The 72,089-nt window shown below is 45.3% G+C and overlaps 3 protein-coding genes and 2 long non-coding RNA genes across 6 annotated transcripts in view; all 5 read left to right on the top strand.

Moving 5' to 3' along the window:
• Window positions 1-1,139, top strand: part of LOC109746509 (tRNA (cytosine(38)-C(5))-methyltransferase 2) — a 3,487-nt gene extending 2,348 nt beyond the window's left edge. The window contains 3 exon segments of the mRNA XM_040403952.2: window positions 68-148; window positions 241-305; window positions 460-1,139. Of these exon segments, the coding sequence (XP_040259886.1) occupies window positions 68-148; window positions 241-305; window positions 460-535 (222 nt within the window). The 3' untranslated portion in view covers window positions 536-1,139.
• LOC109746520 (uncharacterized) lies at window positions 1,139-5,458 on the top strand. Of its 2 annotated transcripts, XR_006672168.2 has the most exons (3): window positions 1,139-4,539; window positions 4,609-4,685; window positions 5,326-5,458. XR_006672168.2 is itself a non-coding variant. In XM_020305646.4 (2 exons), exons 1-2 carry the CDS (start codon window positions 2,160-2,162, stop codon window positions 4,611-4,613), a joined length of 2,385 nt encoding a protein of 794 aa, XP_020161235.1. In that variant the 5' UTR covers window positions 1,139-2,159; the 3' UTR covers window positions 4,614-4,991. The 2 variants fall into 2 exon arrangements, 1 of the variants encoding a protein (XP_020161235.1); XM_020305646.4 differs by lacking the exon at window positions 5,326-5,458 and having other exon boundaries at window positions 4,609-4,991.
• A 24,258-nt stretch (window positions 5,459-29,716) lies between these two features.
• LOC141042392 (uncharacterized) lies at window positions 29,717-33,990 on the top strand. The gene is made up of 3 exons (XR_012204961.1): window positions 29,717-30,616; window positions 32,035-32,102; window positions 33,686-33,990. It is a non-coding gene; the product is annotated as an uncharacterized lncRNA (long non-coding RNA).
• A 5,846-nt stretch (window positions 33,991-39,836) lies between these two features.
• On the top strand, window positions 39,837-42,094 carry LOC141020987 (uncharacterized). Its single transcript, XR_012180982.1, has 2 exons — window positions 39,837-40,242; window positions 41,842-42,094. It is a non-coding gene; the product is annotated as an uncharacterized lncRNA (long non-coding RNA).
• A 15,038-nt stretch (window positions 42,095-57,132) lies between these two features.
• On the top strand, window positions 57,133-57,894 carry LOC141042920 (uncharacterized). Its single transcript, XM_073511834.1, has one exon. It carries the CDS (start codon window positions 57,133-57,135, stop codon window positions 57,892-57,894), a length of 762 nt encoding a protein of 253 aa, XP_073367935.1.
• Window positions 57,895-72,089: the final 14,195 nt, after the last annotated feature.

Raw genomic sequence — 72,089 nt, 5'->3', positions numbered from 1 at the left:
CACCCTCTGGTGTCACCTCATTATTTTCACGATTCCTTATTTTGTGATAATGTTCTTCAAATTGTAGAGCCTCAAACCAGTTCCAAAAGAGAACCTTGAAATGTCTTCACTGAGTGAGTTGGGTCTACGGTTTTTCACCCCTCGAGAGGTGAATACCTTCTCATAATTTCACATATATTTACATTTACATACTTCTGTTCTCTTATGATTCATAGCATGTGGTATTCATTTATTTTTCAGGTCGCTAATTTGCATTCATTTCCCCCGAGTTTCCGTTTTCCGGATCAGATAAGCCTCAGACAACAGTAAGTGTTTTTAGTCCCACCTTTCCCTCTGTGATGTGAATTCAGGAAGCTACGTTTTGATCGTGATTCATCCAGTAAAATGTGAAAGAGTCAGTCATTTGTTCTACTAGAAATCATTATCCACTAGTTGAATGACGCTTTGCTCATTTTGTAGGTATGCCATGCTGGGTAATAGTCTGAGCATAGCGGTTGTGGCTCCTTTGTTGTGCTATCTGTTTGCCGAGACATAGACAAGTTCTCAATCATTTGGCAGGTGATATTCACCTTGGCCCGCCATCTGATATTTGTCAAAATCTTGCCACACTTGAGTTGCAAGTATGATATTTTATCCATCAGTTTTTGTGTGTCTCCGATCTGTGCATTGTTGTGAGTTGTGATCATGCTCATCCTTCACGCCACGGTGCAGTTTCACCGAGCTTGAGGACGTGCGGTCAATTCGCTGACGGCCTAGCAGGTAGTATTACAGTGAAGAGGTGGGTGCGTCCAAAATAAGGCGGCATGTACGGCCGAAGCTCAACCTTTGGATCTATTGTAGCATATACCAATACCAGTCCCAAGTACTCCCTCCGTCCCAAAATAAAACTAGTACAAAGTTGAGTCACTTATTTGTAAAATTAGTACAAAGTTGAGTCATTTATTTTGGGATGGAGGGAATATTAGGGGTCGACCTCTGCTTTGTGCCTTCCACTCCACAGCCATATTTATGTTGCAACATTGCATGTTTTGAGGCCCAGTTAGTAATGTGATAATTTTGTTTTGGGCAAGTGTAATGTGATACTATGTGATGACTTATCGTATTGCGTGCAATAAATGGATGCAAATCAAATCCCACTATGTACCTGGACAATGCACGAGCCTCAGCTTTCAATTTTAAAAGTTTCTGTTCAACCCCTGTGAACAATATAGCCAGTCGTGTCCATCATTTTACTCGATCATTTTCGAGAAACACATCGCCTTCACTTCATTTCCCCCCGTGATCTCGCTCCCCCAAACATTCTAACATTCTATAGAGTTCAACTCGAAAAAAAGAAAAAGACATTCTATACAATTCAGAGGTGCATCGTGACCTGCAAACTGAGCCTAGCTCGGATGATTTAGATTTCTTACCGAGTCTAGCTCGGATGATTAGATTTCTTATGGAGTCTAGCTCGGATTATTAGATTTCCTATAATAAAACCAGCTCACAAGGATTCAAGTACAGACTTGACATTGGCGTTCACCTTTTTTGAATTTATTTTCAGGATTTCAATGGTTGGAGACGTTACGTCCATTACGAGCTGTCTACGATCACTTTGTTAATCTCAAAAAATTATGCCGGCTCAATCTCTTGACATCCCCATGGAATACGAGGCGCCTACGGGGACTTTGTCAATTCTCAAAATATTATGCCGGCTCAAGCTCTGAGGTGCTCATAGGGATATGGTGTGCATGCGTGCGTTCATTGATGTGAGTGTCTTTGATTGTAGTGTGTTAAAAGAAAAAAAAACTACACCGTGACCGAGGAGGAGCGCAGAGCGGCGGTTCTTTTTTAAACACGGTACAATCGAAGTCAGCTCCTACACCTATGAGCACCTTCGAGTGGTTGAGCTGGCATAGTATCTTGAGATTGACCAAATCAGCACAGGCGTCTCATAGTCAATGAGAACATCTTCTTCAATTGAATGAACATCATCAGAAAAGCTGAAATAAATATAGAGAACTACGAGAACCAATATCAAATTTAAGACCTAGAACTGATGGGCCGAGAATGCCACAACAGTTTAGGTTCGCAGAGAGCGGCTGTTCTTGGGGGTCAACATCGCATACTTGCGCAGTTCCGCTCAATCCCTAGCTAAACCCCTCCTCCCCGCCACCATGCGCCGCCCACCACGGCTCCGAGGAGCCTCCTCGCCCTGGCTCGCATGGCGTTCCCTTTGCGCCACCGCCTCCGCCATCCCCATTCCCGCCGCGCCGCCCCACCAAACCGATCCCCTGTCTGCCCACTTCTCCAACCGCCCGGCCGCGCGCGACCCCGCCGTCGTGGAGAACCTCACCTCCACCCTCCGCGCGCTCTTCGCCTCATCCCCGTCCCACCCGCGTGCCTTCACCCTCCTCAAGTCGGCCGCCTTCGACGCGGGCCTCGCCCCGGGCGCCCTCGTCGACGCCGTCCTCTCAGCCGCGGCCGGCCCTCACTCCGGCTCCCCAGTCGCAGCCGTTCACGTGTCCCTCCTCAGCCGCCTCCTCACCTCCCTCTCCCGCGCCGGCCGCGCCAGCGCGGCCGCCGACGCCTACGCCCACATGGTCGCCCGCGGCGTTGTCCCGGATGTCAAGTCCCGCACCGACCTGCTCGTCACCACCGCGCGCTGCTCGTCGGCCCGGGACGCGCTTGCGCTCTTCGCGGAGATGCGGGGGAGGGGCGACCGCGTGGACGCATGGATGTTCGATGCGCTCATGCGGGCCTGCGTCAAGGAAGGGATGCTCGAGGATGCTGTCAGGCTGTTTGATGAAATGCCCGGCGCTGAGATCGAGCCCGACCAGCGCGTCTACGCTCTCGTGATCGCGGCACTGTGCAAACTGCGTGATGCTGACCGCGGGCTCCACCTCCTTGGGGAGATGAAGGAGGCTGGCTTCGAGACGTGGGACTTCACCTACAGGTCTGTGGTGGATGTGCTTGTCAAGGTGGGGAGGATGGAGGAGGCTCTGCGGGTCAAGGACGAGATGCTGTCTGCCGGTAAGAAAATGGATGTCGTTCTCGCGACGATTTTGATGCATGGGTATTGCTTGCGAGGCGAGGTCGAGAAAGCTCTGGATCTTTTCGACGAGACCCTGGCGAATAGTATATTGCCAACTAATGTGACGTATGGGACGCTTATAAGAGGCTGTGATCAAGCCGGGATGACACAGAAGGTGTATGTGCTATATCGCCAGATGAGAGGGCAGGGGCTGTTGCCAAGTTCACACGAGTTCGGTTTGGTTATCAAGGGCCTGTTGTGCGATAAACAGTGGGAAGATGCTGTAAGCTTGTGCGTGGAGATGGCTGATTCTAGGCTACCGGATGTCTTCACGTACAATGGTCTAATTCGTTGGCTCTGCCAGCAACACAAACTCCGCGAAGCACTTAACTTGTTTGGTAAGATGAAGGAAACTGGAGTGAAACCATCTGTTGTGACATACAACAGCTTGTTAATGGGTTACTGTGAGAAGGGGTGCATGGATGAAGCAGTCAAACTGTACTCAGAGATGCCTGTGGAAGGATTTGTACCTAATGTTTTCACGTACACATTTTTGATGAAAGGGTATATCAAGAAGAAGGCTTTTGACAAGGCATATGCCCTCCTTGATGAAATGAAACAAAATGGAGTTTCTTGCAATGAGTATACACATAATGTTCTCATAAATGGCATTTGCATGAGTGACCGGATTTATGAAGTTGATGAAATGTTGAAGAACTTCATAGGTGAAGGTTTTGTCCCGACCACAATGACATACAACAGTATCATCAATGGATTTGTGAAAGCTGGTATGATGGGCTCAGCATTTGCTATGTATCAGCAGATGCGTGAGAAAGGTATACCCGCCAACATAGTAACATATACCAGTTTCATTGACGGTTACTGCAGGACCAGTTGTTGTGATCTGGCACTTAAAATGCTAAATAATGTGAGGCGCAAAGGCCTTCAACCTGACATTGCTGCGTACAATGCTTTAATAAGTGGGTTTTGCCATGAAGGGAATATGTCTCATGCACTGCAATTTCTTGTTATTCTGCTGAAAGATGGTTTAACACCCACATCTGCCGTCTACACTAATTTTATTACCGGGTACAAGGATTTGAAAATGATGAAAGAAGCTTCCAAATTCTATGAGAGCATGATTAAAGAAGGAATTGCCGCTGATACAGTAACATACACTACCTTAATCGACGGTTTCTCAAAAGATGGCAATGTAGCCTTTGCATTGGAATTGTACTCAGAGATGATGGCCAAGGGTAACATTCCCGATGATATCACTTTCACAGCGTTAACACATGGCCTTTGCCGCATTGGAGACATTGATGGTGCTAAGAAGTTATTGGACGACATGAGGAGATTGGATGTATGCCCTAATGCTCTTATTTATAACATGCTGATAAATGGAAGCCTCCGTGATGGTAAGCTGCAAGAAGCATTCCAGTTGCATGATGAAATGCTCAACAGGGGAATTGTTCCTGATGATACAACATCTGACATATTGGCTGGCCAGAAATCTCCGGAAGGTCAGTTGTGTTGATGCAGAGAGTCCTATTTAAAATTTCTGCCAGTTAAGAGAATCTTGGCTTATGCAGATTGAAGCTTCCAGTGCATGACAACATTGGGAAACTGTTAAATGAGTAAAACCTTAACATGCCAGATGGAAGCAAACGTAAGCATTGGGATTTGAGTATGAGATGTATTTGTTGTGTTATCTGTTTTTTTATAGATGAAACCCTGCTTTTCATTAAATTATAAGAGCTTGATACAGGAAGAATCTACTAGCATGTAGGAGGGCGGAACATCTAACTGAATCAAAACCACTATCACCACCGACTATATTGTGTAGCTTAAATTTGATATCTGCATTGTTCCTGATGCTTTGTGATTATTCTACTTTAAGCTTTTCTGACGAATATAGCAAAACCTTGAGGCTTTGCCTCTGTCTTTGATGGTCAATACATTTTCTGTCAAATAATACCTGGTTTGTTATCGATGAACTGGACGTTTCAATTTATATATGCTTGAGATGTTCCTCATCTCTTCTGATCTGACAGGTTACATCTACTCCCTCCGTTCGGAAATACTTTCCTAGAAATGGTTGTATTTAGACTTGTTTTAGTTCTAGATACAACCATTTCTAAGACAAGTATTTCCGAACGGAGGGAGTACTTATGAGATGAGGTGAATGTCAGTTTTTTTGACTTTGGGTTCTTCTCCTAGAGCTCTGTGTTTCGTAGTAATATTAGTATGTTAGGCAAACCAGACGAGACTTGGTAGAATCCTAATATTTTGAAATAAGAGAACAACAGGTGCTGATCACAACTATATCTGGGATGCTGAGACAAGACGTTTCTACGTGGAGTTCTCCGGCGACAACGAGTAGATTAGATTAGAGGTCCCGTACGGCAGCCTGGATCCGATGACATGGGACCGTTGCTTTCTGTTTCCCCCTCTCAACATTTTCACAAGTTGAGACTTCCGGTGCCAAGATGCAAATTTATTACACTCAGAGGCCACTTGTATGCCGTATTCATATATATCTATGTTGGCTCTTTGGTAGTGAAAATGTTGAGATATTCAACTTGTGAAGTCCGCGACATATGACAATGCGTGTATGATATGAAGTCGTATGTTTCAGTGATACTATATGTACTTCTATTCTAGAAATGGATTGAATATTTAGAATAATGCCGCATATGGGGCTTTACAGTGCGGTCCCATTGTCAGCACATGTCTGCTACATATGACAATGCGTGTATGATATGAAGTCATATGTTTCGACAATATTATATGTGCTTCTGTTCTAGAAATGGATCAAAATGTTTGTATTAAAATAATGCCGCATATGGGGCTTTACAGTGTGGTCCCATTGTCGGCATAAGATTCCATGCTCCTACCCGCGGCCGAGCCAGCCATGGGTTCATGTCCATGTGATTCCTACCTAGAGTTGGCCTTCCAGCGATGTTCATGGATGCTTGCCTATCTGCTCTCTTCGGTGTGCACACGAGGAAGTGCAAATGTCAGCACGCATATTTTCTAATGTCTGCTCTCAGCGGTTTCGTTTCTTGTTGTTGGCGGAGTGCGCGGCTGCGTTCCCATCAGGGAAAATTTTGTTTTTGCCACTCTAGATTTTGTCAATTTTTCTTATGCCACTCTAGATTTTCACATTTCACTTTTGCCACTATTAGTTTTTGACAATTATCACAATTGCCATTCCCATGGCGAGGGCAAAAATTTCAGAGTGGCAATTGTGATAATTGTCAAAAGCTAAGAGTGGCAAAAATGAAATAAAATTATTTTGCTTTTGCCACAGAATGGCAATTGTGATAATTGTCAAAAGCTAAGAGTGGCAAAAGTGAAATGTCAGAATCTAGAGTGGCATAAGAAAAATTGGCAAAATCTATAGTGGCAAAAACAAAATTTTCCCTTCTCATTAAGGTGATCGTCGTTGCCATCATGCTCTTCTTCGTGGTCTGTCGCCCCAACTTTCCATCGAAGATGTCGCCGGAACTAGGCAGGGCATCCTCATTGTCGTCGTCGCATGCGTTGGTGATACGCTCATACGACTCGTGTATGTCTATTGAGGCCGTGTTCCTGGGAACAGATTTATGGAGATAAGATGCTTGTAGCCCTTCCTATAGTATGAAATGGACCAAGAGCCTCCTTGAATATATGGGACCAAGGGATCAAAATCTACAGGCTGGATCAAGGGGTTGCGAAAAATGTGCTAAAATAGTGTGATTCTCACATGTAAGCGGTTGAAGGAGACAAATAAGAAATGACAGGTGAGAAGCTAGGTGAGAGATACATACATTCATGGGTGGAGGTTGAAGGGAATACGGTCGGATGGTGGACTTGGTTGGTATGTCGTCTGCCCTTGCTTTTACTATCATGGTCGTGGTTGTCTGAAGCGGCTTTGCATCGTAGCTGATGAAAAACTACTCAGCGTCGTCCAAGGGTCCGACGTACTCATACATTGGGTTGGGCCTAACCTAAGGGGTTGTGTCCTCCTATCTAGCCAAGTAACCAAAATCTCCATCCCTGTGAGGCGGTGTTGATGAGGCGTTGAACTTTCTAGTGGAGGTGCTCAACGTCCTGCATCTCTGTAATGGATGGCTTCATGCCCCATGAACATCGGCGTTGAGGTCGGCAGACGAGTACGACGGAAGTCCCTTGGCCATGCTGTGTATTGGGACATCCGGGTAGTAGAATCAGATCTATTTGCCATTTCTTGACTAAATCGGGTAATCCTAGGCTAAAGTATTTGGCGTGTGGCTTCAATTGAATGTTGGCTCGCCGCACTAGCTTGCCTCATTTTCCAGGGACCTCAGCTGAAATTATTTCTTCCACAACCCGAGGTAGGGATTGGTTTCTAGGAAGCTTTCGCACATTGCTATAAAAACAAGAAATGTGGAGCACTCTTTTGGTGTAGGGTGGTGGAGTGGAATGTGATTAGAAGAGTAGGCCACGGAAAAAAGTCGTGTAGTGGCAACGACATTCCCCGCAACACAAACGGTAATATATAGAAGCACTCTTTGGTGTCCCACGGGGTCGGGGCTGTGTTTGGGATCGGGGTGGCCTCTTCGGCTGGTGCTAGCGAGCCGACCTCCCGATGTGTCGGAAAGAGGCTGCGGTTGGCGAGCCACCTGAGTTGTCCGTCGGTCACATCAGACAACATCCATCGTTCTTTGTTAGGATTCGTGGTTCTATTGATACGGCGATGACATAGGCACGTACACCTTGTGATTAAAATGTTGGTACGGCTCACAAATGTTAAGTAAATATAGTCACCTTGATATAAAATGAGAGAAATAGAGCAAACAATTGACATGGTTAAATAGGGCGGCGGCTTGTAATCTCAAATTTTACTCTCTCCAGTCGGTAGGGTGTGTGTTTGCTCTTAGGTTCTCGATTTGACTTGACAATATATGTGTTATGTGCCGCCAAAATGTTATATTTACAAACTTTGTTCGAACATGAATCCAGTGACATATTTTTATCATATACAATGCATATTTCATTAATCAAATTGAGGAAAAGAATACTGTTGATCCTATTAGCCCGACCGGATAGTGTATTTGAAAAGGGCATGATAAACATGAATGAAGGTTGTATGACCATGTGTTTGTGGCAGACAAACACCGAGGCAGCTAGGATGTTGATTGTTTGTTATGTGTTCTTTATTGTCTAAATTTAATATTATTTAATACTTCTATCAGATATGTACCCTAAAAATGTGTTTCTTCTACGAACTGAATGTAGCTCGGATGGTAAGGTTTAGTTTCTTTGTGGTAGAATTAACCCAACAGAGTTTATGTTTTAGACTTGACACAGGTGGTTGCATTTTTCTGAATTTATTTCATTCTTTCCGACAATGTTCTTTTAGTGGAAGGAGACATTTTCGTTGATTACGACTATGATGACCTCGTCAAATCTCAAGATGTTGTGAACCACGGTATCTCGGAGATGTGCATAGGGATAATGTGTGCACGCATACGTTTATAGAGGTGAGTGCATATGAGCATCTACGATTGTCTGATTTAGAAATGTGTTTCTTTTCTAACATTTCTTTATGAGGAAAAGAAGGGAAGAATAAGCTGTAGGTATATCGCAGCCGTAGCGGCTACAACCGTGCGCAGCCCATCAAGAAACTTCGGGCTGCATGCACAAAGCGCAAAGCTAGTGCCACCACGTAAGCCAATTACTAACGGCGCATGTCCCAATCTCCCTCGGCAGCCAAGCCAGGCACGAGGAGAAGAGGCCGACCGGCCGGAGATCGACCGAGATGCATCGGTCGTCGAGCTACTACCTGTCATCCTCTTCGTCGTCGTCGTCGTCTTCGGCGGTGGCGGCGTCGGTGCCTGGTGGGCCGAACGGGAATGCGGGGATGGACGTGGACCAGCTGCCGATGTACGACCCGCACTCGGACACGGCCAAGAAAGAGGCCCTCGACGCCTCCCGCGCCAACCTCGCCCACGCCCTCGTCCACCTCGTCCCCGTCGTCGTCCTCCTCTGCGGGCTCCTCCTCTGGTCGCTCTCCACCACCCCCGTCCCCCCGGCCGGTACGTACACGCGCGCATGCAGCCATGCACACATCCCTACTCTGCCCTGTTGGTTCAACGCCGAGATCAATTACTTCTTGGATACCCAGATAAACATAAACGTGTGCTGCCGATCGATGACGTATTTAATCTTTGTTTCCCCTCGTGCCCTGGCCCCTGTTCCGTTTCATGCCCATACCTTTTTTTAAGCCATCTCTTATTTTCTTGCTTCTGCCATGTGTATGCATGCAGAGGTGGGCGTGATTGTGCTAAAGAAGGAGAGACTAATGGCGCTGAAGAGTGGGCCCGAGCATAGCTCGAACGGCCCTCGCATGGTGGCTGCGATGGAGGATCCGGATCCGGTAGGCAACACTATTGGGAAAAGAATAAAGAAGGACGGACTTAAGAAATGAAATGTGTAGATATGGTCCCTGTTGTTTTTTCTTAGTAAAAGAGCAAATTGTTGCATGTATACCTATTTTGAAAGAAAAAACCGACCGACAACGTATTAAATGGGTTTTTTCCCGATCATTAGAGATCTGATTCCAGGGTTGCTGGTTCAACTCATAACACAAGTGGCAAGTTTTTAGAGAGGTCAGACTGTAGCCAAAACCAGAAAAAGGCTACAAATTGATTCCACGGAGGGGCGTGTCCATCCCCCAACCTCCAAATCCCTCTCTCCCCCCCCCCCCCCCCCCCCCCCCCCCCCCCCCGCGGAATTGTCCTGTAGATGTAGCAAAACTCGGTACATGTCCTGAATAGGGGAGAAGAGAAACCAATTCAAAGCTGTAAACATGGATCTGTTTATCAGGATAAGAAAAACGTCTACAAGTGCTTGATGAATGGTTCTCATTTTTTCTGGTTGTCGTGTTGTCTTTGCCAATGTGTTTTTGATTGATTCTCAGCATAGGGAAGCGTATGCGGCTGCTTGACAAATGGTTCTTATCTTTTTGGGTTGGCGTGATTACTAACTTTGCCAATGTGTTTTCCATGGTACCTTTTTGACGCTGTATTCCATTTATTGGGGGTTTGCGGAAGCAACATGTCGAGAGGAATTGCGGGTCCACCTTTGCGGTCATGTGGATTTCTGATTCAGGAGTAGTTTGCATGTGGTCAAGTTTGTAATAGTTTTCATCCAGGTTTTTTTTCTTAATTAACAAGATAATTCTTTTTTGCTTAACTAATGTATTAGGTAAATCTTTTGTATCCGTTTTGAAAAAAATATATCGACGTAGTGGTTCATTGGAACGAAATCCAAGGTTTACCTTCCAGTTTTCACCTTGATTTGCATGTTTAGTTCAAGTTTCTGTCATGGTCCATGAGAAGGGGTATCATTGAATTTTGATTTGCATAGTGTGCATGAAAGCGCAGGTTATCTCCCAGAGGGGGGGGGGGGGGTGAATGTGAGATTTTTGTAAATTCATCAAATTCTGAAGAATTTGACGAAGATCAAAGTGAAGAAATAGAAACACAAGGGAAACTAGGTCATCACAGAATCGAAGTACATGCAATCATGATACATAAGAATGAAGATCATGCAATCAAACAGTCATACAAGCATGAAGAATATGAATAGAGGAAATGAAAGATAGTGTGATGAAAATGTTCAGTTCAAATTCGTCACAGCATAGATCACAAATTCATCAGCAACGAAATAATGTAAGGGAGGGTGAGGAATTTGAAACCAGGTTGGCGCGGTTAAGACAATGCAATTTGGTAGACCAGTTCCAGTTGCTGCATCAACTTTACATCTGGTTGAGGCGGCTGAGTCGCAACTCCGAGGACACACAGTCCTCACCGTATTCCTCTTGAGCTAAGGCCCGCAGACATCGCACAATCACTCGTGGAAGTCTTCAAGGTAGACTTCCAAAACTTTCACAGACTTGTTCACCGGCACACCACAATGATTGTTGGTGTACTCAGAACTTGACGGCTAACCGACTGGAAGAATGGAAGTCTTCAAATAACAGGCGTCAGATCACACAGATCAATTTCTTCAGTGATGCTCAATTACTTTGGCTCTGGATTTTTCCTCACTTAGGATTCTCTCAAAGTCGTCAGAGGATGGGTTGCTCTCAAATGACAAGTGTCAAGTTCTCTCAGAGCAGCCAACCAACAAGTGGTTGTGGGGGCGGGGGGCTATTTATAGCTAGGGGCAACCCGACATGAATTGTCATAAATGCCCTTCTCTGATTCGACCATTGTCAGGATAAGGACCCACTCGACAACGGGCACCCGACGCAGCAACGGTCATAATTTGAACTGTCAAATTCACCGGGGCACTCAATTTCCTCACTTTTTGGGCAGATCGCACTGGCGTACTCCTAACTCCTCAGCGTGACCAAATTCTTCAGCGACCAGATGAACTTCGTCACTGTTGCTAGCAAATGTGTCAGCTATACTGGAGATTTCCAAAGGCTTCACTCGAAGCGACTTTTGTGTATGGGTTTGAGTAAGTTTGAGCATCACTTTGGAAAAGTGAAATATGTTTCACCTAGACCCCCTTTAATAGTACAATTTTTCCTATGACTCAAATAATAATAAAAGTAACTATGAAAACAAAGTCTTCAAGCTTCAAAGTCTTCACATCAATTCCTTCAAAGGTCGTACCAATTTCATCACCAAATTCTTCACTTGAAGAAATCCATTTTTAGGGGTCGTCTTCCATGTTAAACCAAATCTTTAGGGACTCTTTCTCCTGTGTAATCTCGCAAACACATTAGTTCCTCAACCTATTTGTCTTCAATACTCCAAAATCAATAAGGGATGCACTTACAATCTCCCCCTTTTTGGCGATTGATGACAAATTGGTTAGGTTTTCAACGGGAGTAAAAATAATTAAGGTGTAAGTACAGAGTTTGAGGAAATTGGTTACAAGATATTGGGAACCCCCCTGAAGATGTGCATCTGAGGAATTTGCTTTGGATTGCAAAGGCACATGGCAGTTTGAAATTGTGGAGATATCCCTTATATCTTGGAATCCAATCATGCATGATCATAAGATATTTAAAGAGTATGAATGCATGATTAAGACTGGTGTGTGAAGAAATTGTGCATGCATGAGCAGATATATTTAAGATCGGAGCATGTGCATCAAATGTAGCAAAAGAGTCAGACAACAAACAATTATTAAGTTACAACTCATCAAAGAGCACATCCAGAAAAGTTCAAGAGTTGCGACTTAAGAAAAAACAACCCATATAACGACCCGCTTGAAGACTAACGCAGACTTCTCCCCCTTTGTCATAAAATGCCCAAAAGGAGAGGAATCTGAGGACTAGTGCCCATGAAGAAAAACATCATGGAGAGGCCAAGGGAGCGCCAACATTGTTGGGGTTGAGCGATGCAGAAGGAACAACAGCAGTGTCTTCAACAACTTCATTTTCATCAGTGGAGCGTGATGAAGATTCTGAACTCGACATCAAAGGAGGAACTTAAGTTTTCTTGAACTTCCTCCTTGGCGGTTCAGCTCAGTCAAAGTTCATTTGAAATTCCATAGCAGCAAGTTTGTCATCGGATTTGAAATGTGAGAGAATGGCCCATGATCTGTCAAATATCTCATGAAGATTGTAGCGGTTTTCTGCGCACTGCGTTATGCGTCACAGTCATGTTGGCTTGTACAACAGCAAACCGATGCTTAACCCGGCGATGATGCTTGTCAACTTTCTGATGAAGAATAATAAGCAGCTCATGGTCAGTCATGACACGTGGTGCTTCAGGTGAAGTGAATGGCCTTGAAGCTTTTGCTGCAGTATCCTGGCTAGCAGATTCATCAACGTTGGAGCTGGATATAGGCTGATGGAATTGTCCATCAAGGGGAATAATTCCTTCATCAATGACGGTCTTGCCTTTGCCAGGTACCGTGGACAGAGTGCTTTGAAGAATGTCAACTTCAGGCAAATAGCTCAAGTGATTTTGACCATCAGCCTTGTAGTGGATTGAAGACCGGGATCTAATGAATCTCATAATCCATGGTGCGTACGGCTTCAATTCATAAGGTGACTGAGCCATAGTGACCAAAGTCCTCACGAAGAAATCATGAATGTTGATGGGAGTTCCATGACTGATGTGGAACAACAAATTCTTCATAACTCCCACAACTTCTTCAGTGTTAGAATTGTGACCTTTGATCGGGCTGAGGGTCTTTGCCAAAATGCAATAGACAGTCTTCGGCACATAAAGCAAATCCTTCACTAGGAAGGTTGTCCGGGCATCATTTGGTTCAGCCATTGGCTTCATCAGTACTTGCATCCGATGGTTGGGTAGCTTAGGTTCTTCATATATTTCCTTTGCTTCTTCTTGGGGTGGATCAACTGGAAGAGCACGAAGTAATTCGTCAATTGGTGCTTTGTAGTGAGTGTCTTCACTCATCCAATCCAAAGCCAAAGTTGCAGTGTCGTCAGCATTGCCAGAGAAATGTGCAGTTGCATAGAATTGAAGAATGAGTTCTTCATTCCAGTCGCAGACGTTAGTGCAGAAGTTGAGTAGTCTGGCATCATGAAGAACGGCCAAGACTGGCCGGAAACAGGGAATTGATTCCATATCCACATGAGGAATATGGTGATGCGGGAAAACTTTGTTCTTGTCGAATAGGAGTGAAGCATAGTAATTCATCTGTGTTCTTGTCCAAAACCTCAGACGCCGGAGTTTGGCAGAGTCATAGGGTGACTCGCCAATGAAGAAATTCTTCTCTTTGAAGAATTTGGCACTATCAAATGTTGGTCGTCTGAGGCCTTTGCCAATCTTGGGCATTACGGGGACGGGTTGAAGATTTTGCCTTTTTGATCTCACATCAAAGATAGGCCTTGGAGAGCCGGTTGAATCATTTGGATATGTAATTCCAAGAGATTTCGCAACTTCCTCAGCACTGGCTGTTGTGACTGTATCGGTGTCTGATAACCCACAAGTATAGGGGATCAATTGTAGCCTCTCTCGATAAGTAAGAGTGTCGAACCCAATGAGGAGCTAAAGGTAGAACAAATATTCCCTCAAGTTCTATCGACCACCGATACAACTCTACGCACGCTTAACATTCTCTTTACCTAGAACAAGTATGAAACTAGAAGTACTTTGTAGGAGTTGTTGGATAAGTTTGCAAGATAATAAAGAGCGCGTAAATCTAGGGGCTGTTTATATAAAGACACAACTAAGTTAGTTTTAGTAGAGAGCTTGTTGTCACACAAGAAAGTTATTTGTCGTTGGGCAATCGATAACTAGACCGGTAATCATTATTGAAATTTTATTTGAGGGAGAGGCATAAGCTAACATACTTTCTCTTCTTGGATCATATGCACTTATGATTGGAACTCTAGCAAGCATCCGCAACTACTAAAGATCATTAAGGTAAAACCCAACCATAGCATTAAAGCATCAAGTCCTCTTTATCCCATACACAACAACCCCCTTACTCGGGTTCATGCTTCTGTCACTCAAGCAACCCACTATAAGCGAATCATGAACGTATTGCAACACCCTACAACGGGAATCCCTCACGCTTGCGCGACACGGAGAGCACCATAGGACAGCACCAATGATAAAACAATTAACCCATAGGACAAAACGGATCTACTCAAACATCATAGGATAGCCATACATCATTGGGAAATAATATATAGCGTTGAGCACCATGTTTAAGTAGAGATTACAGCGGGTAAAAGAGGGGTTACACCGCTGCATAGAGGGGGGAAGAGTTGGTGATGAGGGCGGTGAAGTTGTTGGTGTAGATTGCGGTGATGATGATGGCCCCGGCGGCGTTCCGGCGCCACCGGAAGAGAGGGGGAGAGGGCCCCCCTTCTTCTTCTTCTTCCTTGACCTTCTCCCTAGATGGGAGAAGGGCTTCCCCTCTGGTGCTTGGTCTCCATGGCATGGGAGGGGCGAGAGACCCTCCGAGATTGGATCTGTCTCTCTGTTTCTCTCTGTTTCTGCGCTCCCTGATTCTGTCCTTTCACCGTTTCTTATATTCCCGGAGATCCGTAACTCCGATTGGATTGAAATTTGAACACGATTTTTATCCGGATATTAGCTTTCTTGCGGTGAAAGAAGGACACCAACCGCCTTACGGGGTGTCCACGAGGGTCAGGGGCACCCCCAGCCTCGTGGCCCCCTCGGGCATCGTCCCGCGTTGATTCCACTTCCCAAAATTCACATATATTCCAAAAAAAATCTCCATCAGTTTTTATCCCGTTTGGACTCCGTTTGATATGGATTTTCTGCGAAACAAAAAAATGCAACTAACAGGAACTGGCACTGGGCATTGGATCAATATGTTAGTCCCAAAAATAGTATAAAAAGTTGCCAAAAGTATGTAAAAGCTGTAGAATATTGGCATGGAACAATAAAAAATTATAGATACGACCGAGACGTATCAGCATCCCCAAGATTAATTCTTGCTCGTCCTCGAGTAGGTAAATGATAAAAAAAGATAATTTTTGATGTGGAATGCTACCTAGCATAATCTTGATCACATAATCCAATCATGGCATGAATATTAAGACACGAGTGATTCAAAGCAATAGTCTATCATTTGACATTAAGACAATAATACTTCAAGCATACTAATAAAGCAATCATGTCTTTTCAAAACAACATGGCCAAAGAAAGTTATCCCTACAAAATCATATAGTCTGGCTATGCTCCATCTTCACCAAATAAAATTTTCAAATCATGCACAACCCCGATGACAAGCCAAGCAATTGTTTCGTACTTTTGATGTTCTCAAACCTTTTCAACTTTCACGCAATACATGAGCGTGAGCCATGGATATAGCACTATAGGTGGAATAGAATATGATGATGGAGGTTGTGTGGAGAAGACAAAAAGGAAGAAAGTCTCACATCGACGCGGCTAATCAATGGGCTATGGAGATGCCCATCAATTGATGTCAATGTGAGGAGTAGGGATTGCCATGCAACGGATGCACTAAGAGCTATAAGTGTATGAAAGCTCAAACTGGAAACTAAGTGGGTGTGCATCCAACTTGCTTGCTCATGAAGACCTCAGGCATTTGAGGAAGCCCATCATCGGAATATACAAGCCAAGTTCTATAATGATAATTCCCACTAGTATATAAAAGCGATAACTCAAGAGACTCTCTATATGAAGAACATGGTGCTACTTTGAAGAACAAGTGTGGTAAAAGGATAGTAACATTGCCCTTTTTTTTGCGGGCTTCTTTGGCCCTATTTTTTTATTTAGGCTTCTTTGGCCTCTTTTTTTTCATGGGGCAATGCTCTAATAATGATGATCATCACACTTTTATTTACTTACAACTCAATATTACAACTCGATACTAGAACAAAGATATGACTCTATATGAATGCCTTCGGCGGTGTACCGGGAAGTGCAATGATCTAGCATAGCAATGACATAAAAAAACGGACAAGCCATGAAAACATCATGCTAGCTATTTTATGATCATGCAAAGCAATATGACAATAAATGCTCAAGTCATGTATATGATGATGATGGAAGTTGCATGGCAATATATCTCGGAATGGCTATGGAAATGCCATGATAGGTAGGTATGGTGGCTGTTTTGAGGAAGATAAAAGGAGGCTTATGTGTGATAGAGCGTATCGTATCACGGGGTTTGGATGCACCGGCGAAGTTTGCACCAACTCTCGAGGTGAGAGAGGGCAATGCACGGTACTGAAGAGGCTAGCAATGATGGAAGGGTGAGAGTGCGTATAATCCATGGACTCAACATTAGTCATAAAGAACTCACATACTTACTGCAAAAATCTATTAGTCATTGAAACAAAGTACTACGCGCATGCTCCTAGGGGGATAGTTTGGTAGGAAAAGACATCGCTCGTCCCCGACCACCACTCATAAGGAAGACAATCAATAAATACCTCATGCTCCAACTTCGTTACATAACGGTTCACCATACGTGCATGCTACGGGAATCACAAACTTCAACACAAGTATTTCTACAATCCACAACTACCAACTAGCATGACTCTAATATCACCATCTTTATATTGCAAAACTATTGCAAGGAATCAAACATATCATATTCAGTGATCTACAAGTTTTATGTAGGATTTTATGACTAACCATGTGAATGACCAGTTCCTGTCAACTCTCTAAATAGATATAAGTGAAGCAAGAGAGTTTAATTATTTCTAAAAAATATATGCCCATACTCTAACAAATATAAGTGAAGCAAAATAGCATTCTACAATTGGCGGTTTCCTATGTGGAGAGAAACAAGCAATCCAAACTTCAAATGATATAAGTGAAGCACATGAAGCATTCTATAAAGCCGTACTCAAAGGATATAAGTGAAATGCAAAGAGCATTCTATAAATCAACCCAGGACTATCTCATACCAGCATGGTGCATAAAAGAAAAGTGAAAACTAAATGCAAAATACGCTCCAAGATTTGCACATATCGCATGAACAAAACGAATCCGAAAACATACCGATATTTGTTGAAGAAAGATGGGATGCCTTCCGGGGCATCCCCAAGCTTAGACGCTTGAGTCTCCTTGAATATTTACTTGGGGTGCCTTGGGCATCCCCAAGCTTGAGCTCTTTTCTCTCCTCCTTCTCCTCATATCGAGACCTCCTCGATCTTCGAACACTTCATCCACACAAAACTCAACAGAAAGCTCGGTAAGATCCGTTAGTATAATAAAGCAAATCACTACTCTAAGTACTGTTGCAAACCAATTCATATTTTGTTTTTGCATTATAGCTACTGTAATTTAATTTTCCATGGCTTAATCCACTGATAGGAATCGATAGTTTCATCAAAACAAGCAAACTATGCATCAAAAACAGAATCTGTCTTAAACAGGACAGTCTGTAGTAATCTGAACATTCACCATACTTCTGGTACTCCAAAAATTCTTCCAAAATTAGGAAAAATAAACAATTTGTATATAAAGACAGTTCAGAAAGTTTCAGAACCATTTGATGTTCTCGTAAAAAATGTAAAATCGCGCACTACAGCCAAAGTTTCTGTTCTGCACCGCACAAACCAACAAGTAATCTAAAACATCCTAAAGGCAAACCTTGGCACATTATTTTTATGTTTAAACTTTATAAAAGCACACAACAGAAATAAATGACTCTCTAAAAATTCCGGGTTGTCTCCCTGGCAGCGCTTTCTTTAAAGCCATTAAGCTAGGCATATAGTGCTCAAGTAGTGAATCCACCCGGATCCCAAGGTATATCAAAGCCAATTTGAATTAGCAATGATTTGGCATTTAGTAGTGAGCACAAAGCAACATATATCAAGCAATGATGAAGTATAACTATCTTCCTATGCATCGCATGTCATAGAAGAACAATTCATGCACACCTAGTAAAGGCCAATGCATAGTATAAACAGTTTCTTGCAATTTTATCATGTGGGAAACATAGAGAGGTGGAGATATAGTTCCTCTCTCATAATAATTGCAAGTAGGAGCAGCAAGAACATGCATATTATATTCATCAAAATCATCATGTGCAACGGTAAAAGGCAACCCATCAATATAATCCTTAATAAGGGCAAACTTCTCCGATATAGTGTAGTCGGGAGAATTCAAAAAGATAATAGGACTATCATGCGTGGGTGCAATAGCAACAATTTCATGTTTAACATAAGGAACTATAGAAAGTTCATCTCCATAAGCATAATTCATATTGGCATCTTGGCCACAAGCATAGCAAGCATCATCAAAAAGGGATATTTCAAAAGAATCAACGGGATCATAACAATCATCATAGCATTCATCCTTCGGTAAGCACGAAGGGAAATTAAACAATGTATGAGTTGAAGAGTTACTCTCATTAGAAGGTGGGCACGGGTGTTCAATCCGCTCTTCCTCCTTTTGTTCTTCGCTTTCCTCCTCATCTTTTTCATCCAATGAGCTCACAATGTCATTAATTTCTTCTTCCATAGACTCCTGCAAAATATCAGTCTCTTCTTGGACAGCGGAGACTCTCTCAATAAAATCATCAATATCAGAATTGAATTCATAATTCTCATAGCAATATTTAAGTATAGCAAAATTTTCAGGTCTATAAACTGAATCATCAAAATCTTCAAACTATTTAAACAAAGATTCAATTTCATAAGCACCCATAAAAGCAACGACTCTTCTATTTGTTCCACATCATAGTAATCATATATACCATTAGCATAAGAAGCTAAGGTTTCATTATCATTAAGTTCACATGAAAAGGAAAGGTGTGGAGCCTTCATCCTAGAGCAACAAGTATAATCATATCTCAAGCATAGTTGCCGAGCATACCAATGCAACATATGAATTTGATCCCATAATAGTTTCCCTTTTTGAGTCAAGCAATAATCCCTAAAGTATTCACGTTGATCCAACGTGTCTCCCATTACAAAGTTGAATGGGGTTTTCTCAGGATTATCAAAGTAGTACATAATATCTTTCACATAATGAGCATCGAGGGTTTTAGGAGGTTCCCCATCTCCATGAGTAGCAAGTACACCTATTTTTTTTGGTATTTCATGTTCCATGTCCATAACTAAAGATAGAGAACAACTTGGAGCAGCAAATAAAAACTACTTAGTGATAAAGCAAACAAGCACACACGAGAATATTCACCCCACGCTATAACTCCCCGGCAACGGCGCCAGAAAAAGGTCTTGATAACCCACAAGTATAGGGGATCAATTGTAGCCTCTTTCGATAAGTAAGAGTGTCGAACCCAACGAGGAGCTAAAGGTAGAACAAAATATTCCCTCAAGTTCTATCGACCACCGATACAACTCTACGCACGCTTAACGTTCGCTTTACCTAGAACAAGTATGAAACTAGAAGTACTTTGTAGAAGTTGTTGGATAAGTTTGCAAGATAATAAAGAGCGCGTAAATAAAATCTAGGGGCTGTTTAGATAAAGACACAACTAAGTTAGTTTTAGTAGAGAGCTTGTTGTCACACAAGAAAGTTATTTGTCCCTAGGCAATCAATAACTAGACCGGTAATCATTATTGCAATTTTATTTGAGGGAGAGGCATAAGCTAACATACTTTCTCTTCTTGGATCATATGCACTTATGATTGGAACTCTAGCAAGCATCCACAACTACTAAAGATCATTAAGGTAAAACCCAACCATAGCATTAAAGCATCAAGTCCTCTTTATCCCATACGCAACAACCCCCTTACTCGGGTTTATGCTTCTGTCACTCAAGCAACCCACTATAAGCGAATCATGAACGTATTGCAACACCCTACAGAGGGAATCCCTCATGCTTGCGCGACACGGAGATCACCATAGGACAGCACCAGTAATAAAACATGCAACTCAAACCAATCACGATCATCAATTAACCCGTAGGACAAAACGGATCTACTCAAACATCATAGAATAGCCATACATCATTGGGAAATAATATATAGCATTGAGCACCATGTTTAAGTAGAGATTACAGCGGGTAAAAGAGGGGTTACACCGCTGCATAGAGGGGGGAAGAGTTGGTGATGAGGGCGGTGAAGTTGTTGGTGTAGATTGCGGTGATGATGATGGCCCCGGCGGTGTTCCGGCGCCACCGAAAGAGAGGGGGAGAGGGCCCCCCTTCTTCTTCTTCTTCCTTGACCTTCTCCCTAGATGGGAGAAGGGTTTCCCCTCTGGTCCTTGGTCTCCATGGCATGGGAGGGGCGAAGCCCCTCCGAGATTGGATATGTCTCTCTGTCTCTCTCTGTTTCTGCGCTCCCTGATTCTGGCCTTTCACCGTTTCTTATATCCCCGAAGATCCGTAACTCCGATTGGATTGAAATTTGAACATGATTTTTAGCCGGATATTAGCTTTCTTGCGGCGAAAGAAGGGCACCAACCGCCTTATGGGTGTCCACGAGGGTCAGGGGCGCGCCCCCTGCCTCGTGGCCCCCTCGGGCATCGTCTCGCGTTGATTCCACTTCCCAAAATTCACATATATTCCAAAAAAAAATCTCCGTCAGTTTTTATCCCGTTTGGACGCCATTTGATATGGATTTTGTGCGAAACAAAAAACATGCAACAAACAGGAACTGGCACTGGGCACTGGATCAATATGTTAGTCCCAAAAATAGTATAAAAAGTTGCCAAAAGTATGTAAAAGTTGTAGAATATTGGCATGGAACAATAAAAAAGTATAGATACAACGAAGACGTATCAGTGTCTGGTGAGGGGATGGAATCTGCGCACGGAGGTGTTGCATTGATGACATCAACAATTGGGTCATCTTGAGCAGTTTCATCAGCTGCTGCAGGTTGAATTTCTTCAGAAATATTCTGGAATGATGGTTGTCTTTCATTAGAGCCAGCATGTCTTTCATGAGGCTCTCATGTGAGGGGAGTGGTGAGGGGTAAATTTGGGTGAGTTGCTTCCCAATATTCGTCATGGATTGGAGGAGTTGTCTCGCCATCAATATCCACTTCCTCTTCATGTTCTTCACTCAATGGTTCTTGCAGAGGAGTATGTACAGTTTCTTGAGGCATCGATACACCAGCATCAACCTCAATATCTTCATCCATCTGCTCTGTGGTAGAAGTAGAATGGGTATCTTCATCATCCTGAGGGATTTGATAATCCACCCAATAAGGAACCATTTGAAGGTTTTCAAGATTACGAGTAGGGGGCGCTGATGAAATTGGTATAGCATCAATTGGAATGACAATTGAAGACAATGTTGCCATCTTCAATTTCTTCACAGATTCAGGCACAGGAGGAGCTGACGCCTTTCTCTTCTTTGCTTCTCTCTCAGCAGCCTTGGTCTTCTTCACTTCTGATACAGAAGGAAGTGTTGGGGATATAACTACTGAGTATAAACCGCCCAGGAGGGGCCGGGTTATACCTGTAATGAGTTATCCATATTGAAGCCCATGAAGACAAGGAGTATGGCGCTTTACTGTAGAGATCTAAAAGCCCAGGGCCCAAAGGAGGATTAGGGCCCGTAGACATAAACCGCCATAAGGTGTGTAACTTGTGTTGTAAGATAGGAAAGGATAGAAACCGAGCCAGACACGTTTATGAGCCGGCCGATATTCTGTAAACCGCCGGGCGTCAACCTGTGTATATAAAGGGACGACCCGGCGGCGGTTCAAGGACAACAGACAACAACTTGAGAGCCAGGTCAAGCGGATTCGCTCCCTGGTCATCGAAACCCTAGAAATTCCACATCAACTGGATTAGGCCTTTACCTTCACCGCAAGGGGCCGAACCGGTATAAACTCCTTGCGTCCTTTGTCCCGCTTTAACCCCTTTAAGCTAACCCGTCGCGATGGCTCCACGACTAAGTCCTCACACTAGGACATCTGCCGTGACTAACCCACAACAGTTGGCGCCCACCGTGGGTCGTATTGCAGCGCTGAGCCGGTTTATTAGCCGATTGGGAGAGAAAGCTATCTGAAAGTGCTAGTTATCGACTAGAGGGGGGGTGAATAGGCGATTTTTATGAAAGTCTTCAAAACATGGGAGTTTCAAAGACAAACGATAGAAATGAACCTATAAACATGCAGCGGAAGGTAAACTACACTAAGCAAGCCATAGTCAAGTATTCAATGAAGTGAAAGCACGAAGACTAATAGCAGCTAGGTAGTAAAGATCAGGATGGAAGATAGTATGAAGCCAAACAACAATAGTAGTCACACAGTGAAGTCAAACAGGTAGTGCAAACAGGCAATGACTTCACGAAGACAAACTGTAAGTAAAGAGAGGGAGAGGATAGAACCAGACACTTGGTGAGGACAAGGATTTGTTGGACCAGTTCCAGTTGTTGTGACAACTGTACGTCTGGTTAGGGAGGCTGAGATTCAATTCAGAAGACCGTGTCTTCACCTTATTCCCCTTGAGCTAAGGACACCCAGTCCTCGCCCAATCACTCTGGTAAGTCTTCAAGGTAGACTTCCAAACCTTCACAGACTTCATTCACCGGCGATCCACAATGACTCTTGGATGCTCACAACGCGACGCCTAACCGGCTGGAGGATTCACAGTCCTCAAGTGTAACAAGTCTTCAGGTCACGTGGACAGAAAGACTTCAGTGATGCCTAACACTCTTTGGCTCTGGGTGTTTGGGCTTTGTCATCGCAAGGATTTCTCTCTCTCAAAAGCTCCGGAGGTGGGTTGCTCTCAAACGACAAAAGCCATGCACTAACTCTGAGCAGCCACCAATTTATGGTGTAGGGGGTGGGCTATTTATAGCCACTAGGCAACCCGACCTGATTTGTCTGAAATGACCCTGGGTCACTAAGGAACTGACACGTGTTCCAACGGTCAGATTTCAAACACACGCGACAGCTTGACTTGGGCTGCAAGTAAAGCTGACTCATCCAGCTCTGGATAAGATTTGCTCTCATTGTATTCGCTCGAAGACATAGGATTTGGTTGAGCATCACTTCAGTCACTCTGACTTTGTTCACTGGGACCCCACTTAACAGTACAGTGGTTCCTATGACTCAACAAAGAAGAAAAGGAAACAACGAAACAACTAAGTCTTCGCGCTCCCTAGTCTTCACGCAATGTCTTCTCTAGTCATAGTCTTCAATGTGAATATCTTCACATACCACCATTGTCTTCAATGTCTTCATACATTTTTAGGGGTCATCTCCGGTAGGTAAACCGAATCAATGAGGGACTACTACCTGTGTTATCCTGCAATTCTCACAAACACATTAGTCCCTCAACCAGGTTTGTCGTCAATACTCCAAAACCAACTAGGGGTGGCACTAGATGCACTTACAATCTCCCCCTTTTTGGTGATTGATGACAAACTGGTTGAAGTTTTCAACGGGGATAAAAGTATGTGAAATTGTAAAGGATAAAGGTATTGTCTTCATAAGTAGCAAAAGGCTCCCCCCTGAAGATGTGCATATAAGTAATTGGCTTTTGGAATGCAAATGCACATGGCAGGTTGTACTTATGGAGACCCTCTTCAACTCATGAAGACAATTTATCCTGCATGATTTGATATAACGAAGATAATGACATGCATAATGAAAAATGGACGTCTACAATATGACTTAGTGTGGGATTTATCATCGCACATGCGAAATTTATCATCGCATCACAGAATAGCAGAAAACGTAGCAGACGACCATCAAGTTTAAGTGTTACAACTCAAAGAACCAAATGTATAAAAAAGCGAGAGTTGTAAACACTAGGCAAAATATAAAGCAATCGCCCATATGGACCCGCTTGAAGACTATCAACTCATATGCTTCTCCCCCTTTTGTCAGTAAGGACCAAAAAGGTTTGAAGACATAGAGTCTCTACTCGTTCCCAGAAGAAGTAGGTGAAGCTACAGGGTCGGCGTCGGGGTTTGGCGATGCAGAAGAACTTGGTACAGGGTCGATACGCGCTGAAGTTGGAGGTGGTGAGGTAGCATCATCTTGATCATCTATGACTCTGGCATTCACCGTTGTAGCTAAGGAGGAATAGTCAGAGTCTTCAAGAGAGGGAGTTCCACGCAAGACAACATTCCTTGGAGGAGTGGAGTCAAACTTGAATCTTTCGGTGAAGCCATCGTCTTGAAGATCTGCTTCAGCACTCAGCAATGTCAAACTCTTCCATGACCTCCGACAGGTTTCATGTGTGACAAAGGCATTCTTGGTGGCAAGATTGCGAATGCGATTGACGTCCACCAAGATGCTTTGCATCTGCCGCTTCAGCCAGTAGTGATGCTTATCCTGTTTCTGATGCAGGGCAACGAGAAGCTCTCGGTCATTGAGAACACGAGATCGCTTCCGAGGCCTTTGAGCAATAGTGCTTTCAGTGGCTTCAGTTTGAGCACGGTGAGGTAAGCGTGTATTGCCAGCCAAAGGATAAACACGAGTGACGGCCTGGACTCCTTCAATGGGCTGTGTGAAGCTTTGGTGATCGGCATTGTGAAGACAAACAGGTTCCTTGGCAGGCTCGGGGTATATGGCTTCAACTGACATATCAACCTCTGGCAGAAAGATCAGATGGTTGCGAGCAGAAGGCTGATAGTTGACAGCTGAATGAAGCTTGATAAGGCGCATAACCCATGGAGCGTAGAACTTCAGACCAAAGAGATCAGAGCCTGATGCAGCCAATTGCCTGATAAAGAAGTCTTGAGCATTGAAGCTGATGCCATTGAAGATATAAAAGACCAAAGTCTTCATCGCTCCTTCAAGCTTTGCTGCAGAAGAATGTCCTTTGACAGGCCAGAGAGTTCGCCTTATGATATGATAAATAGTGCGGGGCAGATACTCTAGGTCTTCAACAAAGAACTCTCTTGGGTATTCAGCGTCGCGTGGCAGAGGCTTCATCGTGCTTAGCATTTGGCTCATGTTGGGCTCTGGCTTCTGAAAGATGCTTTCCAATGCATTGCGGTGAAGCTGACAACTAGGCTCGAAGAGTTCACCTGGAGTGGGCAGGCCAGTTAGCTCAATGATATCAAGAGCTTTGGCTTCATGATGGACATTGCCTGTCATCCACTCAAGGACCCAAGTCTTCGGATACCTGTTGTAGCCGCGAATGTGGAGGGTAGCATAAAATTGTAGCAGAAGCTCTTCATTCCAATGCTCCTTATCAGTCACAAAGTTTAGCAGTCCAGCATCACGGAAGCAGTCAAGGGCTTCTTCTAGGCAGGGCAGTCCAGCAATGGCTTCACAGTCAAGACGCATATGAGGAAAGATGCGCCCTTGATCATAGAGAACACAAGAGTAGTAGCTGCGCTGCTGATAGCTCCAGAACCGATCAGATGAAATCCGTGGCTTGGAATAGGGGTTCTTGGCACTATCGAAGAAAGTGTTGTGCGCAATGAAGCCATTTGCATTGAAGGACCCTGGTGAAGTGGCAGTACCTGGAAACCTGGGCAACCTTGGCTTAGGCTTCTGGACCTGAGGCCTGTGCTCGACATGGTAGTTAAATTGAGGACCAGCAGCAGGCGGAGGAACCAGAATGGGCCATCTAACAGTGACCAGCTGACCATGATCATATGCTTGCTCGATTGTGTGTGGCCTTGGAGGCGGTACATGAGCAGTGGCATTGACTTCAGGCTGCAGATTTGCATCAGGTGCAGCATTGGCTTCGGGAGCAATCACTTTAGGCACCGCATTAACTTCAGGCGCCACATTAGCTTCAGCCATGAGAACGTCATTGGCTTCAGTGTTGGTGTTGGTGGTCGCAACAATGTTATCAACCTCCACTTGAGTAGCTGGAGGGTCGGACACGTTCTCCTCGAGAACAACTTCAAGGTTGGTTGGGGGTGTAGCAACACGTTCTTCTTCAACTCGTGGCTCTTCTTGTTCATCGGCTGATGCAGCCGGTATATCTTCAGCCGCTTTGGCTTCAGACACGGAGATGTTCGCAGTAGGAGAGGCTTCAGGAAAAACTTCGCATGATACTGATTGGTGCTCTGCTCCTTCTGGAACACTTGACAGAGTGACTTGTGGCCTTGGTCCTTTGCGAAGCCTGCGGAACGCTAGCAACGCTTGTGGAGATGGAGTTGTCTAGGCCACAAAGTCTTCATCTTCAAGTACCGGAGTGGTGACTTGATTTGGGGGAGTAGTTGGTGTTTCTTCTTCACGGGGTGAGTCTTGTGGGTGATCAGCCCATGAGTCATCCTAAGCAATTGGCGTCAAAGGACGACCAATGCTGATGAGTTCGCTGTTCGTGAGAACATGCGATGATACCACATTGTGCTCGATCTGAGGAAGGACTTCATCATCTTCAACATTGTCTTGATGACCAATGTCTTCAGCTGCGGTGGGGTTGACAGCTGAAATGTCTTCAGCTTCAGGAGCCTCTGGGGAAGCAGGCTCATGAACTATCAAACAACGCTCTTGTTATGCAGATGCAGGACGGGCAACGGAAATTGGCTCGACGACAAGGGGCTCTGTGGGAGCAGCCCGATCTTTCTTCTTGGTTTTGCGCTTTTTGGCAGGTGGAGCCTCGTCAGTGGTGTTCTTGGTCTTGCATTTTCTGTCTTTGGCTTCAGCTGCCCTTGTTTTCTGAAGCTCTGAAGCTACTGTGGGGACCTTAGGTTTCACGCCTGTCATACTGGCAGGGAAGACAACGCGAGGTTCTTCCTGCCTAGATGCTTCAGCTTGGTCCACAGTAGGCTTCTTCTGCTTGGCAACCATCTTGGGGTCGATGCCAGGACGCCCAAGTGCCTTGCGCTTCTCAGCTTCATTGTAAGCTTGAACACACTTGGCAGCGAGGATCTTCATGCGCTCTCGAGAACCTTTGGCTTCGTCATGTTTCTTGTGAAATGCTTACTTGAGCTCATGCATCATAGTCTTGAAGTTTTGGACGTCTGTCACGCTGAGCTTGGTCACATGCTTCTTAAACTGAGCCTTTTCATAATCAATCTTGTGCTTCAGCTCAACAATTCTCTGAGCTAGAGCCAGCTCAGGAGCAATGGCTCCATGAAAGGAGACGCTGAGGCCAACGGGGAGTTGCAGATCATCAAAGCTGATATTGGGGGTGTCAAACCACTCATCAATGAAATTGTTTAACACTTCCACGTCAAAGAGAGGCAAATCATTGAAGATTTCCGCCTCTTGCTTGCTCTTTATCAGCAGCTCAAGAGCATCATCTGTAAGATCATCGTCACTCGACAGATCAATGGCATCGTTCTCATTCCTCAGAACGGCAGCAGGGGTCAGAGCTGGACCAGGAGTGTGCATGGGCTTCTTCTTCTTCTTCTCAGACTTGGAAATGCGTGAGAGATCTTCAGACTGCACACTTGGTGCAGGAGGAGTAGTGGCCAGAGGTTTCGCTCGCGAAGCTCTTCGTGCAGTGGAAGGCTTCGAAGCCTTGGGTTTCTTTAGCTTCTTAGGCTTCGGTGGTGCAGGCGCTTCGTCAGAATCAGCGTCATCTGCAGAGTGATCCACGACAGTCCCTGGAACCATAATGTGAGTGATGAGACCTTCTAGGTTGTAGAAGGGCCCAACAAGATTGGGTTCAGCTTCGCGTGTGCCATCGGCACGAGGAGCAGAGGGACCTGGGTTGAAGTCTAGGCCTCGCGACTTCTTGTTCTCTTTGTCCGAGTTCTTGGCAAATTGAAAGTTGCGCTTGAACAGATTGTCGTCACGACACCATAGCGATGAAGATGGGTCGGCATCAGCAGGCTGTGGTCCACGGACCATGCAAGGGTAGAAGCCTTGTTCAATGGCTTCAGCTCTGGACCTGGGTGGAAGATTTTTGTACAAGATGTCTCCCCAGGGTCGCTTTATGGCATTCTTTTCAGCATATTCCTGGGTCACTAACCTGTACTTGTACCATTGTTCTGCCCAATATCTTCGAATCCATTGGATTCGTGTTTTGCGCTGATTGTAATCCTCTTCTGGATCTGTCTTGTACAGCTCATAGAGGTCTGGTGGCAAATCCTTCGATGTATTCCCACAGCGCTGTCTGCCACTCTTCCTTGTTGACTTATCTGTTGCCATGAAGTTCAGACTGAATGGCTTCAACACTGTCAAAGGCTTCCGTCAGCTGGTCAGACAGGAACTGGCTTCGGGAGAGTTGATATGATGATGTAAGAATTTTGCAAATGAATGCAGACTGTGAGAACCAAGGGATTCTCCCACGGACATGTACCTGTGACAACATTAGAGATGCGAGGGAAGGGGAAGTGGTCATATGCATTCTCAGAAGATTTTGAAGATAAATCAGTTTAGAAGACATTGACCTCATAGCACGAAGACATTCACTTATATGTTGAGAGTTGGTTCCAGATTTGTACGAATCCAAGAATAGGTACAAGTGAGGAATCTAACTACGTGTGAAGCATAAGTGAATCTACTAGGCATCATATGAGATGTAGAACATGATAGATCCAAATTTGTGGAGGCAGAAACCACTTTTGGTAGGAAGGATGAATCTATCGGGTCAAAAAGACAGTAAAAAGAGGGTTTTAATTTACCACACGATGAACTGCTAGACGGAGTAGAAGATGAGGCCGAGCAGTTCGATCTTCCGTGCCCTAACTTGGCGACGGCGGAAACCTACGGCGGCGGCGGAGAAGACGATGTCCGCGGCCGGCGTGAAGACGGCGTCGGTGAGGTCGCGGCAGCTAAGCGCTTCGTCGCCGGCATCGTCGAGAGCTAGCGGTGGCGCTAGGGTTTGTCGAGGTGGAGAGGTGGAAGAAGGATTTTTGACCGCGATGGGATGTGCATTTATAGGGAGAGGGACAGCACAATGTAATTACGCAGGTGCCGCTGGCGGTTCACATCTAAGGGACACGTGGAGAACATGCAACATATTGGGAGTTGTTCCATGTTCCCACGCACGCCTGGACTGTCGGGTGGTCATTCCGGCTTCTCCGGGTTTCAGGCAATAAGAATAGAGCATTTAAAACAGATTTAATGTTTGTCTCTGTATTTTCTGCTAACAAGGACGCAGAGAAGACATTCGACGGTTTCAACAGAATGCATATGATTTGGATAGATAGAGTTTGAGGTAGAAGCATAGAGAGGTTAGGGTCCGATCACATTCACTTAGTTCAAAAGATTCAAACGAGAAGACATAGCTACAAGTGAATGCTGTAGAGGACAGAACACTAATATATGTATATATCAGAATAAGATCAAATCAACATTGTGAAGATAAACATGAAGTCATGTTAATATTGAAGACAAACCAAATGCGAAGGCTTAGCAAATGTAACGAGATTTCTTGTAGTGGAGGAGAATTGTGACGCCCGGATAATTAAGCTACAATAATCCTCTGTTAATGATGCCATGTCACCACTGTTACTCTTGCTAAACCCACTTGTTTCAAACACAGGTCAAATTCAAATTCCGAAAACAAGTCAAATTCTTATTTCTTCAAACTGTCTAGTAAAAATGTTCGGTGGGTTGAAAATATTCGCTAACTAATTGTCATGAATGATTCAACATCATTTGAGATATTTAATTTCCCTTGGAAATTAAAACAGTTCCAAATCAGCCTTTTCTTATACTTTTCCATTTGTGAAAAATCCAAATCAATTCAAACTCCTCCCAAACTTTTTGTGGTAGTGCCAAATATTGTAATGTATTTATGTGGCCAAGTTCCACATTTTTACAAAGACCAATTAACAGCTCAAAATATTGCAAACAGATTCTGCAATCAGTGTAAAAATAAAATAAAAGGGGAAGGCCTAACTACTATGTGTTAATGGGCTCTAGTGCCATTGTGCACTTTGGCCCGTCTAACAACATTGGGCAGCCCACCTCCACCTCATCCCCAACCTCGCTACAGGAGGCGGGGGGATCGTGGCGGCCGTCCCATGGCGCCCCTGGTCCCGTGGCGGTCATCCCCGCTCTCTCCCTGTGGATAAGAGGATGCCCCGATGCCCTCCTCCCTCCCTTGACGAACCCTAGCGCCCCCATCTCCTCTCCCTCGCTCTCTCTCAATGAAATCGCCCGAGTAGCCACCATGGCCATCGCCGTCGTCGCGGCCACTGGCCTCCCCGCGGCCGGAGCTCGTGTCCAGGAGGACCTCCGGCATCGTCTCCTTCACCACGTGCACCGGTTCGAGCTAGGACCACTCCAAGCCTCTCCATCGAGCTCTTCTCTGCCGCAGACGTCACCATCTCGCCGTCGATTCGCCTCTCCGACACCACTCCAACTGCCCCGAGCACTCCACCGGCCTCCTCCCAGTGAGCCGTGTTCCCCTCCCCTTCCCCCATCGATTCCACCGTCGATTGACGCCGTCTCGCTCGCGCCCGAAGCTCACGGCGACCTCGTACTCACCGCGCCCGTGCTCGCTAGGCTTCCAGCTCACTAGGCGTCGTCCGCACCCCACGGGCCTCCTGACGCGTGCCCCGCGCCCTGGTTGCGCGCTCGCGCCCCCCACCCGCGCTGGCCGCAACCACTATCGCCTCCGCCGCTGTCTCACAGCCGCCGACGCCCGCCACTGTTGTTCCTTCGCTGCCGCCGCCGCTCGGTCATCGCCGTAGCTGTACCTTTAGCCGCCTCCCCTGCCACACCCCGAGCCTGCCAGGGCCTCGGGCAAGCCCTGCACCATGCCGCCCGCGTACCTCCGTGCCCGTGCGTCGCCGGCCGTGCTCACCCACCGCCGCATGCGCGTGCGGCCGCCGCGCCGCGCCTCGCCCGTCCGCAGCTCCCCGGTCCCCCGCGCCCACCGTTCCTCCCTCTACCTCGCGCGAGCCGGCGGCCATCTCGTGCACCCCGCACCGGCGCTAGGCCGTGCCCCGCTCTCCCGCCCCTCGCAACTGCTTCGGCCCACCGCTCTTGGCCATGGCCTCGCCTTTCTCTGAACGAGCACGGGCTCATCCGAACTGATAATGGGGATTAGCCCCTATTCTTTTTGTTGTTTTTAATTACTTAGCCTAATGACAGGTGGCCCCCACCCCCACTATTAGTTAATTAATGAAAAACTAAATTTAATTAAGTTAATAGACACTGACAGCTCGGCCCCATGATTTAATTAGATTAACTAAAACATTTAGCTGTTCAGTCAATGACAGATGGGTCCCACGGGGGCCTTTGACCAGTCAACTGCTGACTGGACAGTTGACTGGGCCCACTGTCAGCCCCACACAGCCATGGGCTGGGTGTACTTTTGGGTACACTTAGCATTTCTAATCTATTTTCAAAATATTATTAATTTCATAAATTGTTTAAATCTTTAATAAACCACAGAAAATAATCCGTAACTCGGATGAAAAAGTTTTATATATGAAAATTGCTCAGAACAACGAGACGAATCCGAACACGCGGTCCGTTTACCTGTCAGATGCCTCTAACTATCTGAACATGGAACTTTTCCTCTCTGGTCATCTGTTATATATGAAAGTTGCTCAGAACGACGAGACGAATCCAAACACGCGGTCCGTTTACCTGTCAGATGCCTCTAACTATTTGAACATGGAACTTTCCCTCTCCGGTCATCTGTCTGACACAGGTCCGGAACCGGGAAAACATTCCCGGTTGACTTCCCCCTTCACTGGTATCGTGTAGCACCGCGTTAGAACACGTATAGCTTTGCATGTTGTCCTGTTATGCACTTGCTTGCTATGTATTTACTGTTTCTCCCCTCTCTTCTCTTCGGTAGACCCTGTGACGATGCTGATGCCCCTGTGATCGACGACGACACTTCTTCCTTTTCAGCAGAGCTTCCAGGCAAGCCCCCCCTTTGATCATCCCGATATCGCCCATTCCATTCTCTCATGCTTTCATTAGATTTTGCTACTGTTATTGTTTGCTCCTATTCTGATGCATAGCCTGCTTTTGTAACCTGCTTATTGTTACCTACCTGCTTATCCTAAACTGCTTAGTATAGGTTGGTTAGTGATCCATCAGTGACCCCCACCTTGTCCTTGTTGCCCCTGCTTCATCATCGAAGACCCGATCAACGGGATCGAAGACCAGGCCCCGGCACCGCACATCACTTTTCCCTTAGTTGCTCGACACTACCAGGTTACTATTGAGTGCCGAGGGTGAGACCTCTACAACACTTCTGATGTTAACCCTGTAGTGTAGCTATTCGGTCGTGGTCATCGAGGGTGATTCCGCCTTAACCACTTCCGATACGACTCTGTCGTGCAACCCCTCAAGTGTGAACCTCGGGGGGTGATTCCTCTTACGTTCACCTTGATGATTACATCGAGTGGAATTCACCGGGGGTGATTCCTCGAGTTTTCCCCTTGATGTCTGGACACACGGATACTTGGACTTTACAACTATTACTTGGAAAGGCGGGTCGACCCTGAGGGGTACCCGCGAGTGATGTGGAGACGGGTTGACCTGGAGGGTGCCCGCGAGATAATTACGAGGCGTGGCCGGGCATTCCTAGCCCTTGCCGCAAGTCCTCGAGACGAGGCAACGGGGTCACATCTTTCGTGAGTCTCTGCTTGTTACCGCGCGTTCCTAATCCACTACGATTTGGATATTTGATCCGAGGGGCCTCTGGCCTGATAGCACTAACCATCACGTGGGCATAGTATGGGCGTTCTGCGTCGTATGCATCAGCCGAAGCTTATTAGACGTCAGCGACTGAGCGGCGTGCGCCGGGTTGGACTGGTAAGCACCTTCCTTTTTAAGGAGGTAGCTAGGTTTGCTCACCGGCTGCGTTCGCAACGTGCAGGAGTTCCTGGGGCGATGGCCCATGACCCCTGGGGGCATAGGTTTAGTCCGGTGTGCTTGACCTCTCTATTAAGCCTAGGTCAGGTTGCGGCGTATTGTTTGGCCGAGGCCGGGCATGACCCAGGAAAGTGTGTTCGGCCGGAGTTAATCGAGCGTGGTGGGTAAGTTGGTGCACCCCTGCAGGGAAGAAAACATCTATCGATAGCCTGTCCTAGGGTAACGGACACGTGGAGTTGTATCCCGATCGATACAACTAGAAATGGATACTTGTGATGAGAAATGGATTGTGATGAGAAATGGATAGTATGGCTCTGGGATTGCTTTCTCGCAAGGAGTCGAGAAAGGATCTCTGGCCGAGGTTGATAACACTACTACTACTTTACTTTATGCTACTCTTATCTCTTCTGATGCTGCAATATGCTTGGAGCTGCTTGAAGATGCTAGTCTTCGATAGGCTAGGCTTTCCCCTTCTCTTCTGGTATTCTGCAGTTCAGTCCACATATACAGCCCATTTCATTGATACCGATGCATATGTAGTGTAGATCCTTGCTTGCGAGTACTTTGGATGAGTACTCACGGTTGCTTTGCTCCCCCCTTTCCCCCTTTCTTCTTCTTTCCAGTTGATGCAACTAGATGTCGAAGCCCAGGAGCCAGATGCCACCGCCGATGCCTACTACTACGTGGAGACCGCCGACGACCAGGAGTAGTTATGAGGCTCCCAGGCAGGAGGCCTTGCCTTTTCAATCGTAGATGCTCTTGTGCTGGCCTTATTAAGGCAAACTTGTCTAACTCTTGTCTGTACTCGGATATTGTTGCTTCCGCTGACTCTTGTGTATTCGAGCTTATGTATTAGAGCCCTCGAGGCCCCTGGCTTGTAATATAAAGCTTGTATTTTTTAATTTGTGTCTAGAGTTGTGTTGTGATATCTTTCCGTGAGTCCTTGATCTTGACCGTACACATTTGCGTGTATGATTAGTGTACGATTGAATCGAGGGCGTCACAAGTTGGTATCAGAGCCAACTGCCTGTAGGTAGCCCCCTTTCCAACTCCTTGGCCGAAGTTGAGTCTAGTCGTCCAAAACTGTTTTACTAACTTGGCTGTGTGGCTTACGGGCCCACGTCGCCATTGGGTGGTATTAGGATCTTTTTATTCCTCGTCTACACTCTGGGACTCTGATCTCTCGTCTATTCGGGTTAAAGACTTTACTAACTCTGACTCTAGGATCTCGTAACCACTTCCTCCCGGAGAGCCCCTTCACTACAGATGATCGCTTGCTTCGCCAGAAGATTCTGCAGATACTCCTCGATGTTTCCCGAGACCCTGTGCCCACTGCTTTGAGTTCCTGACCACCGATATTCCCCGTGAATAACATCCTTGCCGCTTGTACATTCTTCCCCAGTTGTTCCTGTTGTTACAAGATACCCCTAGTACTCTCCGTTGTTTCGAGAATCCTTTGTGCCTTCTGCTTTGCAGCTTCTTTTTGCACTGCGGATAATTCACTTAACCGGGGTTCATTCATCCCCAGTTATTCATATGCTTTCCAAAATACCTGAAAATGCCATCTGATCTTTCAAAATCCTCTGCAGCCTATTGCTCTTGATTCCCCTTGCGTGCTTGCATTAAGATTAATTCCATATGTCTAGCAATATTCTTTAAAATTCTTTGTGATTGTCATTCTGTTCCCATGGATTCAGCGTGTGTGCGAATACTCGCAATCATCAATTAATCCTTGGAAATTTTCTTTCCGGCTCAGACATCCTTCCAGATATGAGCTGGTTCTTGCCCAATCAAGATTTGATTGGGTGCACCTCTAAGTCTATTCAACTTACTCATCTTTTGATCAGAGCCTCTGCTTCTGATCCTTCGTCTTGAAATCATAATTCGTGGGTACCCAAGCATCGAATCATTCAGACGTTTCTATAAGCCGATGCCTTTGCATCCCCTTCTTCATCTGATTGATTACTGATACTCACATCAACTCTGTCGTGAATCGCCAGATCCATTGCTGGGTTGTTATCCGACAGTGTCCTTCACATCCAAAATCTTATCAGTTTTTCCCTGATACATAATACCTTCGGTATATTGTATCATCTGCTTTGACTTCGATACTCTGATTTCGAACTCGTATCTTTTGCTTGGTTGATGGTTGTATAGATTCGTAAAAATGCCCCAATGGGTTGAACTTATGCCTTCCATAATCCATGTGAACCTAAGAGTTCTCATGAGTCTTACTCTTCTGGTACTTCACCAGATAAATTTTCAGCACTACAATTTCTTCGAAAACGAGAAGTGTCGTGGAATTAACACGTCAGATGTCCTAGGTGTAAGGACTTAGTCGAGGGGCCAACGCATCTATGTAGTAGCTTGAGACGGGTTGATTGGGATGAGAGACGCAGGGCGGATCAATGCACAAGACAAGGGTTTAGACAGCTTCGGGCCCCGGGAAACATCATCCGGTAATAACCCTACATGCTGTTTGTGGCTAGGTCTCATTATGCTTATGAGAGAGTCGCCGGTAAGCCGGCTCTTTGTGTCTAGCCCTAGAGATTGTTTCTTGTTGCTCGTCCCTCTTTGAGGTGCCCTGCCCCTCCTTATATAAGTTAGAGGGGCGGGTTACATGTGGAGTCCTAGTAGGACTAGGACTAGTCTATCTTCTCTTATAAGTTAATTACAAGTCCGGGTCTTGCTTCCTTGTAAAGGAAATATTCGTCATCCCTTTCCTTTTAAGCCGGCCCATCATAAACGTGAGCCGGCCTTCTGGGCCTTGGGCCTAGTCTTCTATCTGACCCGCCGTCGGGGTCATCCGTGAGTCGTCAGGCTCGTGAGTCGTCTGGCTGTGAGCCGCCAGACCCGTGAGTCGCCAGTCCTCCGGTGGGTCACGGTGAAGCGCCAAGTCCGGTCGGGTCATACTTCCGGCCGGGTCATTCCGCGGGGTATATCCCCGACAAGAAGTGAATGAAAGGTTATGCTTTGAAGAAGTGGGAGTCGACCTTGAACTTTGTGTTCATGCCCATGGAACCGAAGTAGAACTTATCATGGAAGCTGCTCGTAAAAATAATTATTTCCTTGGTAGTTCATCTTGTATCTATGATTTGATCATTCATAATCATGGTTCCGACCATAGTTTCTCCTTAATTCCATTTCCCGGACAAGTTAAAATACTTGTCTCCTGCAAGTCATTTCACCTGTCCAACCTCCAATTTGATCTACCTTCAAGTATTGCCTCATGTTATCTTGAGGATATTGTGTCATTGCACTACCTCTTGTAAATTCTTAATTAGAGTGATACTCCGTCATATCATTCCCAGCCTGATCGGTTATATTTTTATCGTGTCAACTTTTAACTGCGCTACCTGGTCCTTATGCCCGGAGCAACTTTCGACGATGAGCTAAGCTTACGTCGATCTTCCTCACCTTATCATTTCACCCCGAACAACAAGCTTGACTTCGAGCTTGTGTCGAATCCGTGGTTCTCATAGCCTTTCACTTCATCCTTCCTTTTCTGCTCGATGGCATCTTCATAGAGTCTCTCGACAAAATCTGTCGTGATCACCGTCAACACTTTGGCTTCTTGAGAGATGTCAATTGAATTCATGGCTAGAAATACCATCCCTGCCCCTCGATGATTTGTGATATCATCGATGACATCTTGACTTTCTGCCAACACAGACCTGGTTGTGCTTGGTTATTCCTTACGTTCTGAGATATCTTGGAATTGTTTCTCGGTATCTCTTGAGATCCTCGAACCCAATCTTTACTTGACACCATATCATTGCCACATCGAAGCATGACTGTGGTATTCCGAATATCAACAAGAACATCGGAAGCATAATACAAAAGGTTTCTCGTTCAATTACCCTCACACCATTGTATGGGTAATATCCTGATTCTTCCCTCCCCCATTATCTAAATGCTTTTGAACTTGCTGTCCTATCATGTATACCCTGCTCCGCTTTCCTTGGGAAGGATATACTCCCAACTCTTATGTGTGAACACATCTCCCTTTCCTTTGGGTTGTTTGATTCGGTAATCATATTTGTCCTTTCCATTGGTTTGTTTAACCTTTCTTGTAACATAACATATCTGAGCAGTGATAATTCCCTGCTTACGTAAACACCTCGATGTACAAACTCTATCAGTAAGACCTTGTTACTATTGTTGATGACATTCCGATAGCCACCGATGGACGAGAACTTTGCCTATTGGTCCGCCTCGTTCAACGAGCAGGAAAATGGTTCTCTTCGTCCCTCGCCCTTGGTACCAGCGTTGTTGCCAACATAACTGACAGGTTGTCCTTTGTCCTGCCTTGCTATCATGGCCGTGCAAATGTTAGCACCCTTCCTACTTTTAACCCATATGGTGGGCCCATAACCCACAGTTCCACAGGATCGAAACCTGACTCTCCTGTACCCCCCTGACTTCCAAAATTGTTCCTCGCACTTGGCTTCGTATGTAAATCACGAGCCACCTTCCTAGTGATCTATTCTGGTATCAGACGCAATACTTATTCCCATTGCTCTGAGCCCCATTCACCCTCTGTTTCAGGCAATGAATGATTGCCTACCCGGTTGAAGCTTCTTTTTGCTCCTCCTTACCTTGCACTCGATGACTCTTGAATTTCAACTCGAGAGATGCCTCTATGCCACGTTCACTGAGATAGCCCCTAGTTGCCTATCATGTGTTGAGCTCCGTCCTTCCCGAGTCTTTCCCCTTACTCCACCCCTTAATCTCGGGACGAGATTTCTTGTAGTGGAGGAGAATTGTGACGCCCGGATAATTAAGCTACAATAATCCTCTGTTAATGATGCCATGTCACCACTGTTACTCTTGCTAAACCCACTTGTTTCAAACACAGGTCAAATTCAAATTTCGAAAACAAGTCAAATTCTTATTTCTTCAAGCTGTCAAGTAAAAATGTTCGGTGGGGTTAAAATATTCGCTAACTAATTGTCATGAATGGTTCAACATCATTTGAGATATTTAATTTCCCTTGGAAATTAAAACAGTTCCAAATCAGCCGTTTCTTATACTTTTCCATTTGTGAAAAATCCAAATCAATTCAAACTCCTCCCAAACTTTTTGTCGTAGTGCCAAATATTGTAATGTATTTATGTGGCCAAGTTCCACATTTTTACAAAGACCAATTAACAGCTCAAAATATTGCAAACATATTCTGCAATCAGTGTAAAAATAAAATGAAAGGGGAAGGCCTAACTAGTACTCCCTCCGTTCCAAAATAGATGACCCAACTTTGTACTAAATTAGTACAAAGTTGGGTCATCTATTTTGGAACGGACGGAGTATGTGTTAATGGGCTCTAGTGCCATTGTGCACTTTGGCCCGTCTAACAACATTGGGCAGCCCACCTCCACCTCATCCCCAACCTCGCTACAGGAGGCGGCGGGGGGGGGGGATCGTGGCGGCCATCCCATGGCGCCCCTGGTCCCGTGGCGGTCATCCCCGCTCTCTCCTTGTGGATAAGAAGATGCCCCGACGCCCTCCTCCCTCCCTTGACGAACCCTAGCGCCCCCATCTCCTCTCCCTCGCTCTCTCTCAATGAAATCGCCCGAGTAGCCGCCATGGCCATCGCCGTAGTCGCGGCCACTGGCCTCCCCGCGGCCGGAGCTCGTGTCCAGGAGGACCTCCGGCGTCGTCTCCTTCGCCACGTGCACCGGCTCGAGCTAGGACTACTCCAAGCCTCGCCATCGAGCTCTTCTCTGCCGCGGACGTCACCATCTCGCCGTCGATTCGCCTCTCCGACGCCACTCCAACCGCCCCGAGCTCTCCACCGCCCTCCTCCCAGTGCGCCGCGTTCCCCTCCCCTTTCCCCCATCGATTCCACCGTCGATTGACGCCGTCTCGCTCGCGCCCGAAGCTCATGGCGACCTCGTACTCACCGCGCCCGCGCTCGCTAGGGTTCCCACTCACCAGGCGTCGTCCGCGCCCCACGGGCCTCCTGACGCGCGCCCCGCGCCCTGGTTGCCTGCTCGCGCCCCCCTACCCGCGCTGGCCGCAACCACTATCGCCTTCGCCGCTGTCTCACAGCCGCCGGCGCCCGCCACTGTTGTTCCTTCGCTGCCGCCGCTGCTCGGTCATCACCGTTGCTGTCGCTTTAGCCGCCTCCCCCGCCACACCCCGAGCCTGCCAGGGCCTCGGGCAAGCCCTGCACTGCGCCGCCCGCGTACCTCTGTGCCCGTGCGTCGCCGGCCATGCTCACCCACTGCCGCATGCGCGTGCGGTCGCCGCACCGCGCCTCACCCGTCCGCAGCTCCCCGGTCCCCCGCGCCCACCGTTCCTCCCTCTACCTCGCGAGAGCCGGCGTCCATCTCGTGCGCCCCGCACCGGCGCCAGGCCGCGCCCCGCTCTCCCGCCCCTCGCAACTGCTTCGGCCGGCACTCTTGGCCATGGCCTCGCCTTTCTCTAAACGAGCACGGGCTCATCCGAACTGATAATATGGATTAGCCCCTGTTCTTTTTGTTTTTTTATTACTTAGAGTTAGCCTAATGACAGGTGGCCCCCACTATTAGTTAATTAACTAAAAACTAAATTTAATTAAGTTAATAGACACTGACAGCTCGGCCCCATGATTTAATTAGATTAACTAAAACATTTAGCTGTTCAGTCAATGACAGATGGGTCCCACAGGGGCCTTTGACCAGTAACATTGACCAGTCAACTGCTGACTGGGCCCTCTGTCAGCCCCACACAGCCGCGGGCTGGGTGTACTTTTGGGTACACTTAGCTTTTCTAATCTATTTTCGAAATATTATTAATTTAAGAAATTGTTTAAATCTTTAATAAATCACAGAAAATAATCCGTAACTCGGATGAAAAAGTTTTATATATGAAAGTTGCTTAGAACGACGAGACGAATCCGAACACGCGGTCCGTTTACCTGTCAGATGCCTCTAACTATCTGAACATGGAACTTTCCCTCTCCGGTCATCTGTCTGACACAGGTCTGGAACCGGGAAAACATTCCCGGTTGACTTCCCCCTTCACCGGTATCGTGTAGCACCGCGTTAGAACATGTCTAGCTCTGCCTGTTGTCCTGTTATGCACTTGCTTGCTATGTATTTACTGTTTCTCCCCCCTCTTCTCTTCGGTAGACCCCGTGACGACGCTGATGCCCCTGTGATCGACGACGACACTTCTTCCTTTTCAGCAGAGCTTCCAGGCAAGCCCCCCTTTGATCATCCCGATATCGCCCATTCCGTTCTCTCATGCTTGCATTAGATTTTGCTACTGTTATTGTTTGCTCCTATTCTGATGCATAGCCTGCTTTTGTAACCTGCTTATTGTTACCTACCTACTTATCCTAAACTGCTTAGTATAGGTTGGTTAGTGATCCATCAGTGACCCCCACCTTGTCCTTGTTGCCCCTGCTTCATCATCGAAGACCCGATCAACGGGATCGAAGACCAGGCCCCGGCACCGCACATCACTTTCTCCTTAGTTGCTCGACACTACTAGGTTACTATCGAGTGCTGAGGGTGAGACCTCTACAACACTTCTGATGTTAATCCTGTAGTGTAGCTATTCGGTCGTGGTCATCGAGGGTGATTCCGCCTTAACCACTTCTGATACGACTCTGTCGTGCAACCCCTCAAGTGTGAACCTTGGGGGGTGATTCCTCTTACGTTCACCTTGATGATTACATCGAGTGGAATTCACCGGGGGTGATTCCTCGGGTTTTCCCCTTGATGTTTGGACACACAGATACTTGGACTTTACAACTGTTACTTGGAATGGCAGGTCGACCCTGAGGGGTACCCGCGAGTGATGTGGAGACGGGTTGACCTGGAGGGTGCCCACGAGATAATTACGAGGCGTGGCCGGGCATTCCTAGCCCTTGCCGCAAGTCCTCGAGACGGGGCAACGGGGTCACATCTTTCGTGAGTCTCTGCTTGTTACCGCGCGTTCCTAATCCACTACGATTTGGATATTTGATCCGAGGGGCCTCTGGCCTGATAGCACTAACCATCACGTGGGCATAGTATGGGCGTTCTGCGTCGTATGCATCAGCCGAAGCTTATTAGACGTCAGCGACCGAGCGGCGCGCGCCGGGTTGGAGTGGTAAGCACCTGCCTTTTTTAAGGAGGTAGCTAGGTCTGCTCACCGGCCGCATTCGCAACGTGCAGGAGTTCCCGGGGCGATGGCTCATGACCCCTGGTGGCATAGGTTTAGTCCGGCGTGCTTGACCTCTCTATTAAGCCTAGGTCGGGTTGCGGCGTATTGTTTGGCCGAGGCCGGGCATGACCCAGGAAAGTGTGTCCGGCCGGAGTTAATCGAGCGTGGTGGGTAAGTTGGTGCACCCCTGCAGGGAAGAAAACATCTATCGATAGCCTGTCCTACGGTAACGGACACTTGGAGTTGTATCCCGATCGATACAACTAGAACTGGATACTTGTGTTGAGAAATGGATTGTGATGAGAAATGGATAGTATGGCTCTGGGATTGCTTTCTCGCAGGGAGTCGAGAAAGGATCCCTGGGCGAGGTTGATAACACTACTACTACTACTTTACTTTATGCTACTCTTATCTCTTCTGATGCTGCAAGATGCTTGGAGCTGCTTGAAGATGCTAGTCTTTGATAGGCTAGGCTTTCCCCTTCTCTTTTGGCATTCTGCAGTTCAGTCCACATATACAGCCCATTTCATTGATACCGATGCATATGTAGTGTAGATCCTTGCTTGCGAGTACTTTGGATGAGTACTCACGGTTGCTTTGCTCCCCCTTTTCCCCCTTTCTTCTTCTTTCCGGTTGATGCAACCAGATGTCGGAGCCCAGGATCCAGATGCCACCGCTGGTGCCTACTACTACGTGGAGACCGCCGACGACCAGGAGTAGTTAGGAGGCTCCCAGGCAGGAGGCCTGGCCTTTTCAATCGTAGATGCTCTTTTGCTGGCCTTCTTAAGGCAAACTTGTCTAACTCTTGTCTGTACTCGGATATTGTTGCTTCCGCTGACTCTTGTGTATTCGAGCCCTCGAGGCCCCTGGCTTGTAATTTAAAGCTTGTATTTTTTTAATTTGTGTCTAGAGTTGTTGTGCTATCTACCCGTGAGTCCTTGATCTTGATCGTACACATTTGCGTGCATGATTAGTGTACGATTGAATCGAGGGCGTCACAATGCATAAGTGTTAGGATGTGTGCCTGATCATAGGACATTCGAGGATTCCAAGATATTTAGCTCACACCGCAACTTGCAAAACCTTTTCTCATCCAAGGGCTTTGTGAAGATATCTGCCAATTGCTCTTCAGTGTTGACGTGTATGATATTAATATCTTCCTTCACGACATGATCTCTGAGAAAGTGATGACGAATTTCAATGTGCTTTGTCTTCGAGTGCTGAACTGGGTTGTTGGCAATCTTGATGGCGCTTTCGTTGTCACAGTAGAGTGGTACTTGTTTCAGATGGATGCCATAGTCCTTGAGTGTTTTCTTCATCCATAGAAGCTGAGCGCAGCAAGATCCAGCAGCAATGTATTCAGATTCAGCAGTGGAGAGAGATACACAATTCTGCTTCTTTGAAGACCAACAGACAAGTGATCGTCCCAGAAAGTGACATGTGCCTGATGTAGACTTGCGATCCACCTTGTCACCAGCATAATCAGTATCCGAGAATCCAACTAAATCAAACTCCGAGCCCTTTGGATACCATAATCCTAATGTTGGGGTGTAAGCCAAATATCAAAGAATCCGCTTCACAGCTAAGTGATGCGATTCCTTTGGTGCCGCTTGGAATCGAGCACACATGCAAACACTAAGCATAATATCTGGCCTAGATGCACATAAATAAAGTAAAGAACCAATCATGGAGCGGTATACCTTTTGATCGAACTCTTTACCACTGGCGTCGGGACCCAGATGACTCTTGGTTGGCATTGGCGTCGTGTAACCTTTGCAGTCTTGCATTCCAAACTTCTTCAGGCAATCTTTGAGATATTTCTCTTGAGATATGAAGATGCCATTGCTTTGCTGATGAATTTGAAGACCAAGGAAGAACTTCAGCTCACCCATCATTGACATCTGATATTGCTCTTGCATCATGTGTCCAAACTCATCACTATATTTCTGGTTGGTGCAGCCGAAGATAATGTCATCCACATATATTTGGCACACAAACAATTCACCATCATATGTCTTCGTGAAGAGTGTGGGATCAAGGGAACCAGGTTTGAAGCCTTTGCTCTTCAGGAAGTCTTTGAGTGTGTCATACCAAGTGCGAGGGGCTTGTTTGAGGCCATACAGTGCCTTGTTTAGCTTGTACACCATATCAGGATGTTTTGGATCTTCAAAGCCAGGAGGTTGTGCAACATACACTTCTTCTTCAATCTTGCCGTTGAGAAATGCACTCTTCACATCCATTTGATACAGCAGGATGTTGTGATGATTTGCATAGGCTAGCAATATGCGAATAGCTTCAAGCCTAGCCACAGGAGCAAATGTTTCATCGAAGTCAATCCCTTCAACTTGACTGTATCCTTGAGCAACGAGACGATCCTTGTTTCTGACAACTTGACCATGCTCATCTTGCTTGTTGCGATATATCCATTTTGTGCCTATTATGTTGTGCTTGCGGGGGTCAGGACGCTTGACAAGTTCCCAGACATTGTTCAGCTTGAACTATTGAAGCTCTTCTTGCATAGCTTGAATCCATTCAGGTTCCATGAAGGCTTCAGCAACTTTCTTGGGTTCAGATATTGAGACAAATGCAAAGTGCCCACAGAAATTTGCTAGCTGTGTTGCTCTTGAACGAGTGAGTGGACCAGGTGCATTGATGCTATCAATTATCTTCTCAATCTGTACTTCATTTGGAACACGAGGATGAACTGGACGAAGATTTTGCTCTTGCTGATCATTGTCATCGATAGAAGGATTGTCTTCAGGCTGAGCATTGTCTTCAGGTTGATTAGGTGCAGAAATGATAAGTTCCTCTTCAGGCTGTGCTTCAGACGGTATGATTTCTCCAGTTCCTATTAGCTTGATGGATTCACTAGGCGGAACTTCATCTAGCACATTTGGCAGGTGCTCTCTTTGCGAGCCGTTAGTCTCATCGAACCGCACATCCACAGTTTCAACCACTTTATAGTGAAAGAGGTTGAAGACTCTGTAGGAGTGCGAATCCTTTCCGTAACAAAGCATAAAACCTTCCTGTGCTTTCGGTGCAAATTTTGAAGTGTGATGTGGATCCTTGATCCAGCACCTAGCACCAAATACTCCGAAGTAACTGACATTTGGCTTCTTACCAGTGAGGAGTTCATGGGATGTCTTCTTCAGAAGCTTGTGAAGATAAACACGGTTGATGATATGGCATGCAGTATCAATAGCTTCAGGCCAGAACTTTCTCAGAGTCTTGTATTCATCGAGCATCGTCCGAGCCATCTCAATGAGTGTTCTGTTCTTGCGCTCCACGATGCCATTCTGCTGAGGTGTGTACGGAGCGGAGAATTCATGAGTGATTCCCGATGTATCCAAGTAAAGGTCGAGGCCGGTGTTCTTGAACTCAGTGCCGTTGTCACTTCTGATATGCTTGATCTTGACGCCATAGTTGTTCATGGCACGGTTGGCGAAGCGTCTGAAGACATCCTGCACTTCAGTCTTGTAGAGAATTATGTGCACCCACGTGTATCTTGAATAATCATCAACAATTACGAAGCCATAGAGACAAGCAGTAGTAGTGAGAGTAGAGTAGTGAGTAGGGCCAAATAAGTCCATGTGTAGCAGCTCAAAGGGTTGAGATGTCGTCATGATTGTCTTCGAGGGATGCTTGGCCCTTGTCATCTTTCCAGCTTCGCAGGCACCGCACAAGTGATCCTTCTTGAACTTGACGCCCTCGATGCCTATGATATGCTTCTTCTTTGCGAGAGTGTGCAAGTTCCTCATGCCAGCATGCCCTAGCCTTCGATGCCAGAGCCAGCACTCTGAAGCTTTTGCTAGAAGACATACGGCAAGCTGTGGTCCTGCTGAGAAATCTACCATGTACAGATCATCTTTTCGGTACCCTTCAAAGACTAGAGACTTGTCAGATTCCATTAGTACAAGGCAACGATATTTTCCAAATATCACAATCATGTTCAAGTCACAAAGCATTGAGACAGACATTAAGTTGAAACCAAGGGATTCAACAAGCATCACTTTTCCATGTGCTGATTCTTTGAGATTGCAACTCTACCTAGACCCAATACCTTGCTTTTACCAGTGTCAGCAAATGTGATGTGACTCTTGTCAGATGGACGTAAAGTTGAGTCCATGAGAAGACTTCAATCACCAGTCATATGATTAGTGCACCCGTTGTCCATAATCCATTCTGAAGCATGAGGTGTCATACCCTACAGTACAGTTAGGGGGATAGGCTTCACCAAGAGTATTGTGAAGCATAAACATTTGACGCACAAGAGGATTATCAAAGCTCAGATCAAGATTAGGACTGATAGGATGTTTGGCAAGCGATTCAGGAACAAAATACATAGTGAGACCTTTTGGGCATTTGATCTTGCGCCCTACAAGATGTTTTAGGTCCCCAGCATTAGCATCAGACGCCTTTGATTTCCGGCTGGAGACCTTTCCCTACAAAAGAAAGTTAATTCTTCTTAACCACCCACATCTTCAGGGGTGGCTTAGAAGCAATGAGTCTAAGTGCAGCATCTGAGAACTTCGGCTTTGAAGCCCTAGCAAATAGCCTTGCAGGAGGTGAATAGTACTCATATGAATAAGCAGAAAAGTTCTTAGTTTTATGAACATAGCGGTTTGAAGAAACACGCTCATATTCATAAGTCTGAGTATGATTTCCCTGCAAAACATTGGCGTTAGGGTAACTCAGGTGAGTCCTCTGTCTGTATGAAGCCTTTGGTCTGGGATTTGTCTTCTTCCCAAGCGGTGTCATGATGACATTCACAGGAAGATTCTCAAGACAACTTTTGGGAACCCAGATCTTCTTCATAGGTGGCCCATTCCTGTAGTTAGTACCAATATACGTGGCAAACAGTTCACCATTCTGATTGTTAAACAGTTTATAGTTTGCATCAAAGGATTCATTAATGATAATAGGGTTAGCACAAGTGAAGCCAGATAAGGTGGATGGATCCACTGAAGGTCCCTTTGCAGCAACCCATGTGGTTTTGGGGTACTGCTCAGGCTTCCAGTAGGAGCCATCAACATTGATCTTCCTCTCGAACCCAACACCCTCTTTCCTAGGGTTTCGGTTTAGAATCTGCTTTTTGAGGACATCACACAGTGTCTAATGCCCTTTGAGACTTTTGTACATCCCTGTTTCAAGCAATGTCTTCAACCTAGCATTTTCATTAGCAATAGTAGTGGTATCCTCAGCAGAGGGGTTAGTTACCACATCAATAGTTGAAGATATTGCAACAGTAGCAGCAATAGAACATTCAGCAACAGAAGTAGCGTTATCACGCTCAAGGCATTTTAGACATGGTGGTTCAAATCCTTCCTGAGCGGGACTGATTTGTTGAGCGCGAAGTGACTCATTCTCTTTTGAAGATCTTCATGAGCCGCTCTCAATTTCTCAAGCTCTTGCTTCCTTTGAAGATAATCATAGGAAAGCTTTTCATGAGTGGTTGAGAGCGTTTCATGACGACTTTCAAGTTCCTGGTACTTAACATGAAGATTTTTTATGTCTTCAATTAAGGATTGAGAACGGGTCATTTTCGCGTCCAACAGGTCATCGCTTTTGTCTATCAGTTTTTGAGTATGTTCCATAGCTTTCTGTTGTTCAGTTGCAATTTTAGCAAGTGTTTTGTAGCTGGGTTTGGATTCACAATCAGAGTCATCTTCACTTGATGTTTGAAAGTAAGCATCACGTGATTTTACCTTGGCACCTTGTGCCATGAAGCAGTAGGTGGGAGGAGAGTCGTCCTTGTCATTAGCATCGGCGTTGGTGACGGGGCCATTGTCTTCAGTGTTGAAGATGGACTTGGTAATGTAGGCTGTAGCTAGAGCCAGACTTGCAACGCCAGGGTCGGACTCCTCCTCAGACTCCACCTCCGCCTCCTCAGAAGCAGACTCCTCCTCTGAATCCATCTCCTTGCCAACAAAAGCACGAGCCTTGCCAGATGAGCTCTTCTTATGTGATGAAGACTTGGACGAAGACTTGAAAGAAGACTTTGAGGATTTCTTCTTCTTATTTTCATCAGAATCATATTCCTTGCTCTTCTTCTTCTTCTTGTTCTCATTGTCCCACTTTGGACATTCAGAGATGTAGTGTCCTGGCTTCTTGTACTTGTTACATGTTCTCTTCTTGTAATCATGAGTGGAAGCTTCATCATTTCTTGAGCTGGATCGTGAAGACTTTCTGAAGCCCTTCTTCTTAGTGAACTTCTGAAACTTCTTCACAAGCATAGCAAGCTCCTTTCCAATGTCTTCAGGATCACCAGAACTGCAGTCAGATTCTTCTTCAGATGAGGAAACAGCTTTTGCCTTCAAAGCGTGAGTTCGGCCATAGTTGGGACCATAGATATCTCTTTTCTCAGATAGCTGGAACTCATGTGTGTTGAGCCTCTCAAGTATGTCAGACAGATCGAGTGTCTTGAAGTCAGGGCGTTCTTGTATCATCAGGGCAAGGGTGTCGAACGAGCTATCAAGTGATCTCAGCAGTGTCTTGACGATTTCATGCTTGATGATCTCAGTGGCGCCGAGAGCACGAAGCTCATTTGTGATGTCAGTGAGGCGATCAAACGTGAGCTGGACATTATCATTGTCGTTTCTCTTGAAGCGGTTGAAGAGGTTGCGAAGAACACTGATCCTTTGATCTCTCTGGGTTGAGACGCCTTCGTTGAACTTGGAGAGCCAGTCCCAGACTAGCTTTGACGTTTCCAGAGCACTCACACGGCCATACTGTCCTTTGGTCAGATGACCACAGATGATGTTCTTGGCGGTAGAATCCAGTTGAATGAACTTCTTGACATCAGCAGGGGTGACACCTTCACCAGTCTTGGGAACACCATTCTTGACGACATACCAGAGGTTGACATCAACCGCTTCAAGATGCATGCGCATCTTATTCTTCCAGTAGGGATATTCAGTTCCATCGAAGACGGGGCAAGCAGCGGAGACTTTGATTATCCCTGCAGTCGACATAGCTAAAACTCCAGGTGGTTAAATCGAATCACACAGAACAAGGGAGTACCTTGCTCTGACACCAATTGAAAGTGCTAGTTATCGACTAGAGGGGGGGGGGGTGAATAGGCGATTTTTATGAAAGTCTTCAAAACATGGGAGTTTTGAAGACAAATGATAGAAATGAACCTATAAACATGCAGCGGAAGGTAAACTACACTAAGCAAGCCATAGTCAAGTATTCGATGAAGTGAAAGCACGAAGACTAATAGCAGCTAGGTAGTAAAGATCAGGATGGAAGATAGTATGAAGCCAAACAACAATAGTAGTCACATAGTGAAGTCAAACAGGTAGTGCAAACAGGCAATGACTTCACGAAGACAAACTGTAAGTAAAGAGAGGGAGAGGATAGAACCAGACACTTGGTGAGGACAAGGATTTTTTGGACCAGTTCTAGTTGCTGTGACAACTGTACGTCTGGTTAGGGAGGCTGAGATTCAGCTCAGAAGACCGTGTCTTCACCTTATTCCCCTTGAGGTAAGGACACCCAGTCCTCGCCCAATCACTCTGGTAAGTCTTCAAGGTAGACTTCCAAACCTTTACAGACTTCGTTCACCGGTGATCCACAATGACTCTTGGATACTCACAACGCGACGCCTAACCGGCTGGAGGATTCACAGTCCTCAAGTGTAACAAGTCTTCAGGTCACGTGGACAGAAAGACTTCAGTGATGCCTAACACTCTTTGGCTCTAGGTGTTTGGGCTTTGTCCTCGCAAGGATTTCTCTCTCTCAAAAGCTCCGGAGGTGGGTTGCTCTCAAACGACAAAAGCCGTGCACTAACTCTGAGCAGCCACCAATTTATGGTGTAGGGGGTGGGCTATTTATAGCCACCAGGAAACCTGACCTGATTTGTCCGAAATGACCCTGGGTCACTAAGGAACTGACATGTGTTCCAACGGTCAGATTTCAAACACACGCGGCAGCTTGACTTGGGCTGCAAGTAAAGCTGACTCATCTAGCTCTGGATAAGATTTGCTCTCATTGTCTTCGCTCGAAGACATAGGATTTGGTTGAGCATCACTTCAGTCACTCTGACTTTGTTCACTCGGACCCCACTTAACAGTACGGTGGTTCCTATGACTCAACAAAGAAGAAAAGGAAACAACGAAACAACTAAGTCTTCGCGCTCCATAGTCTTCACACGATGTCTTCTCTAGTCATAGTCTTCGATGTGAATATCTTCACATACCACCATTGTCTTCAATGTCTTCATACATTTTTAGGGGTCATCTCTGGTAGGTAAACCGAATCAATGAGGGACTACTACCTGTGTTATCCTGCAATTCTCACAAACACATTAGTCCCTCAACCAGGTTTGTCGTCAATAATCCAAAACCAACTAGGGGTGGCACTAGATGCACTTACACTATCCCTCTATATCAGATGATGAAAAAAACAGACAATTTTGTCTGGAGTGATGCTGCTAATGCGGCGTTTGAGGACTTGAAGAAACAGTTAGCTGAGCCACCTGTCCTTGCTGCTCTGGTCGATAAAGAGCCGCTTTTGTTATCTGTGGCTGCTAATGCCCGAGCTGTCAGTGTGGCCATTGTGGTGGAGCACAAGGAGGCTGGGAAGGAATATCCCTTTCAACGGCCGGTTTATTATATCAGTGAGGTGCTTATTGAGTCCAAACAGAGGTACCCACATTGGCAGAAACTGGTGTATGGAGTTTTCATGGCAAGCCGGAAGCTTAAGCAGTATTTTCAGGGTCATCCCATCACTGTGGTCAGTTCTGCCCCTTTGGGAGATATAATCCAAAACAGGGAAGCAACTGGCCGGGTTGCCAAGTGGGCCATTGAGCTTGGACCTCACGGGTTAAAATATGTGCCTCGTACGGCAATCAAGTCCCAAGCGCCTGTGGATTTCATCAATGACTGGACAGAGTTACAAGCGCCGGAAGAAAAGCCGGATCATACTTATTGGACTATTCATTTCGATGGATCCATGCAATTGGAGGGCTCGGGGGCTGGAGTCGTGTTAACTTCCCCACGAGGTGATAAGTTTTGTTATGTTCTCCGTTTAATGTTCCCTTGCACTAACAATGCAGCAGAATATGAGGCTTTACTCCATGGTCTTCGAATGGCTAAGGAGATGAATTTAAGCCGGGTTAAGTGCTTTGGTGACTCGGACCTGGTGGCTCAACAAGTGTATGGTACTTGGGATTCCAAGGACCCGCTCATGGCAGCATACCGTCGAGAGGCGGATATTGTTGCTGGTCACTTCAAAGGTTATCAGGTTGACCATGTGGACCGGCGAAAGAACGAAGTGGCGGACGCTTTAAGCCATTTGGGTTCCCAACGTAAACTGGTTCCACCCAATGTTTTTCCGGATGTTTTGCATAACCCGTTGGTCAAGCTACCTACAGAGGAGGATTTGGCTGTTCCTAATCCGGAGGCTCAGTTGGTGGCGGCTCTTCACATTATCCCAGATTGGACGGTCCCATATTTGGCGTATATGAACCGGGGCGAGTTACCGGAGGATGAAACTTTGGCCAGGCAGATAATCCGGCGGTCCAAGTCAATGACCATTGTCAATGGAGAATTGCATCATTGCAATGTAACAGGGGCGTTTCAGCGTTGTGTATCTCCTGAAGAAGGCCGTGAGATTTTGCGTGAGATCCACGAAGGAGATTGTGGTCACCACGCCGGTTCAAAGTCCTTGGTAGCTAAAGCTTTTCGTCACGGTTTCTATTGGCTGACGGCTCATGCTGATGCTGAGGACTTGGTGAAAAAGTGTGATGGTTGTCAGATGTTTTCACGTCGAGCTCATGTTCCGGCTCAGGAATTGAGGATGATTCCAATCACTTGGCCGTTTGCAACTTGGGGGCTAGATATGGTTGGGCCCTTTAAGAGGTCCAAGGATAAGAAGACCCACCTTCTGGTGGTGGTTGATAAGTTCACTAAATGGGTGGAAGCAGAGCCAGTCAGTAAGTGTGATGCAGCTACGGCGGTTCAATTCATCAAGAAGGTGATTTTCCGGTTTGGTTTTCCACACAACATCATAACTGATAATGGCACTAATCTTTCCAAGGGTGCTATGAAAGAATTTTGTCAACGTGAGCACATCCGGCTTGACGTGTCATCAGTGGCTCACCCCCAATCTAATGGTCAAGCGGAGAGAGTCAATCAAGAGATCCTGAGAGGCATCAAGCCCCGGCTTATGGTTCCTTGACAACGGACGCCGGGTTGTTGGGTGGAGGAGTTACCTTCTGTGTTGTGGAGTATCAATACCACACCCAACGGATCTACGAGTTATACGCCTTCTTTCATGGTTTATGGAGCAGAGGCGGTTCTCCCTAGTGACATCCGTCATGACTCGCCTCGGGTGGCAGCTTATGTTGAGGATGACAATGAGAAAGCACGCCAGGAAGCACTTGACCTGTTAGATGAAGAGCGTGACATTGCAGCGGCTCGTTCGGTGATTTACCAGCAAGATCTGCGTCGTTATCACAGCCGCCGGGTTAAAACCAGAACTTTTCAAGAAGGAGATCTGGTGCTCCGGTTCATCCAGGATCAGACTGATATGCACAAGTTATCCCCGCCTTGGAAAGGACCTTTTGTGGTCAGCAAGAATCTGCATAATGGGTCATACTACCTTATCGATGTTCGAGAGCACAAAGACTCACGTAAATCGGAGGAGGAGACCCACCGGCTGTGGAATATCTCTCATCTTTAGCCCTACTACACCTGAGCCATAGGCTCCTCTTATGTACATATTCTTGACAATGTATATATTATGACCAATATAATAAACCGACATCCCTACTAAAGCAGGGCCTCTGCCGTTCTTCCTTCAGAAGTTTTTTGGTTACATGGGGGCTTCTGTTTATAAAGCGGAGTTCTGATTACACATTGATCCGGCTTATAAAGCCACAAAAAAATTCGGGGCTTGTTACCCAAAGTTAAAAGGGGCCAAAGAGAGTGTTGCAGAAGCACAACTCAAACATAGGCACCCATTAAGCATATCTCAAAATATTGCTCGGGGGCTCTTTGCTTCTACAAGAACAAAGAGCCTATAACCTTGTAATAGGCTATAAAAGCCAGGATTGGAAGCCAGGTGTATTCAGCTAAAACCCCGGGTTATCCTGCCTTTTTTTAATAAGCCACTCCGTCTAGGTAATCCTGGTAAGACCCGTCGAACATTTGACAAGTCAATCTTATAAAGACCCTGAACTTGTCATAGTTAAAATGACGATTGGTTAATGTGAGGTCCATCTTATAAAGGCTTTGTAAAATGGTTTAACTCAGTGGCCTGGCAGCCCATGAAAAGCCTCGCCTTTTTTCATGTTTTCTTCTGAAAATTTTCTTTTTGCGGTTTATTTTGATGAGGTTTATGTTAATCCGGTGTTTACTGACCCGGTTTGGCTTTTAAGTTGCCAAGTACAAAATTACAAGATGACCGGTGTCAATTGACCCGGCTTGGCTTTCAACTATAAGTTGTCAATGCACAATCAGTTATAATCCGGTGTTTATTGACCCGGTCTGGTTTCGACTACAAGTCGCCAGTATGATATACTGATAATCTGGTGTTTATTACAACCCGGTACGGCTTTACTATAAACCGGCAAAACATGGGAGGAGTTGTCAGTACTCAAGACTTGGGTTATCACCCTTACTACAAAAAGTTGGTAAACCAACGATGTGATTCAATGTCGCAGGTATGATATATTTCATATTTGATTATTATTAAGTATAGCCTTGGTTATAAACCGGGTTATATGTTGGGCATTATGACCCGTCCGGCGGTAAACCGACAGGACACTTTAAATTTGTTGTATTCAGCGAATGATGGAAGGACTCCTGCATTGGGATTTTGCCCCTGGCCTAGCCCTTGCAGATCAGGTGAGAAGAAAGTTTGGTTCCACCGTGCATTTCTCCCCCTCTCGAGACTCCAAGGAATTCTTCCTTGTAGTCACGTTTTCATCGGCTTCCTTCCCACTAAATGAAGAATCTGTGGGTATTGCACTCCAATGCTGCATTGGGGGATTTCATGTTGGCTTCAAAGTGCTTAAGATTAATCCTAGAGCTTATCGTTTCTCGGTTGCCAACAACAAGGTCGGCCATTTTATCTACGGTCTTAAGGATCGCATTTGGCCAGATTTCATTTGCCATTTTCATTTGTACAATGGCCGTTTCAATCGGGTTCCCTCGTCTACTTTAAATTGGCACGCGGATGAAGAACTAACGGAGATAACTGCTAGACATCCCTTGGCTATTAAATCGGACTTGGGTTTCTTACGTTCTGCATCCTTGTTGAATGACTCTTCCATGCTTGAGTTACGCAAGTTTACCTTTAAACCTATTGATCATATGGTTTTCTCCAACAAGCATGCACATGAGGCGTTGTCCTCCTCCTGCCGAATGAACAATCATGGCATTCAAATTCAATTTGGATCTTTTTCGGCAACTGACAATTTGCCCCCGATAATTGAGGAATCATCTGATTTATCTTTACTTGAGAAATATCTCCGTCAAGCGCAATCTGAGGGTGATAATGACACAGAGTTTCTCCGTTTGGGCAGTTTTAATTGCCCCATTAATGTGCCTTATCCTCTCCCGCCACAATGCTTTCTCAAATCAGCCTTCAAATATGCCCCAGCCCATTCACAATGGCCGCCTCGTCTGTCGGCCCATTACAAGGCTGATTGGGCCCAAGCTGGATACTCTGAGGATGAGATTGATCTGATTGCTAATAATTGGGCAGTATTATGTGCGCGTTGCCTAAAATTGGGGCACCAAAAGATTCATCGCCCTGCTAGGGTGATTTGCATGAACTACTCCACTCCTGATCACAAGGCAAGCAAATGCCCGGCCCGGATTCCTCCGAAGCATCTTGGACCAATTTTGGTAGAGGACTAGACCAGTATCAATCAGTCTCGCCTTCCATCTTTGACACAAAAACAACCCAAGTGCAAATCGGCCATTCGATGTGAGGCTTGTTGTCACTATGGACATGTGGCACGATCCTGTAGAAGGAAGCGCTGGCTTGAGCGTTGGAAATGGATCCCTAAATATCCTCACAATACCAAAAATGCCCCGCACGCTTCCGCTTCTACTCGGTTTCCTCAATCGTCACCGCCCCGCGCCTGCCATTCGCCACCTCTGTCACACCCGTCACCTCAGCCGCTCTCTCTGCAACACCATCATGGCGAACTACCCCCTCAACCCGGTGCCGTTCCTGCCGCCAGGCTTCGCCGTCGAGCCTGGGCCGGCTGATCGGGTCGTCCGCAGCGGGATGGTGGTTGGCCCCATTTCGCCGCTCAACCACGACTTTCTGGCCATCGCGGAAACTAGCGCATACGCGCCTCTGCATCGCCGGGCTGCTGTTCATCAGGCTGTTCAAGGTTTGCTGCATGAAGCCCAGCTGTTTACTACTGAAGTAAGTGACCACCCTTTTGGAATAGGGATTTTTGGATTTGTGGAATCCTTCCTCCGTGATACTGCTGTTGCTACACCATTAGAACTTGAGGATGAGGATTTGCTTATTACTTTTGTTCCCCATAATGAAGCACTCAATCGCCGCTCCACCACCTTTGGGCCTAAGATCTGGTTGATGTTTGGCTTTCCATACGATTATCAGACAGATTATTACATCACTAAGTCGCTGGGTGGTTTTGGTTCTCTTGTTTCCTGGTACAATCCTCGCCAAGACCGCCGCTTCATGCTCATTAAGGCGAGAGTTCTGAACCTGCGTGTGGTGCCAAAAAGCTTTGTTGTTTGGCAGCTTGGAGGAGCTCGAGATTGTTGGACTGTCCAGATCACCATCCTCAGGAGCAATGATTGGAATGGACTCCTTCCTGAGGTGCCGCCGGCCGGCGAGGAACCACCGCCACCTGACGGGAACCTGCATCCTTTGTTTGGTCCCAATCTGACGGCAGAACAACTGTATCAGCAACAGGTTCGTAGCTGGCTTGTGCAGAATGCGGCACCTCCCAATGGCGTGCCAGATGGTCCTGATGCTCCACATAACCATGATCATGTTGGTTGGGGTGAATGGCCTGCACCTCCAGCTCCACCACTGCCCCAAATGCCATCTTTTCTCATGAAATTTCAGGCCTGGCTCGCAGCGCAGGGGCTGCAGGTACAAGATGGCATTGTGCTTGAGAACAATGTCACGGATAATGCTCTGCAGGCTTGGCATGACTCGCTCACGAGCTCTGAAGAATTGGATTCTGATCATTCATTTGATTTGCTTGTGCTCAATGGGCCTGATGCTTTGGAGGTTCAAGGTCCTGCAGATGTGCTCACTGTATCTGTTGAAGTTCACCGTCAGGGTCTGCGCTTTGGCCTGTCTGCACAAGGAGATGTGCTCATGTCTCTTCTGCTGACGAACCCAATACCCCGCCAACAGCTTAATGCGGCTCTCTTCTTGGCTTTGCACCCGCTGGTGGCTTCTTTTGGACCTTGGAGCTCGGGTCTTGGTTTTTGTCAGGAGTTTGCTCAAGTGGTTATGCAAGTGTCACTTTCAGGTGGAAACATTCAGTTCTCTCAGATCCAGACTCTGCTTCCTCCCGCCCAGGCTAGCTTGGAGGCATCCTCTGCTCCTCTGCTCCTCACCATGGAGCCATCTGAACCCATGCTCAGCTCTGATGAGACACCCCTGGAGGATGAGATCCCATAATCTGCTCAGCTCGAAACTGCTGTTTCTGAACCTCTGCTGCCTTCTCTGTCACTGTCTGATGAGGGATCGTCGAGCTCTCTACCCACTACTACACATGCTCAGAAGCAGCGGAAAGGTAAGATGTTGGCCCCGATCGACACTGCTACCTTGCGTAGAAGCACTAGAACCAACAAGTACTATGGTTTTTGGGTTATTCAAGCTTCTGATTCGCGCCCAGCCAAGTCCAAGGTCAAGCCTCGTGTCATCCCTTCTACTGTGGAGATTACTGATGAAGTTCCTATTGCTACACCTGCTGCTGACGCCCACGGAGATGATGATGCTGCTCCGGCGCTGCCTCCACCAACTCCCATCTCCACCATGCAGGCCATTGGCACCAACCTCTGCGCGGTTGCCGCTGAAGAGCTCACCACTTCAGCTTTGTCTGAAGATTAGGTGGGGTTCTTCTTTCGTCTTTGTAGTTGTCTGAACTTTTATTTCCTCGATGCTTTTGCGCAATTGGAATGTACTTTGCTGGAATGTACACGGTCTTAATGCGCCTGAGAAACATTTAGCACTTGGTAATGCGATTCAGGCTAGTGGATGCGCTGTGATTTGCCTGCAAGAGTCTAAGATGCCTTCTTTTGATGCTGCCACTCTTAAATCTATATGCCCGCAACATTTTGATCAATTTGCGTTTATTCCCTCACATGGCGCTTCAGGTGGCATAGTTACAATCTGGAATAGCAGTGTTTTCACGGGCAGGGTCTTTCTGTCTGAGCAATTTGCGTTAGGAATTGAGTTCATCTCCATGCAATCTAACCACTGTTGGAAGCTTGTCAATGTTTACGGTCCCTGTCAAGGTGACTCTCTTGCTGCTTTCACTAGTTGGTTATTTGACTTGACGATCCCTCCTTCTGAAGACTGGCTTCTTCTTGGCGATTTTAATTACATCCGCTCGCCTGATAATCGCAACTAACCGGGAGGAAATATCCAGGATATGTTCACCTTTAATGATTTTATTCGTGAACAAAACCTTACTGAACTAACCATTAAGGGCAGAAAGTACACGTGGTCCAATATGCAACAACAACCGCTTCTTGAACAGCTCGGTTGGTTCTTTACCATGCTCAACTGGACTATCTCGTTTCCTCACACAATGGTAAATCCTTTGGGAAAGCCAGTCTCTGACCACACTCCGTGCTCTGTGGTCATTCAAACTACCATTCCAAAAAGTAAACTCTTCAGATTTGAAACATATTGGATTGCTCACCCAGGGTTCATGGAAGTGGTTGCGCAAGCTTGGAATAAACCCATCAAATATAATAAAATGTCCAACGTGGCTGCTAGAATCGGGCAGAAGCTCAAGGCTGTGAGATATGCTCTCAAGCATTGGAGTAAGAACATCTCCCGCTTACATGTTGCTATTGAAAACACTAACAAAACATTGCTGGAGCTGGATAACATTGAAGATCGCCGGCCACTGACTATTCCTGAGAGAAACTTTCGCAATATCCTCAAAAAACATCTCTTACGGTTTCTTCAACATCAGAAAGAATACTGGAAGAAACGTTGCACTATTAGATGGATCCAATTTGGTGACGAGAACTCCAATTTTTTTCAAACTGTGGCTACTGAACGTTACAGGAGGAATTGCACCAGCTCTCTTAAAACTGTCGATGGTGGTATAGTTGAGGATCATGCTGGGAAAGAATCAATACTTTTTGAGGCTTTCAAAGCTCGGATGAGACAGGCCAACCCTTCGCCTATGAAATTCAACCTAGATAATCTTCTCAAGGATGATATGTTGTTTGCCAATCTTGTGGCGCCATTTACAGAAAAAGAGATTGATGATGTTGTGGCGGCAATGCCACCTGATCGGGCTCTTGGACCCGATGGTTTCAATGGCGTGTTCTTGAAAGCATGTTGGCCTATCCTCAAAGAAGATTTCTATCTTCTCTGCCAGGAATTTCACCAAGGTGGCCTCAATCTAGAAAGCATCAATGCTGGCTACATCACATTGATTCCGAAGACCAACTCGCCTGACAATGTCAACGACTTCAGGCCCATCACTCTCCTTACTGTTGTCTGAAGCTGATCACTAAGATTCTAGCTAATCGTCTTCAGAGCATTATTCTTCAGTTGGTGCATAAAAATCAATACGGCTTTCTGCATGGTCGATCCATCCATGATTGATTGGCTTGGCCCTTCGAGTACATACATCAATGCCAAGCTTCCAAGAAAGAAATTGTCCTCCTTAAATTAGATTTTGTCAAGGCATTCGATACCATCGAACACTCTGCTATGCTCCTCATCATGAAGAAAATGGGTTTCCCGCCAAAGTGGCTGGCCTGGATGGACAGTATCTTCTCTTCCGGCAAATCTTCTGTGCTTCTCAACGGGGTTCCGGGTTGGCAGTTTCATTGTAAGTGCGGGGTCCGCCAGGGCGATCCTATGTCCCCCCTTATTTTTGTCATTGCGGCTGACCTCCTACAAACTGCCATTAATGAGGCACTTGATCAAGGCCTGATCACCCAACCGATCCCTCCCCATGGTAATGCTAAGTACCCAGTAATCCAATATGCAGACGATACTATCATAGTTTTGCCTGCGTGTCTTCTCCAAGCGACCAAGATAAAACAAATCCTTGAAGACTACGCCACCTCTATTGGGCTCAAAATCAACTTTCATAAATCCATGCTTGTCCCCATTAACACCCCTGCTGAGAAGTGCAATGCTCTGGCAACTCTCTTTGGTTGCACTCAAGCCGCTATGTCGTTCACTTACTTAGGGCTGCCTTTAGGAACCACTCGCCCTACGGTTCTGGATTTAACACCGTTTGTGTGCAAAGCAGAACGCAAAATCACGGCAGCCATGTCTCTCATGTCCCATGCAGGCAGGTTGGCGTTGCTTAATTCACTCATTACATCATTGGCCATCTATCCGATGGGCACGCTGCGCCTACCTCAGAAAATCATTGCTCAGTTGGACAAAATATGCAGACATTGCCTCTGGTATAAAAAAACAGCTGCTGGCGATAAACACACCTCTCTGGCAGCCTAGCCCATGGTCTGTCGTCCCAAGTCGAGTGGTGGCTTCGGTATTCTTGACTTGAAGATCCAAAATGACGGCCTGCTTTTGAAATTCCTTCATAAATTCTTCAACAAAATGGACATCCCCTGGGTGCAGCTGATTTGGGTGTCGTACTACGTGGATTCAATCCCCCATGCAGCTGACGCGTGCGGCTCATTTTGGTGGTGAGATCTCGTTCAACTCATGCCAATATATCGTGGAATCACCCAGGTTCAAGTCAACAACGGTACGTCTGCACTATTCTAGAAGGACAACTGGAATAATGATGGTTATGCTAATAAATACCCGAGGGCGTTCTCATACGTTCATCATGAAGATCTATCGGTCCGGGATTTCTTGACGGCCGCCACCCTGCATGAAACCTTCCAACTCCCCCTCTCTATACAAGCCCACGAGGAGCTCAAGCTTCTACAGCTTGATGTAGCGGAAGTAACTTTCGATGGCCGTGACAACGTTTGGGCCTGCTGCTGGGGAGCCACTATGTTCAAGACTGTTGCGTACTACCAATTTTTCTTTCGAGATGTGGTGGCTCATGTGGCCTTTCGTTGGCTTTGGCGCACCAAGTGTACCCCAAAAATCAAAGTCTTCGGTTGGTTTTTATTGTCTGACCGCCTCAACACACGAAACATGCTGAAGTGGAGACACTACAACATTGGATCCAACCTTGACTGTCTGCTGTGTGGTCATCACGTTGAGGAAACGGTGGAGCACCTCTTCTTCCACTGTGCCTTTAGCAAAGCTTGCTGGCAGCGACTGAATATCATTTGGGGCTCTGTTGGAAACATGCTGGATCTTGTTGAACAAATGAAGAAACAACACCCGCGCAAGATGATCATGGAAATCTTTCTGGTGGCTGCTTGGAGCCTCTGGAAAGAGCGCAACAACAACTATTTTAGGCACATAGTGCCTTCCATGGACTCATGGTGGGATCGGTTCAAAAGTGACTTTAGTAACATCCAATATAGACTACCAGAACACAAGAGACATGTTGTCTCTTCCCTGCTGCAAAACCTAACTCAGGACTCTCATTAGCTCTGTAGTGTTGTAGCTTCGTTTGCCATGTTGCTCACCTTTGTAATTACCACCATGTAACACCATGTAATAGCTTCTTTGATTTTTAATACATATGCAGTAGGAGCCTTTCCTACTGTCTTAACCCTAAAAAAACAAGCTGCTAAGGTTCATAAGCAGACATAACATATCTTAAATCATGGCGGATTAACAGTGTCATGCAAAGTGAATATGCACGATGGCATAGCAGACCAAGTACTTAAACTAGCCTATTACAAGGTGCTTTGATGCCCAAAAGGATAATTGTTTATCACATGCATTGCAGTGTGCAGAAGTTAAACCGGACTCCGGATCATGATTCTTCACCAGGCTGACTTGAAGGTTGTGGATCATCCTGCGCTGGTTCATCCTCCTCCTCTCCACCCAATGGCTGGAAGTCAATGGTTGCCCAGTCAATCCTAGTTAAGGCTTGGAAGACAGCTTCATCACTTATAAGGGTGGACGGTTCAACATCAGGGGCGTAGGTATGCTTACGGATTGGCAGGATAAGGTTTTGCACATCATAAGTTGGTGCATTCACCCGTTTGTTGTTGGCGTCATAAATCGACTGGTAATATGGCAAATCAGTGTCTTCAACCAATTTGCTTGCCAGTGGACGCATTTCCCTCGTTAGGGCCCTGAGGTCGTCATTATCAAAATCTGACCCGTCCTCTTTTTGGCTCGGATAGCTGTTTCCAATACCCTCCGGATCAAGGTCAGATATCCATGCCTTGGCCCGAGTCAATGCAGTAAGAGCACCGGCCCTAGCAGCTGATTTCTTCAATTCCTCAAACCGGGCAGGCATCATAGATAACCTTTCTAATGTTTCCTTGATTAAAGTTGGGGGCGGTTTATTATGCGAAGCTGTGCAGATGACCCGTTGAGCGCCGGTATATAATTGCTCTATTAGTGTATAAGCAGCCTTTAGTTTTTTGCGCATGTCCGAGCCAAGATGAGTAACACGGCTACCTGCAATGGTCAAAATATTGGTAAACCGGCAGTTTCATGGATGTTGTTTATTTAAAGTTTATGAAGAGGATATTTATCGAAGACAGCAGTGGTCATAGCATTGATTTGGCGCTTCAAGCCAGTCAGTTCTTCTGTTGCCGGTTTAAGGGCTGCTTCAGCGTCCTCCGCCCGCTTTAGCAGAGTTGCTTTTTCAGTATCCCATCCTGCCCGTTCACTTTTAAAGCTTTCCTTCAGTTGTTCCATGGCTGTTAAAGCGCTGGTCAGCTCTTCTTTAGCCTTGGAAGTTTCTGCTTGCTGGGACTTGATATTTTCTTGAAGGTCAGCGATTTGAGATTCCTTTTTGCTCAGATCTGCCTGCAAGAGACATTTCATGAGTTGGTAGTGCGTATTTGAAGTCCCAAGCACATAACAAGTTATACACTTGGCACTTGGGGGCTAATGCATATTGCTTCTTATCACCTGTTATTTTAAGTCCCAAGCACATAACAAGTTATACACTTGGCACTTGGGGGCTAATGCATGTTTGCTCAAGTCAAGGTTATGAATTTTCCCTCCTCAATCGGATTACAAGGAAGATTATCAAGAATTTTGGAAGCTTCATGACAGAAAGGTACCGGTTCATCCTAAAGGTGTAAACCGGTCCCTGGGGGCTATGCAAGCAAAAGTAAATATTGTTCTGCTACAAGTCCTGGTACACATTAATATTATGAACCGGCCCTTGGGGGCTACTGGAATTGATAGTCTAAACCGGTCATAAGGAAAGAAAGCTTATACAGAGTGAGTGATATTTACCTCATACCGCTCCTTCATCAGACCCACTAAACTGGCTTCATAGTCGTGGCTTGTGTACAGACGGTTTAAGAATCCAGAATGAATGTCTTGGGCGTTGAGGTGGGCATAGCTTGATAAATCTGTTTTCCACTTGCCCTTTTCCATAGCAGAAAGTTCTTCCTTGGCACTATGTTTTGATAAAGCGACAGGATTGCCAGGGATGGTGTGGCCGATGCCGGTAATCATAATATCGTCCGTATTGTCATCAACAGCTTTGGCTGGACTTGGCGGTTTATCAGCCGTTTTTGCTGGGCTTGGCGGATCAGCAGCCTGACTCATCATATCTGTCTCCATTGGCTCAACAAAAGTATCCTGAACTTGAGGTACCGGATCATCCAAGATAGCATCAACATTTGGGTCCAGTGGTTCCGGGGTTTTCTCTGGTTCAGTGGCCGGGTTATCATCAGTCGGTTTATTCAGTTTGGCCTTCTTTCTGGGTTTGGCCTTGGCACTAAAAGGAACGGATATAAAGGTTAGTACAATAAACAAGTATAAGGCATAAAGGGTTAAGTTTCATATGCTCACCCAGGAACAGTCTTGAGAGGAGGGAGTTGTGTAGCCATTGACTCGCCAGATGATGAATGAGGTGTCCCCTGATAATTTGAATCGGACAGATTAAGAGGTTGTTGGAAATAACCCGCCTTGGGATAAGAAGTATCAGAAATATATGAGACCTCGGATCGACGTTTCCGGACTGGAGTGTTCGGTAAACCGGCTGAAGTAACTACTTGGCCGCTGTGCCGGGTTGTGCGACGAGCTTCGTGTTGCTGCTTCTTCAAAAGAAAGTTTGGGTCCAAGTGAGCTAGGGGGTGAGAAAATCTTACTTTCCGGTTTGCTTGACAGGTTTTCTGTGTTGGCAGAGGATCTGAACCGGAGGAAAGAATAATTACCTCTACATCATCAGCTTGGCTGGCTTCAGCGTCATCCTGATAATAGTCATTGTCAATCAGGTGTATGAAAAAAGAACCAAGAGAATCGAGTTCTACCTCTGATTCCGGATTATCCAGATCATCATCAATGTTTGGTTCAGAGGATTCAGCGGTTTTCTTCTTGGCAGGTTTTTTGGTAACCTTAGTCTTGGGGCGAGGTGTCTTCGCCGGTTTATCCTGTGGTTTCTTCTTCTAGAACGGATCATCACCCTGTCAAAGATTGACCAAATTTTGAGGGAATATTTAAAAGGATCAGGTTAAAACAAAAGTTATATGATTCTTACAGCTGGCGGTTTATTGGAAGCGCAGAAGGGACTTAGCCCTGTCTTGCTACAGACAGCCTCCGGTTCATTCAGTATTTTCTTGACAGCCTCAGTAATTTCATCTTCTGTTAGTTGAATGTCAATATGCCGTTGAGGGTCTTTTAAGTCCTCTGTGTACTCGCACATTAAACCGGGGCATTGGCTTAAAGGCAGAATACTCCAGGAGATCCAATAGCGAACAAAATCAATGCCTGTTAAACCGTTTGCAATGAAGGCCCGAAGCTTTGAAAGCTGTGGAGCATACTTGGCTCGTTCTTTGGCGCTAAGTCATTGGGGAAATGGATGTGTGTTGGTAAGCCGGTGAGGAGGATAACCCGACAGAGGATTCTCATCAGTTGGAGACGTATCTCGACAGTAAAACCAAGTCTGATTCCAGTCCTTGGGGTGACTATGATGCTTGGCGTGAGGGAAACTAACATCTTTCCTCTTCTGGATTGAAACCCCGCCAAGCTCAGTATTGGGCCCATCTGTAAACTCAGTACGGCGGTTCAAGTAGAAAAAGTCTCTGAACAGCTCAACAGTGGGTTCTTCTAGCAGATAAGCCTCGCAAAATACTTGAAAATTACAAATATTGGACACAAAGTTAGGACCAATATCTTGAGGATGGAGTTGGAAGCTAGCAAGTACATCACGGAATTTTTTTGATCCGGGAGGGCTAAACCCTCGACCCAGATGATCAACGAACACGATTACTTCTCCATCCTTGGGCTCAGGAGGATTTTCTGGACCAGGGGCCCTCCAGTGGATGACTTCCTTTTTTACTAAAGCGTCGGTTGCGACACATCCGTTTAGTTGCTCTTCAGTAACCCGGGAGGGGACCCAGTTGCAAGCATAGAATTGTTTGGCCATTTCAATGAAAAGCTGGAAAAAGATCAATGCCGGTTTAAGATTCATGACTGACAAGTATAAAGCATCGCAAGGTCAGAAGGAGAAGATGTTGAAGCATATATATATGTTAAACCGGATTCTGACATTGGGAGGGTTACAAAAATGAAGAATCGGCGGTTTAATAGAGGGCTAATGGTACCTGGCGGATTATAAGTTTCTAAAAGTTAAACCACCTACTTTGGTATGGAAGGTACAGATCTGAAATAATTAAGTGATGGAAAAACAGGTTTCACAGATTGATATGATAATTTCAGATCTGCAGCGTGTCAGCAAATCAAAATATATTCAGACCTAAAATACAGGTGCTTAAGCAGTTCATCAGGTCTAGATGAGATTTTCCTATACGAAGAGGATGCTCTAATGATGAAAAAGGGGACTATAACTACGACTGCACAGGAAAATATCAGATCTGAACTCGCCATTTACGCTACGGAGAAGAACAGGGAAGAAAAACGCTAAGCTTCGATGAACTCGCAGAAACCCTAAACGGGATCTATGGGAAAGAACAAAGACAGACTCACCAGGGCTATTGAATGCGGAGGCGTGCAGACGAAAATCTGGTCGAATCAGGTTGATGCAGCAGCCGTTGTTGGGGCAGAGGTGAAGGGCGACAGCGGCGGCAGCGCTCGAGTACTGAGGCGACGCAAGGTGGAAGAAAGACGAAGAGGCAAGGAGAGAAAAGGAAAGGGACCCTCTGCCCTATTTATAAGACGAAGGGATAAGCGACAGGCGCGGGAATCGAGGAGCCCAAAAAAATGGATATGTGATAGAGCTGTCGCCTCGATTTTCGGAGGCTCATTAATAAAAGTAAGGTATATGCGGTTTTTTAATGAACAGGTGACGTCATGACGGTTTACTATAATCCTGGAAGATGACGTCATGGCGGATTACAAGGTTTACTCGAAGGTGCTGAAGAAGAAATTTTCCTAAGTGTTGAAGATTGACATGAGCAGGTTCAAATCAATCTGGAGCCTAATATTGGGGATATAACTACTGAGTATAAACCGCCCAGAAGGGGCCGGGTTATACCTGTAATGAGTTATCCATATTAAAGCCCATGAAGACAAGGAGTATGGCGCTTTACTGTAGAGATCTAAAAGCCCAGGGCCCAAAGGCGGATTAGGGCCCGTAGACATAAACCGCCATAAGGTGTGTAACTTGTGTTGTAAGATAGGAAAGGATAGAAACTGAGCCAGACACATTTATGAGCCGGCCGGGATTATGTAAACCGCCGGGCGCCAACCTGTGTATATAAAGGGACGACCCCGCGGTGGTTCAAGGACAACAAACAACAACTCGAGAGCCAGGTCAAGCGGATTCGCTCCCTGTTCATCGAAACCCTAGCAATTCCACATCAACTGGATTAGGCCTTTACCTTCACCGCAAGGGGCCGAACCAGTATAAACTCCTTGCGTCCTTTGTCCTGCTTTAACCCCTTTAAGCTAACCCGTTGCGATGGCTCCATGACTAAGTCCTCACACTAGGACATCTACCGTGACTAACCCACGACAGAAAGGGTAATGAGCTTCAAAGATGAAGTTATTGTTGGTGGTGCTGCTGAGAAACTGGTTGGAGCATTTTCATCAGGCGTGACTAATGCAGTCACCCTGGAAGGTTCTTCAGGCACGACACTTGTAGTCGTCCTGCGTATTTCTTCAGATGCAACATTATCAGTTACCCTTTCACTTTCTTCAGGTGCAACTTCTTCAGTTTCCCTGGCTGTCTCTTGAGGACATGGAAGTGCAATCTCACTGGTCTATGCCGTTGGAAGTGAAGCTAAGGTACTTGATGGTGGTACCATGCCAAACTTGGCGGCTTCTCGCTTGTTGTGGTCTTCAACTACCTTGGTGGAGGCAGTGATGAATCTCTCTTTAACACCACATAAATGATTAGCCTGTCTCTCATATTCTTCCGTCAGCTGATGAATTTCGGATTGTAATTGCACAAGCTGCTAAGGGGATATAGACATCATCTTCTTCCTCAGTTCTTTCTGCTTCTGAGTTTGCTGTTTCTTCACCATTTTTGCCTGAGCAATCTTGTGCTTCTCATTTAAGATGAATGATGAAATCATATGGCTTGGGCCCGGTGCCAAGTTGAGATCATCAAGAGGTGTTTCTGGGTTGGTGCACCAGATGTCAATGAAGTCTAGGAGCTGCTTGGGATCTAGCAGCGTAGGAATTGAAGAGTTCTTAGCAATAGCAGCTTAGCAATAGCAGCAAGTTCATCTTCATCTGCCAGCCTGTGTTCGTCAACCTGAGGCCTATGGCCTTGCTCTTGGGACTTGGCCTAGTTCCACGACCTATAGTGACTTTCTGTTTCAGCTTGGGTGTTAAAGAAGATGGTTGCCCACTGGCTGAGGCATTTGATGCAACAATTAAGGAATTTGCAAAGCCCTTGGTGCGCTGGCAAGATGCAAGCACGACCGATGTTGAAGCTCTAGATGCTGCCATTGATGAACTTGAAGCAGGAGGAGGCACTGAAGATTTGGAAGTCTTTGGTGCTGAAGCCTTTGATGCAGCTGGTTGGGCCACTGAGGGCATTGGGACAAAAGGCTTTGGCTTATTAGAAGGCTTCTTCTTCATTGCCTGCTTGGGAGCGCCTGCGCTGTGATACGTCTCCAACGTATCTATAATTTTTTATTGTTCCATGCTATCATATTATCCATCTTGGATGTTTTATATGCATTAGTATGCTATTTTATATCATTTTTGGGACTAACCTCTTAACGTAGTGCAAAGTGCCAGTTGCTGTTTTTTCCTTGTTTTTGTAATTTATAGAAAATCAATACCAAATGGAACTAAACTTTTTAAGGACTTTTCTTGGACCAGAAGACACCCAGGAACCTTCAGGAGGGGGTCAGAGGGGCCACCAGTTGATGACAAGCTTGGGAGGCCCGCCCTAGGGGGCTCCCCCAGGCTTGTGGGCCCCCTAATGCCTCTCTAACCCTAATCTTTGCCCTATAAATACCCAAATATTCCTCGTATACCAGAGGGCACAGCAAAAATACTTTTTCGCCGACGCAAATTTCTGTCCACGTGAGATCCCATCTGGAGACCTGTTCCGATACTCTACTGAAGGGGGATTTGATCACGGAGGGCCTCTACATCAACCTTGCTACCCTTCCGATGATGTGTGAGTAGTTTACCAAAGACCTATGGGTCCATAGTAGGTAGCTAGATGGCTTCTTCTCTCTCTTTGATCTTCAATACAATGTTCTCCTCGATGTTCTTGGAGATCTATTCAATGTAATCTTCTTTTATGGTGCATTGTAGAGATCCGATGAATTGTGGGTTTATGATCAGATTATCTATGAATATTATTTGAGTCTTCTCTGAACTCTTTTATGCATGATTAAGATAGCTTTGTATTTCTCTCTGATCTATTGATTTGGTTTTTGGCCAACTAGATTGATTTTTCTTGCAATGGGAGAGGTGCTTTGTAATGGGTTCAATCTTGCAGTGCTCAACCCCAGTGATAGAAGGGGACATGGCATGTATTTGTATTGTTTCCATTAAGGATAAAAATGTGGGTTTTTTCATATTGATTGGATCTATCCCTCTACTACATGCAATCAAGCTTAAGACGTTACTCTGTTCTTGTGAACTTAATACACTAGATGCATGCTGGATAGCGGTCGATGTGTGGAGTAATATTAGTAGATGCAGGCAGGAGTCGGTCTACTTGTCACGGACGTGATGCCTATATTCATGATCATTGCCTTAGATATCGTCAGAATTATTCGATTTTCTATCAATTGCTCAACAGTAATTTGTTCACCCACCGTATGCATTCTTTCAAGAGAGAAACCTCTAGTGAAAACTATGGCCCCTGGGTCTATTCTTATCATATTATTTTCAGATCTATAAAACCAAAAACCCAAAAATACCTTTCTGCAATTTATTTACCTTTACTTTATTTTCCACTTTTATTTCTATTTTATACCTATCTCTATCAGATCTCATCCTTGCAAATAACCATGAAGGGATTGGCAACCCCTTTATCGCGTTGGGTGCAAGTATTTGTTTGTTTGTGTAGGTGCTATCATTGGAGACTTGTGTGTTCCTTGGTGCTATCATTGGAGACTTGTGTGTTCCTCGGTGCTATCATTGGAGACTTGTGTGTTCCTCCTACTGGATTGATACCTTGGTTCTTAACTGAGGGAAATACTTATCTCTACTTTGTTGCATCACCCTTTCCTTTTCAAGGGGAAAACCAACGTAAGCTAAAGAAGTAGCAGGAAGAATTTCTGGCGCCGTTGCCGAGGAGGATCTACATCAAGCCTACCAAGTACCTATCATAAATTCTCATATTTCGCATTTACAATATTTTCCATTTGCCTCCCGTTTTCATCTCCCCCGTTTCTAAAACGTTTTCAGAAAAATACAAAAATATTTGCCTTTTTCCATTTGCCTTTTCGTTTGCCTTTATGTCTTACTTGGTTTGTTTGCTTGTTTTCTTGTTTGCTTGTTTGCTTGGCATAATTGTATGTTTATTGCAAATCCGAAAGCAAAAGGTTTATGGATCCTTATCCACTTGCTAATCTTTTTAAAAGATTCAATTATGATGAACCAATTGCTAGTGAGTTGCGTACACTAGATTATCTTTATGAAGTTTTGCTTGAAATTCGTGAATCTGGAAATTGTGATGATGTGCTAAAATAAGAAATTTATGAAGTGATTTACGATAGCTCCTTGAATGAAAATCATGATTGCAATGATGTTATTATAAATTCTATTAATGTCAATTGTGTTAATAATATGCGAAACCCTAAGCTTGGGGATGCTAAGTTTGTTATGACCACTACTTATTGTAATGGTCATGATTGGGGTGATTCTTCTTATGATCTTGAAATCTTGTTTAAGCCTCATGATGAATATGATATTGATAATAATATTTGCAATAATATTTTATGTGGGTTTGAAAGAGTGTCAACTTTATGTAATAACGATCCCACTACTTTGGAGATTGATCAATCTTATGAAATTCTTGATAAAAGTGGGCTTGAAGAGGTCATGACTTTATCTGATGATAATCCCACTACTTGGAAGAGTGTCAACTTTGCATGCATGTGGATCATGAAGAGAGTATTTTATGTGATAGTTATATTGATGAATTTGATTATTATCCTACATGTAATTATTATGAGAGGAAAATATGGTTGTAGAAATTTTCATGTTACTAAATCACCTCTCTTTGCGTTGAACTTATTAATGCTTCCTTCTTCCTATTTGCATATGCTAGAAATTGCTTGTCGTGATAAAAAAATCCCTATAAAATGCCTGTGCATAGGGAGTATGTTAGACTTAAACTTGTTTTTCACATGCTATATGATGCTCTCTTCGTGCTTCAATTCTTGTCTTTCATGCGAGCATCATTAAAATTATCAATACCCGGCTAAAAGGCTTTAAAGAAAAGTGCTTGTTGGGAGAAAAACCAATACTTTTATTTTCTGTTTTTATGAGATTATGCAATTATACTTCTGTTATGATTGTGTTTTAGTGTTTTAATTAGTGTTTGTGCCAAGTAAGACCTTTGGGATGATTTGGAAGATTGTTGATTTGATTCTGTGAAAACACAAACTTTTATGTCCAGTAACAGAATTTTTAAACATCACTGGAGCGATGAAAAATTCTGAATTTTTCCACTTTATTGATATACAATTTGTCCATGTTTTCCTAATTTTTGAGAATTTTTGGAGTTACAGAAGTTTGGCTATAGTCCAGATTACTATAGACTGTTCTATTTTTTGACAGATTCTGTTTTCATTGTGCTATTTGCTTATTTTGATTAATCCATGGGTAGTATTGGGGGGGGTATGAGCCATGGAGAAGTTAGAATACAGTAGATATAATACAAATATAAAATTGTAATGAGTTTACAACAGTACCTAAAAGTGGTTATTTGCTTTGTTTCACTAACAGATGTCATGAGTTTTCTATTGAGTTTTGTGTTGTGAACTTTTCAAGTTTTGGGTGAAGTTTTGATGGACTATGGAATAAGGAGTGGCAAGAGACAAAGCTTGGGGATGCCCAAGGCACCCTAAGGTAAAATTCAAGGACAACCAAGCATCTAAGCTTGGTGATGCCCTAGATGGCATCCTCTCGTTTGGCTACGATCCATCAGTAAATTACTTGAGGCTATATTTTTATTCACCACATGATATGAGTTTTGCTTGGAGCGTCTTGTATTATACGAGTCTTTGCTTTGTAGTTTGTAACAATCATCCTTGCTGTATACACCTTTTGAGAGGGACACACATTAATCGTGAATTTATTAGAATACTCTATGTGCTTCACTTATATATTTTGAGCTAGGTAGTTGCTCTAGTGCTTCACTCATATCTTTTTAGAGCATGAAGGTGTTTTTATTTTGAAGAAATTGATGAACTCTCATGCTTCACTTATATTATTTTGAAGTCTTATAAATAAGTATGGCAATTTGCTTGGGTTATGAATTTAGTCCTAGTATGATAAGGTATTCAAGAGGGATATAATAAAAACTTTCATGAAGATCATTGAATATAAGATAAGTTTGATTCCTTGCATTTGTTTTGAGATATAAAGATGGTGATATTAGAGTCATGCTAGTAAGTAATTGTGGTTTAGTAAGAATATTTGTGTTAAGGTTTGTGATTGCTGAAGCATGCACGTATGGTCTCTCGTTATGCGATGAAGTTGGAGCATGATTTATTTTTGATTGCCTTCCTTATGAGTGGTGGTCGGGGACAAGCGATGGTCTTTCCCTACCAATATATCCCCCTAGGAGCATGCATATTAGTACTTTGCTTCGAGGGCTCATAAACTTTTGCAATAAGTATGTGAGTTCTTTATGACTAATGTTGAGTCCATAGGCTATACGCACTCTCACCCTTCCACCATTGCTAGCCTCTTTGGTACCATGCCTTGCCCTTTCTCACCTTGACAGTTGGTGCAAAATTCGCCGGTGCATCCAAATCCCGTGATATGATATGCTCTTTCACACATAAGCCACCTTATATCTTCTTCAAAATAGCCACTGGCATTTCCATAGCCATTCCAAGATATATTGCCATGCAACTTCCACTGTTCCGTTATTATGACACATACCATCATTGTCATATTGCTTTGCATGATCATATAATTGGCATAATATTTTTGGCTTCGCCACCGTTCATATTTTTTATGCATGCCATGCTAGATCATTGCAAATCTTGGTACACCTCCGGAGGCATTCATATGGAGTCATATCTTTGTTGTAGCATCGAGTTGTAATTCTTGAGTTGTAAGTAAATAAAAGTGTGATGTTCATCATTATGAGAGCATTGTCCCATGTGACGAAAGGATGATGGAGACTATGATTCCCCCACAGGTCGGGATGAGACTCCAGACTTAAATAAATAAAAAGAGGCCAAAGTGCTCAAAATAAAAAAGAGGCCAAAGAGCCCAAAAGAAAAAAAAGAGAAAAGAAAAGAAAAAAAAGTGCGAGAAAAAGAGAGAAGGGACAATGTTACTATCCTTTCCACACTTGTGCTTCAAAGTAGCACCATGTTCTTCATGATAGAGAGTCTCCTATTTTGTCACTTTCATATATTACTAGTGGGAATATTTCATTATAGAACTTGGCTTGTATATTCCAATGATGGGCTTCCTCAAATACCCTAGGTCTTCGTGAGCAAGCAAGTTGGATGCACACCCACTTAGTTTTGTTTTTGAGCTTTCATACACATATAGCTCTAGTGCATCTGTTGCACGGCAATCCCTACTCCTTGCATTGACATCAATTGATGGGCATATCCATAGCCCATTGGTTAGCCTCGTCGATGTGAGACTTTCTCCTTTTTGTCTTCTCCACACAACCTCCACCATCATATTCTATTCCACCTATGGTGCTATATCCATGCATGGCTCACGCTCATGTATTGCATGACAGTTGAAAAAGCTTAAGAGCGTTAAAAAGTATGAACCAATTGCTTGGCTTGTCATCGGGGTTGTGCATGACAAATACTTTGTGTTAAGAAGATAGAGCATGACAAGATTATATGATATTGTAAGGATAACTTTCTTTAGCCATGATATTTTGAGAAGACATGATTGCTTTTTAGTATGCTTGAAGTATTATTGTTTTTATGTTAATATTAAACTTTTGATTTGAATCCTACGGATCTCAATATTCATGCCACCACTGGTACAACGAGGTGCTATACAAACGGTTTTTAACCCCTTTCC

This window comes from Aegilops tauschii, chromosome 3 (genome assembly GCF_002575655.3).
Source record: "Aegilops tauschii subsp. strangulata cultivar AL8/78 chromosome 3, Aet v6.0, whole genome shotgun sequence".
NCBI classification, from domain to species: Eukaryota; Viridiplantae; Streptophyta; class Magnoliopsida; order Poales; family Poaceae; genus Aegilops; species Aegilops tauschii.
This window is presented reverse-complemented; position numbering and strand designations above follow the sequence as displayed.

Coding starts and splice junctions, on each gene's coding strand:
- LOC109746520 (XM_020305646.4), top strand. CDS start 2,160: ATGCGCCGCCCACCACGGCTCCGAGGAGCCTCCTCGCCCTGGCTCGCA.
- LOC141042920 (XM_073511834.1), top strand. CDS start 57,133: ATGTCCAACGTGGCTGCTAGAATCGGGCAGAAGCTCAAGGCTGTGAGA.